Source organism: Peromyscus eremicus, chromosome 1 (genome assembly GCF_949786415.1).
Source record: "Peromyscus eremicus chromosome 1, PerEre_H2_v1, whole genome shotgun sequence".
Lineage (NCBI taxonomy): Eukaryota > Metazoa > Chordata > Mammalia > Rodentia > Cricetidae > Peromyscus > Peromyscus eremicus.
In genome coordinates this window covers 196,502,248-196,574,336 of record NC_081416.1, presented here as the reverse complement: position 1 = coordinate 196,574,336, position 72,089 = coordinate 196,502,248, and the positions used below count along the sequence as shown (strand labels likewise).

At 39.7% G+C, this 72,089-nt stretch overlaps 3 protein-coding genes across 3 annotated transcripts; 2 read left to right on the top strand and 1 right to left on the bottom strand.

Annotated features, from left to right (window-relative positions):
* Nucleotides 1-34,989: 34,989 nt before the first annotated feature.
* Nucleotides 34,990-38,630, top strand: LOC131904460 (zinc finger and SCAN domain-containing protein 4-like). Its single transcript, XM_059255603.1, has 3 exons — nt 34,990-35,385; nt 37,692-37,851; nt 37,939-38,630. Exons 1-3 carry the CDS (start codon nt 34,990-34,992, stop codon nt 38,628-38,630), a joined length of 1,248 nt encoding a protein of 415 aa, XP_059111586.1.
* Nucleotides 38,631-50,086: 11,456 nt separating this feature from the next.
* On the bottom strand, nt 50,087-51,040 carry LOC131902748 (vomeronasal type-1 receptor 4-like). Its single transcript, XM_059253733.1, has one exon. The coding sequence runs from the start codon at nt 51,005-51,007 to the stop codon at nt 50,087-50,089; it is 921 nt and encodes a 306-aa protein (XP_059109716.1). The 5' UTR covers nt 51,008-51,040.
* A 4,838-nt stretch (nt 51,041-55,878) lies between these two features.
* Nucleotides 55,879-56,720, top strand: LOC131902747 (small ribosomal subunit protein eS4, X isoform-like). Its single transcript, XM_059253732.1, has one exon. The coding sequence runs from the start codon at nt 55,879-55,881 to the stop codon at nt 56,668-56,670; it is 792 nt and encodes a 263-aa protein (XP_059109715.1). The 3' UTR covers nt 56,671-56,720.
* Nucleotides 56,721-72,089: the final 15,369 nt, after the last annotated feature.

Genomic DNA, 72,089 nt, shown 5'->3' with positions numbered 1-72,089 from the left:
ATATCCTCATTGTCTGTTGTTATGTTTGTTTGGTTTCTTTATTTTTAGAAACATGGTTTTACTGGGTAACCTTGAATGGCCAGGAACACAGGGAAATTATACATCCTCTGCTTCCAAAATGCTCAATTAATGATGCTGACAACTACAGAGTACTATTTATTTGAGTTTCTTAATCCGTACACAAGTTCTCATTTCACAATTTCTTTTATTCCACATTCACACCATTTTGAGCTTTGTTTTAAATTGAGAATTTCATGACTGAAACCAATTACAAGTACACTGCTGCCATAATGGCCAGTCATGTTCCTAAGAGCAGAGGCAGTGTGCATCTGTGGAGAAAATGTATGTGAGGGAGGATCAGATGAAGTTAGGCCCATGTGGTAAACAAAGGCTGGTCCCTTAAAGAAAGGCTGATTCTCCTTTAATGGCTTGAAGACTGGAAGACAACATTGTGGCCAGAGCTCATAAGAAACTAACTTTTTTTTCTCTAGCAACAGGGACTCAACATTGGAAACACTGTAAATAGTGACTTTAGAGAAAATAACCTGGGAATGCCAGGATGGCATCATTAGAGATGAGGGATAGAGAAATGAACCAACCTCCAGTCTGGGTACCCTGTACAAGCAGGTTGAGGGCAGGTTATCTGTCTTCTGAAGATTCATTGATAATGGTCATCTGATCTTATCTAGAGGTCCATTTCTCCAACAGGGACAGGAAGCCTGTAATTGGTTTTTTCTTTACATTTTGTGGGACCAGCACCCACCTCCCATATAAATACACGGAGAATCATTGTTACTTATGATTGCTCAGCCTTAGTGTGGCTTATTTCAAGACAGCTTTTCTAACTGAAATTATCCCATTTCTTTTTAACTACATTTTGCTTCTGGGCTTTTTACTTTTCTTTATTCTATATATCTTTCTTTTCTTCTTACACACTGGCTGTCTGTGTAGCTGGCCCCTGGATTCCACCTCTCCATCTCCTTTTCTTGCTCCTCCTTCTTCTATAGAGCCTAGAAATCTCCTCCTATCTATTCTCTCTGCCTGGCAGCCATGCCTATCCCTCTTTACTGCTTAGCTGCCTTCCTTTCAGCTCTTTATTAAACCAATCAGGTATTTTAGACAGGTCAAGCAACACAGCTTCACAGAGTTAAACAAATGCAGCATAAAAGAATGCAACACATCTTTGCATCAATAAACAGATATTTCACAGCATAAACAAATGGAACATATCTTAAACTAATATTCCACAACAAAAGCCCTCTTTTCTCAGAACATGTCCTCAAACAAGTCAAGAGGCCTTTGAAACAAAGGAAATCAGCAACAACTCTAGCACAAGAGAATGCAAGGATACTTTTGCAAATCCCACAAGATACATTCTTGGCAACATTCAGTAGGGAAGCTGGAAGGCAGAGGGGTGTCTTGTGGGGTTCCCTTCCCAAACACAGTTTCATAGGCTCTCTTATTTCCACAGGGCATGAAAACAGAGACTATGGCTACAACTCCTCTGCAATGCTGAAAGAAATGGCTGTGTTAGTAGTCTTATAAATGAGATGGATTCCCTTCTTGTTATCCAGAGATGGCATTATCCTAAGCCTGAAAATGTGGGTGTTTCTTTTGGAATCCCTCAGGATGTCAGAAGAGCAAGTCAAAATACCTCTAGCTGTTAGAAGAATTACTCTGGGACCCTGTGTACCAAAATCATGCGATAATCTCCACATATGCAGATCAAAGCTCAAGACTCCAGCAAAACCTCAAAACTACAAATTTGAATAATGTCCCAAAATCTTCAAATATCCCTGTAAACTTTCAGCCCACCACAGAAGACACGGCAATGAGAGGCCATTTTGCTGTCCCATTTGTCAGAAAGACTTCTATCCAGTCTCAGACTTCCTAGCTCATGAGGTCTGACATAACCCACAGAAGCCACAAGACCACCCTGAAAGCTCATGAGATGATTCATGCAGGAGAGAAGCCCTACACCTGCTCCCTGTGTAACCATAGCTTCCACCAGTCAGCCACATACACCATCACCTGAGGAAGTGCCACAAATCAGCCTGAATTGTGTACCCCCTCCCCCGAGGTTAGCAGGGCTCCAGCTCAGGTTCTCATCTGCACATGAAGAAGCATGTAGCTTCTAACTAGTACTTAGTCAATGAAGATGTGCCTTTAACTTCTGGATTGTTCCTTCCATCTGTTGTCACTTCCAAGTGCCATGTGAGGGTAAAGAAGACGAGAGATTTGACAGTTTGGTCACTAAAGATTACCAAATGCCCAAATATTGGCTGTTATCTTAATTCTCATTAGTAAATAAATTGTGAGGTTTCTGTGTAACTCCTGTGTATTATGTTTCATGTGAGTATGTGTGCGTCCTATGTGTTAGTGGGCCTCTGTACTATAGGGTTTTGGGGCCTTATGTTCTACCTTACTTAAGAGAGACTGTTTTGTTCTACAATTTGAATCCCAGGAGAGATCAGATTCTTAGAGATCCTCTTGTCTTCATTTTTCACACCTCTTAGGAGCTCATAGGACAGATGTCTCTGCCACTGGATCTGCCCTTCAAATTTTTTGTTTCACTTTATTTTATTTCATTTTATTTTGTGTGTGTGTGTGTGCCTAAGTGTATATATGTTTACATTTGTGAAGAATCCCTTGCATATCAGAAGGGTCATCAGATCCTCAGGATCTGGAATCACAAGCTCTTCTGAGCTGTCATATCTGAGCTTGAAACTGAACCTTGGTCATCTACAAAAGTAAGAAAGGTTCTTACCCACTGAGCCTTCACTCCAATCCTTGGTACTGTGTTCTAATGTTGTTCATTGACACAAACTTTGGTCATCAGATTTCTACATCAAACATATTTATCTACTGAAATATTGTCCTATGTCTTGAGTGATTCTGCTTTGATGTGTTAATAGCCAATTCAGGTAGGCATTTTTCCTGACTGTCTTTGGGACCTCATAGTTTGGAGATGTTGATAGTATCTAGGATACAAGGTGATAGGGAAAGTCCCTCTTGGGGCAAGGCCATGCAGCTTGCCTCTATTTTAATAACAATGGGGATCTGTTCCTTCTGCATGCCTCTCTGCCATATGCTTTGTGCCCAAAGGACTGGCAGAAAAGTTCCCATTCTAATTTCTAATTGCTTCCTTGGAGTTGCTCATTTTATTTTCTTTTGTGACATGACGAAGGTATTTAAAAGTTACTTCAGACCCTTGTGGAAAGGCTGTCATCATGGGTCTAGAAGTGATTTGAAAATCACCAATCTTCTGGGAAAGAGTACCAAGAGATCATGAACCTTCAATTCAGGGCAAGTGTCCCATCCCAGTTATAGCAGAGTCTCACTTCTCAGGGCAACACCTACCATCATGGTGTCACCGAGCACTAAGGTGAGTGACCAGAGAATAGGCACACCAAGAACTAAAGACATTAGAAAGCACGCCTTGGAGAAGCCATGCTTATGCTATTGGATAAGTTTTATTTTCCAGCTAAGTGCCTCTCTTAATCATACTTGTACTTAAAAATATTAAAATCTTTCAACAGCTCTGCTGAAAGGAAAGAGAGAAGGAGGTGAGGAAGGAAAGAAGACAGGAAGGAAGGAAGGAAGGAAGGAAGGAAGGAAGGAAGGAAGGAAAAAGATGGAAGGGAGGAATGAATATAAGGAAATAGGTGGGGTAGGGGAAACTCTGGTATTGGGTCAGGAACTGGGAATTTGAATGGGTTTTTGCATGAAATTGGGGCTACCTATAACTCAGGGCAGAGTCAATTATCTCCAATCCTCCCCAAGGTGTGAACCCTGCTCCTCCCATGAGCCTGTACTGAGTCTCTCATAGTAGAAATATCTTAGTAAAGTATCTCCTAGTGATATCACCTCATTTTCATCTGTCAAGCTTTGCTTGGTCGCCTCAGTCTCTATCTCTCCTCTATGGCTCTGGCTCCATCTCCATCTTTCTCACCTTCTCTCTATCGCTTTCTGCATGTCTCTTCCTAAGTTTTAGATTTTAAAGGCAAGGCTAAGTTTTAGATTTTAAAGGCAAGGCTGTCTGCTCTCCCCATACTTATTCAATATAGTACTTGAAGTTCTAGCCAGAGCAATAAGACAACATAAGGAGATTAAGGGGATACAAATTGGAAAGGAAGAAGTCAAGCTTTCCCTATTTGCAGATGACATGATAGTATACTTGAGCAACCCCAAAGATTCCACCAAGGAACTGATACAACTTATAAACACCTTCAGCAACATAGCAGGATACAAGATCAACTCAAAAAAAATCAGTAGCCCTCCTATATACAATGGACAAAAAAGCGGAGAAGGAAATCAGAGATACATCACCCTTTACTACAGCCACAAATGACATAAAATACCTTGGAGTAACACTAACCAAGCAAGTGAAGGACCTATATGACAAGAACTTTAAGTCCCTGAAAAAAGAAATTGAAGAAGATGTCAGAAAATGGAAACATGTCCCATGCTCATGGATAGGCAGAACTAACATAGTAAAAATGGCAATCTTACCAAAAGCAATCTACAGATTCAATGCAATCCCCATCAAAATACCAACACAATTCTTCACAGACCTGGAAAGAATAATACTCAACTTCATATGGAAAAACAAAAAACCCAGGATAGCCAAAAGAATCCTGTACAATAAAACAACCTCTGGAGGCATCACGATCCCTGACTTCAAGCTCTACTATAGAGCTACATTAATAAAAACAGCTTGGTACTGGCATAAAAACCGACATGTGGACCATTGGAATCGAATTGAAGACCCTGACATTAATCCGCACACCTATGAACAAATAATTTTTGACAAAGAAGCCAAAAGTGCACAATGGAGAAAAGAAAGCATCTTCAACAAATGGTGCTGGCAAAACTGGATATCAACATGTAGAAGGCTGCAAATAGATCCATATCTATCACCGTGCACAAAACTTAAGTCCAAGTGAATCAAGGATCTCAACATAAATCCAGCTACTCTGAACCTGCTAGTAGAGAAAGTAGGAAGTAGTCTTGAACGCATTGGCATAGGAGACCACTTTCTAAATAGAACGCCAGTAGCACAGACACTGAGAGAAACAATCAATCAATGGGACCTCTTGAAACTGAGAAGCTTTTGTAGGGCAAAGGATACGGTCAACAAAGCAAAGCGACAGCCTACAGAATGGGAAAAGATCTTCACCAATCCCATATCTGACAGAGGACTGATATCCAGAATATATAAGGAACTCAAGAAATTAGACATCAAAATGCCCAACAGTCCAATTAAGAAATGGGCTATAGAACTAAACAGAGAATTCTCAACAGAGGAAACTCAAATGGCTGAAAGACATTTAAGGAATTGCTCAACATCCCTAATCATCAGGGAAATGCAAATCAAAACAACTCTGAGATACCACCTTACGCCTGTCAGAATGGCTAAGATCAAAAACACTGAAGACACCTTATGCTGGAAAGGATGTGGAGCTAGGGGAACCCTCCTCCACTGCTGGTGGGAATGCAAGCTTGTACAACCACTTTGGAAATCAATATGGCGCTTTCTTAGAAAATTGGGAATCCATCTCCCCCAAGATCCAGCTATACCACTCTTGGGCATGTACCCAAGGAATGCTCAACCACACCACAAGAGCACTTGTTCAGCTATGTTCATATCAGCATTGTTTGTAATAGCCAGAACCTGGAAACAACCTAGATGCCCTTCAACTGAAGAATGGATAAACAAAATGTGGTACATATACACAATGGAATACTACTCAGCAGAGAAAAACAATGACATCATGAGGTTTGCAGACAAATGGATGGATCTTTATATTACTTTTAATAAATAAGATAATTTGATCATTTTTAATGTTTTTATTGCTTCTACTCTGGAGCAAGTAAAGGATTTTCCTTTTTATAACTTTTTAATTATATCTGACTATTTTTTCCTGGGGAGAGAAGATCCCTCATTTCTAAACTCATTTGCCAACCAGATTAGGAAAACACTGACAATGTCATGAGATTTAGAGTATCTACTTGTAATGAGATTTCCCAATGAACTGAGTTATTTACCATGACATATAAACATATGTTATATTGCCAATGGTTTTTCAATGTGAAAACAACATGAAGCTTTCAAAAGTCAAAAGATATGTTCCATGTTCTTTAATATGCATCTTTTGACTTAGTTATGTGAAACTTTTTATTCATAGTGGGTGGCTGTTAACAAAGAGACCCACAATTGGTCAAAGTGCAGAGAATAAAGGACTGCAGAGTACTCGGCCCTTAAGTACTCACACCACTGTCTCTTGATGCTCAGGGATTCTTGCAGAAGATGAGACAGAAGGAATCTAACAGCCAGAAGTGATGGGTGACTACAATAATATAGAGTCTTCTCTACATCAGTTGCTCAGGTGAACTCACTGTAATTGAGATAGCATACTTAAGACCTGTGTAAAGCTAAGTCAGAAACCTTCCCACATGGAAGCAGGGATGGCCATGAAGTCCCACCCCTAACTAAGGAGCTATTGGCTATTAATATGGGGTAAAAGAGGGAGGGACTTTTTCTCTAAGGGTGTGAATCCTGGAATACTGTCCTGCTTCTGTAGAAGGCCATGCATCAAAAGCATATGCACAGCACCCACTGGACTTGCTGGAAAAGCAAAACACTAGGCTGCATGGGTAGGAAAGAAGAGATAGATCTTTTAAGAGTTAGGGAAGGGGGTAAATATGTATCAATATACATTGTATAAAATTTTCTTCTCTTTCTCATTTTTATTAAGAATTTTTTTGTTCATTTTACATACCAACAACAGATCCCCCTCCTCCCACTGCCCCCAAGCCTTCCTCCCTACCCACTCCCCATTCCGTCCTCCAACAAGGTAAGATGTCCCATTGAGAGTCAGCAGAGCCTGGTACATTCAGGTGAGGCAGGTCCAAGCTCCTCCCCCTGCATCAAGGCTATGCAAAGTGTCCCACCCCAGGTAGTGGGCTCAAAAATGCCAGCTCATGCACCAGCGATGGATCCTGGTCCTACTGCTAGGGGGCCCCTTAAGCACCTCAAGCTACATAACTGTCTCTCTTATGTAAAGGGCCTAGTCCAGTCCTGTGGAGGCTCCACAGCTATTGGTCCACAGTTCAGGAGTTCCCACTCCTGTTGGTTTGGTTGTGTCTGTAGGTTTCCCCATCATGATCTTGATGCCTCTTGCTCATGGAATCTCTCTTCTCTCTCTTGGACTGCCTCATGGAGCTTGGCCTGGTGCCTTGACATAGATCTCTGCATCTGCCTCCATCAGTCACTGGATGAAGGCTCTGTGATAACATGGTATTCACCAAAGATTGTATAAAATTTTCAAAGGACTGACAAAAATAGGGGAAAAAGAATGAAAAGCTTCTGGTAGAAGCCAGACAAATCTTAAGACAAAAACATCACATTGAATTAATATAGTAGCTAAATATCACTTCTCAGCCTTTTGGCTAAGATCAAGTGAAGAAGTTATTATGTAATATTCATTTACATACCTTTTAATTTTAAGATTAACAACTTTCACCCAAGAGAATCAATGGAAGGGAATAAGAAACGGTAAGAAAAAGAGAATTCACATGAGTGATAAGAAGGACCTCCAGGGCCTGTAGAAGGAATAGGATTGCACAGAGTAGGAGGAAGGGATGGAGACAGTCCACCCTGTGCCTAGCAGTACACAGCCCCCATTTCATATGAAAGCCTTTCCAGGCCTTCACTTCCAAGACCAGCAAGAGACTCACCTTAACCTTACTCCATCTGTTTCTCAATTCTCTGGTAATCTAGGTCCTGGCATAAAAGGAAATTTTACTCACCTGTGTGTTCTGTGAAACTACAAAGGAAGAATGCTGTAGTGAGGGATTGAATCTGTCCTGTGATTGAGATGAATTCTGCTGACCTTTATAAAGGTTTGTTATTCCCTGATCCCTTTCCCCACCTGACTACTTATTGTCGACTCAATTGTTGATCCATGGCAGCATCTATGTGGGAAAAAGTAAGTTTTAAGCACTTTTCTTTAATTACCTGCCCCCCCCTAAAAAAAATACCAGTTAAAACGTCCAAAGAAGCAGGTAGTGGGAATCGAGAAAAGTTTCTGTGGTCCTTCAGAGTACATAGGATATCACAGAGATGGGAGCAGGTGGCACAGGAGTCCAGGGCTAAGGAAACAAAAATCAATTACAGAATATTGTCTATATTCAGGTCAAATCAAGAGCCTTTCCCTAAAGACTTCAAGTGGAGGGAGTGGGAAGTCTATCTAACCACATAGCCTTTGATCTGTAGTCTGTCCTACATGTGGGATATGCTAGGGAAAGGGTGGCCTAAAGATAAAGGGAGTGGCCAACAAATGACTGGTCTAGGCTAAAACCCATGCCAGAAGAGTAAGTCCACCCTTGACACTGCCTGGAGCACCAGGACCCTCAGGCTGGTTGATCAAGAGACCTAGGACAGAACCAAACCTGACTGGAGGAAAAAAAATGTCAATGTAATGATGCCTAATGATGTTCTGCTATACACTTAGATTGGTGCCTAGATCAGTTGTCATCAGAAAGACTTCATCCAGCAACTGAAGAAAACAGATGCACACCCACAGACAAACATTAGGCAGATTTTGGGGGATCCTGAAGAAAATGGGGAGAAAAGATTGTAGGAGCCAGAAGGGTCAAGGACACCACAAGAAAACTCACAAAATCAACTAACCTGGGCTCATAGGGGCTCACAGAGACTGAACTGACTATTAGGGAGCCTGCATGAGACTGACCTAGGCACTCTGCATATATGTTACCATTGTAGCTTGGTCCTAACAGTGGGAACAGGGGCTGTTTCTGACTCTTTTACTGGCTTTTGGGACCCTACTCCTCATACCTGGTTGCCTTACCAAGCTTTAATATATGGAGGGGTGTTTAGTCTTACAGCAACTTGACATGCCATGCTTTTTTATTATTATTATTTTTTATTTTGCAATACAATTCAGTTCTACATATCAGCCACTGATTCCCTTGTTCTCCCCGCTCCTGCCCCCCTCACCTTCCCCCCAGCCCACCCCCCATTCCCACCTCCTCCAGGACAAAGCGTCCCCCAAGGACTGAGATCAACCTAGTAGACTCCGTCCAGGGGGGTTCAGTCCCCTCCTCCCAGGCCGAGCCAAGCTATCCTGCATAGGCCCCAGGTTTCAAACAGCCAACTCATGCAATGAGCACAGGACCCGGTCCCACTGCCTGGATGCCTCCCTAACAGATCAAGCCAATCAACTGTCTCACCCATTCAGAGGGCCTGATCCAGTTGGGGACCCCTCAGCCATTGGTTCATAGTTCATGTGTTTCCATTCGTTTGGCTATTTGTCCCTGTGCTTTATCCAACCTTGGTCTCAACAATTCTCGATCATATAAACCCTCCACTTTCTCGCTAATTGGACTCCCAGAGCTCCACCTGGGGCCTAGCCATGGATCTCTGCATCCAGATCCCTCAGTCTTTGGATGGGGTTTCTAGCACAACAATTAGGGTGTTTGGGCATCCCATCACCAGAGTAGGTCAGTTTGAGCTGTCTCTCGACCATTGCCAGCATTCTGTTGTGGGGGTATCATTGTGGATTTCTGTGGGCCTCTCTAGCACTTTGCTTCTTCCTATTCTCATGTGGGGTCTTCATTTACCATGGTCTCCTATTCCTTGTTCTCCCTCTCTGTTCTTGATCCAGCTGGAATCTCCCGCTCCCTCAAGCTCTCTTTCCCTTGACCCTCGCCCTTCACTACCCCCACTCATGTCCAGGCTGTTCATGTAGATCTCTTCCATTTCTCCTTCATTGGGCAATCCCCGTGTCTTTCTTGGGGTCCTGTTTTCCAGGTAGCCTCCCTGGTGATGTGAATAGCAGTCCAATCATCCTTGTTCCACATCTAGTATCCTCCTATGTGTGAGTACATACCATATTTGTCTTTCTGAGTCTGGGTTACCTCACTCAGGATGATTTTTTCTAGATCCATCCATTTGTCTGCAAACCTCATGATGTCATTGTTTTTCTCTGCTGAGTAGTATTCCATTGTGTATATGTACCACATTTTGTTTATCCATTCTTCAGTTGAAGGGCATCTAGGTTGTTTCCAGGTTCTGGCTATTACAAACAATGCTGATATGAACATAGCTGAACAAGTGCTCTTGTGGTGTGGTTGAGCATTCCTTGGGTATATGCCCAAGAGTGGTATAGCTGGATCTTGTGGGAGATGGATTCCTAATTTTCTAAGAAAGCGCCATATTGATTTCCAAAGTGGTTGTACAAGCTTGCATTCCCACCAGCAGTGGAGGAGAGTTCCCCTAGCTCCACATCCTTTCCAGCATAAGGTGTCTTCAGTGTTTTTGATCTTAGCCATTCTGACAGGCGTAAGGTGGTATCTCAGAGTTGTTTTGATTTGCATTTCCCTGATGATTAGGGATGTTGAGCAATTCCTTAAATGTCTTTCAGCCATTTGAGTTTCCTCAGTTGAGAATTCTCTGTTTAGTTCTATAGCCCATTTCTTAATTGGACTGTTGGGCATTTTGATGTCTAATTTCTTGAGTTCCTTATATATTCTGGATATCAGTCCTCTGTCAGATGTGGGGTTGGTGAAGATCTTTTCCCATTCTGTAGGCTGTCGCTTTGCCTTGTTGACCGTATCCTTTGCCCTACAAAAGCTTCTCAGTTTCAAGAGGTCCCATTGATTGATTGTTTCTCTCAGTGTCTGTGCTACTGGTGTTCTATTTAGGAAGTGGTCCCCTATGCCAATGCGTTCAAGACTACTTCCTACTTTCTCTTCTAGCAGGTTCAGAGTAGCTGGATTTATGTTGAGGTCCTTGATTCACTTGGACTTAAGTTTTGTGCACGGTGATAGATATGGATCTATTTGCAGCCTTCTACATGTTGATATCCAGTTTTGCCAGCACCATTTGTTGAAGATGCTTTCTTTTTTCCATTGTGCACTTTTGGCTTCTTTGTCAAAAATTATTTGTTCATAGGTGTACAGATTAATGTCAGGGTCTTCAATTCGATTCCATTGGTCCACATGTTGGTTTTTTATGCCAGTACCAAGCTGTTTTTATTACTGTAGCTCTATAGTAGAGCTTGAAGTCAGGGATCGTGATGCCTCCAGAGGTTGTGTTATTGTACAGGATTCTATGAAAATATCTAACCTTCAGATTAAAGGCATAAAGAAAGGAGAGAACCATAGTGAATAGATTAAGAATATTTTCAAAGACATTTCCCAAACCTAGAAAAGAGATGTTCATCCTAGTACAAGAAGTTCACAGAACTCCAAATATGCAGAATCAGAAAAGAAACCCTTTGTGATGTATTATAGTTAAAATATTGAAATCAAACAATAAAGAATGGATATTAAAAGCATCAAGAGAAAAAAGTCAAGTCACTTATAAAGCAGGCCCAGCAGAATAACAGCTGATTATTTTATAGAAACTTTTTAAAATGAGAAGGATTTGGAAAGGTGTATACCAAGTGATGAAGGACAGCAATTGTCAAAACAGAAAAATATATCCAGAAAAAGCTGTCTGCTAAGATTGAAGCGGAAATAAAAACTTTTTCTGATTGAAAACATATTAAATGAATTTATGACTATTAAGGCAGCTCTATAGATGATCATAGAAGGAAGACATGGTCTGAAGATCCAGGAAGCAATAAATTAACAATTCCAGAACAGTTAATCAAAAGAGATAAAAGTCACCACTAAAAAAATGATGGGAAGTAATACACATCACTCAATAAGAACTCTTATGGTCTCAACTCCCCAGTAAAGACACACATATTAGAAGATTAGAAAGCAAGTTCCATCTTTTTGCTGTGTCCAAGAAACACAACACCATCAAAGATAGACAATGTCTTAGCATTTTAAAAAAAAAGGAGAAAGGTATTCCAAGAAAATGGTACCAAGAAACAAGAAAGAATAGCTCTTTCAATATCTCACAAAATACACATCAAGCCAAAAACTAATCAAGAGAAAAAGTGCCCTTCATACTCATTAGAGCAATAATGTATTAAAAGTGTATTTCAATGATAAATATATACATGCACCAAACACAATTTCATAAAAGAAATACTAGATGCTACATATTGACCTTAACACAGTAATTGTGAGTGGGTAACTTCAATACCCAACTATCATCAATAGAAAAATCATCTATACAAAAACTAACTGGTGTTAAACAGCATCATAAGTCCAAAGGACCTAGCAGACATCTAAAAACATTCCACCAAAACACTGAAAAATACACATTCTTTTCCACTGTCAAAAGAATTTATACACAATTTGTCACATCCTAGAGCATGAACCAAGTCTTAATAAGTATGGAAAACTAAAATCACATTTTTGCATACTATATGGCAAACATGGAATAAAGCTGTATTTAACAGCATACAAACTACATAACAACAACAACACACTACTGAATAATAACTGGGTCAAGGAAAATTTTTAAATAAATATAATTGAATAAAATGGAAACACAATATAGTAAAGCAATGGGACATAATGAAGGTAGTCCCAACAGCAAAGCTTACAGCACTAAGTGACTACATCAAAAGATTTGAAAGATCTCAGGTTAATAGCTTAATGGTGCACCTGAAGGCCTTGAGAAAATAAGAAGAAATGAACCCAAAAACTGTACATATAAAGAGACAGTCCAAATTAGGGCTGAAATTAATTAAACAGAAACAAAAAAAACAACAAAGTATCACTGAAAGGAAGAGTTGGTTCTTTGAAAAAGCTGATATTGACAAAGCTTTTAGCTAAATTAACTAAAAGAAAGCAAATGCATAGATCACTAAAATTAGAACTGAAAAGGGAAATTGTACATAAATTCAGAGAATCATAAGGATATACATTAAAATTTTGTATTCTACTAAACTGGAAAGTCAAAAAGAAAATTTTAGATGTATATAGCCTGCCAAAGTTAAATAAAGATGAAGTGAATAATTAAAACAGATCACAGGAACCAATGAGATAGAAGCAGCAACTAAAAATCTGCCAACTGGTCAACTGTGAAACTATGCATCTACAATCAACATTAAATGAATTCTGCAGGTTGTATTTACATAATTATGTAGTATGCGTGTGTAACAATAATTATAGGAAAAAAACATACAATTCAGAAAGTCTAAAGGTAGAACATGGAAGGGACTAGAGGGGAAGACTTGGGAAGGATTGAAAGGAGAAAATGGAAGGGGGAATTAATTAAATAATTGTAATTAAGAAATTATATTTAAACTAAAATTTTTAAAATTCTTCCAAATGAAAAAAAAAGGCAAGTTCCAGATGGATTCCAGCACATGGGTCTACCAGAACTAAAGGGAATAATTAGCACCAATATTCCTCAGATTGTTCCAATAAGTAGAAATGGAAGGACATCTTCCAAATTCTCTTTACAAAACCAGTATTTTCTTGATGCCAAAACAAGATGAAGACCCAACATCCAAATAGACATACGGGTCAATCTTCTTGATGAATATAGATACAAAAATTCTCAATAAAATACCTGTGAACTGAATTCAAGATGCAATTTGAAAATCATCACCATTATTCAATCAGCATTTTCTCAAAGATGCAGAGGTGGTTCAAAACACAAAACCTAAGAAATATAATACATTACATAAAGAGACTCAAAGAGAAAACCACATGATCATCAGACTCAGAAAAGGCTTTTGACAAAATCTGCCTCTTCATAAATAAAAATCCTAGAAAATCTGGGAATATAGAAGGCACATCAACATAATAAAGTCACTATACAGCAAGCCATTTTCATGCTAAGAAAAACTTGAAGTATGCCCAAGAAAATAAAGAATAAGATAAGGATATCCACTGTCCCCACTCTTGTTCAACATGATGCTTGAAGTCTTAACTAGATCTAAGTGAACACAAGTGAAGAAGATGAAGGGGATAAAATAGGAAAGTATCTTATTTGCAGGTGATATTATTCTATACATAAAAGACCTAAAGACATTCTACTAGCAAACTCCTATAGCTGATAAACACATTGAGCAAGGAGCAAGATACAAATTTAACACTGAAAACCAATGGCCTACCAACAAACAATAGACACACCAAGAAAGAAAACAATATCATTCATAATAGCTCCAAAAATAACTGGGAATAAGTATCACTAAGGAAGTGAAAGACTTAAAGATCTCCTGTGCTCATGGATTGGTAGGATTAATATTGTAAAAATGACTATCCCACCAAAAACAATATATAGATTCCACACAATCCCCATCAAAAGTCCAACATAATTCTTCACACAAGTTGAAAAAACAATTTAAAACTTTATATGTTAACACAAAAGACTCAAAATAGCCAAAAGAACAAACCTGAATAATAAAAACTCTGCCTGAAGAATCACCACATCAGATTTCAAGTTATACTACAGACAGATAATGACAAAACAGTATGGTGCTGGCACAAAAACAGACACGTTATTCAGTGAAATATACTGAGACTCCTTATATAAGATGACACACAACCACCTGATTTTTTTTCAAAGTTCCCAAAAACATATGTTGGAGAAAAGAGAGCATCTTTAACAGATGGCTTCGGGGAAACTGGATGTCTACTTATGGAAGAATGAAATTGATCCTTACATCTGAACCGGTACACAGATAAATTCCAAACAGATCAAACATTGTTGGGCCTAAACTCTGGAGCTACTAGAAGAAAGAATAGGGAGTAGTACACTTGAGGATATAGGCTAAGGTAAGCATTTTCTGAATAAGACTATTGTGCCAGAAAAACTATGCAACAGAATTGAAGAAAAAATAAAACTTTCCCTGGTAAAACTACATTTTTAAAAATTGTGATTACTAAGTCATTTATTCAGAGGATCCTAGAAGGAATGCTCCCCATTGAAGAAAAAATGACATGAAGTGGCCACAGGGGTACAAGAAACAATACCAGGACAGTTATTAAAACAAGGTCTAAGAAACCACAAAATGGTAGGAGCTAGTGCACATCATTCATTTACCATTTTGATACGGTGTCTCATTGTTTTGTCTTTTCCGGCCTGATACTCACTCTGCAGACCAGACTGCCGTGGAACTTGCAGAAATCTACCTGCCTCCAACTCTAAATTGCATGGATTAAAGGAGTGCACCAACATGTTCAGCTAAATTATTTTTTCAGTAGAGACATAATGTGAAGTTTATGGGAATAATCAGATGAACTCACTAGAGAAACATTGACTATAATCCACACCATGCAATCCAACTTCAAGTGTCCATCTGAATGCAGAGCTCCCACATACAGTGTTGTTTCCTGTGCAATCTAGTTTGCATTATAATGTGTGTCTCTACAATGTGAAGAAACTACATGAGATGTTAACAAGACAAATCATCCAGTTTGAGAGACTCAATAGTTATTATGTGAAGGTTAGGTTTCAAAATTTTATCAAGTTTCGCACAACTCTATTCTTGAGAAATCAGCTATATAACATGACATAGAAACATAGAAAAGGGGAGAGAGAAGTATGATGAGAGAAAGAATGTGAGGATCCACCTGTGCAATGTGAATGTCTTTGCAGATAGAGGGTCTATCCAGGAGCTTCTGAATTAACTGAGGAACATTATCTCATCATCTTGGCATGTATACATCCACATAAACAAGATTTTTGTAGAGGAAGAGATCTCTGATGCTTCAAGTATAGGAAGGCACCCCTGATAACTCCTTTTTCTACTCTCCTCCCATTCCTGAAAATTGACTACAAAGTCACACACTCATTTACTAGGCAGTCTATGGTTAAACATTATTGTGAGTTAGGAAGATAATGAACAAGTAGATATTGTAAGTCAGGACAGACTAACAGAGCATACCAACATGAAGTGAGACAGGAAGAAAGACCGAATGTGAACAATGGTTCCGAGGTAAAAAATTATCAGTCCTTGGCACAGTGTTGGCAAATGAGATGGCAAGGTTATAGGTGTGGTGTTCAAACATGGAAAAGCATAAGTAGTACAATCTCATTACAGAAACAAAACTTAAGTCAGTTTTTCCTCAATAAATAGTCTGGGAAACAGTTCACCTAAAAGAATGGGGGACAGAAGCTTTAAAGAGAAACTAAAAATCTGAAATCAAAGGACAACATTTTTAGACAATCGATTCACTATGAAAAGTCTATGACAATATGGAAGAAAAGTGACGAAATTCAAGAATAGAAATTGAACATGAGGAATGTATTTGACATAATTGGAATGAGGTGACATTCAAAGTAGAGCCACTGTAAAATGATTTTCATAAAAGTTCACTTCATGAAGCTAGAAAAGGCTAGGGTGTTGCTTGGCCACAGTGCAGAGAGTCTCAAAAATGGGAGGGAATTCACAGAGAGGGAAACACACTCTGAAGCTGCAGTTCCAGGGCACCTTTTGAGTGCTCCCCACTCAGTGCTAGGCTGTGTCATGCTCCATGCTCCAAGCCTGGTCCTTCCTCTCTCATAGCTCCCACCCTTAGGAATCTAGGAGAGTATGCTGCTGGACATAATGTATGCCAGGGCTTTCTCTGTGCATCTAAACAAGACAAGACCCTTACTCCTTTTCCATGTACAACCACTTCCCCAAAAAAAATCTCTTTCGTTCGTTCTAGCCTTCACTAGAAGTCAACATTAGTCAACACATCTTTTTCTCAGCTTAAATTTCATTCTGTATTTCAGTTTACCGAGGTTTTAGGGTTAAGAGAAACTTCTGGTCAAAGGAGATATTTATTCTCTGTAGAAGCTTATTGCAAAACTAACTGAGAAATCTCTCCATTGCAACATTATTTTACAACGGAACTCTAGTGCAGACTTCAAAAAGACAGCACTCCCAATCACAATCATTAGGTGGTAGCAAAATATACATATTTTCCATTTAGTTATATAAAAGCTTTCATTGCAGATGTATCCCTTTCTTTGAATTTTAGCTTGTACAATTAATTAAAACCATTTTGAGTAGTTATGTAATATTCATAAATATATATTCATAAATCAGTTCCATGATTTCCAAGATAGTAGACATCTATATAAGGTGAATATCATTTAAAGATAATTTGTTGAAAACATGAGTACTGTCTGTTATAGAGTTTTAGTACAATAATTCTACCACACTGTAGGCTGAGACAGAAGGATGGTTATGACTCTGAGGTGAGTTCAAACAAGATAGAAAGTTTGAAGCTAGCCCACCCTACCTTATGAGACCCAAGCAATTCAAATCAAAACTTTAAAAAAACACTATCACCAATACCAGCACCACCACCAAAAACATTTGAAGACTGAGAACTAAAAGCTGTCTTAGTTTTTTTTTTTTAAATAGGACTTAGTATGGCCATTGCTCTTATTTACCACCCAGAAAGTGACAGAGAAAGCAGTCTGGTATAGACCTGGAAACTTCATCCCTACTAGGTAATCTTCACAGTGCTGGGGATATCGATTACATTGCTGGAGTTGAAAAGTTATTATCAATTATATCCAGCTTTGCCACTGTGCACCATGACAATGAATAACTTTGAAAGACATGCTCACTGGTGTAATAGTGACACAAACATAAGTCCTGCTCCACAAGCTGAAAACCATGCCTGGCACCATTATTGGACCAAGAATCCATGGCTAGACAGGTCATAGGCTCTAGGAGAGAACCTATTCCTTCTAATCTTCTAAATGAACATAGTATTAGAGTGACTCCTAATGACTTCTCATACCCATAGATTACTACATCTCTGAGTCCTCATCAGGTAAGTTCCTATTTGCAGTAAATAATGATTAACTTAGAAATGCATAACTGTCTAGGTGCAGAGAATAAGAGACTGTATGACAGTGCTTATCCCTAAACAGGATGTCTCTATCACATCCCCTCCTCAAAAGACTCAAGAATCATTGCAGAAAAGAACATGGAAAGACTGTAAGAGCTGGAGGTGTTTGTTGACTATACAGAAACAATGTCTTTTGTGCACAGCAGGGCACTGCACATGTGAATTCACAGTGGTTGGGACAGCATGCACAAGACCTGTACAAGTGCAAGAAATAACAAATCCCATCATACAAAATGGAATTGGCACTAAATTCTTCCCTAGCTTGGGGCTAATGGCAATTGTCAGCTGTTGAGATAAGAAAAGACACTGTTTTCTCTAACAGCGTAGTTCCTGGTAATCAGAATATACTCCAGTGGAAGATCATGCATGCAAGAATATTTGGGCAGCACCCATTGGTTTTGCTTGATAGGTCTGTTTTTAAAACCCAGAAAGATAGTGGGTAGATGAGGGAGAGTCGCATTGGGAAGAGTTGGGGGAGGAGTGAATATGTTAAAACAGCTTATACCAAACTCTCAGAGAACTATTACAAACTAAAAAAATATAGAGATCAATATGATTAAACCATGACTTTTTTTGAGATGGTCTGAAAAAAGACAAACATTTGATTTTATTGTGTTTCTCATTTCCACTGAAATCTTTATCTTAGACTTGTGGAATGATTTCTTTTTTTCCTCCTTTTTTTAAATTAAGAGATTTTCTACTCATTTTACATATCAACCACAGATTCCCCTGTACTCCCTCCTCCCACCCCCCTAAATTTTTCCCCAATCCACCCTCCTATTCCCACTTCCTTCGAGGCAAGGTCTCCCCTGGAGAGTCAGCAGAGCCTGGTAATTCAGTTGAGTCAGGCCCAAGCCCCTCATCCTTGACCCAAGGCTGCACCAAGTGTCTCACCATAGGCACTATGTTCCAAAAACCTGGCTCATGCACTAGGGACAAGTCCTGGTCCCACTGCCTGGGGCCTCCCTAAACAGTTGAATCTAAACAATTGTCTCACTTATCCAGAGGACCTAGTCCAGTTGCACGGGGGCTACTCAGCAATTGGTCCACAGTTCATGTGTTCCCACTAGTTTGGCTACTTGTCACTGTACTTTTTCCAATCATGGTCTCCATATCTCTTGCTCACAGAATCCCTCCTCTCCCCCATCGACTGTACTCCTGGAGCTACACCTGGGACCTGGCCATGGATCTCTGCATCTGCTTCCATCAGTCACTGGATGAGGGTTCTTTGATTACAGTTAGGGTGTTCTGCCATCCGATCACCAGAGTAGGTCAGCTCAAGCACCCTTTCAACCATTACAGGTAGTTTATATTGGAGTCATTTTTGTGGATTCCTGGGGACCACTCTAGCACTCGGCTTCTTCCTATTCCCATGGTGTCTTCATTTATCATGGTATCTCTTTCATTGTTCTCCCACTCTGTTCCTGATCCAGCTATGACCTCCTGCTCCCCTAAGATCTATTTTCCCAACTCTTGCCCTCCATTACCCCTCCTCACCCGCAGTTTGCTCATGTAGATCTCATCCATTTGTCCATTTCTGGGTGATCAAGTGGCAGAAACACTGGGAGTTTCACGGAAGGTCTCTTTGATGAGTGTTAGAGCCTCCTGTCAAGTCAAGGGGAGTTCCTGGGGTGAGAGATGGCTAACTCAGGAAGACAGTCATTTTGAGAAGAAGTACTGAGAAGGTGTTGTAGTTCTTTTATATTCATGAGAAAGTACTGCCCCCAACAAAACCGTTACTGGGGAGGATATCCAGTGCCCTAAATTAGCATGAATAAAGCAAAATAAACCCATTGCTGGTTTGAGGGACACACTTGAATGTAATTTATTTACATGGTGACAGAGAGACTGGGGAATTAATATTTGGGAACTAAAGGCTTTAGAGGAGATACCCTGGTCTTAGAGATGGCTCAGTCAGGGAGTCAGGGAGGTGCTTACAATGTAATTATGAGGTCTGAGGTGGAACCTCAGCACACACTTAAAATATGGCTTGAGACAGTAGCATGTGACCCAAAACATTTTGCTTCTGGGATTTTTATTTTTCTTTATTCTATATATCTTGCTTTTCTTCTTACTCCCTGGCTGGCTTTGTGGTTGTGTGGCTGACCCCTGGAACCTCCTCTCCATTTCCTCTCTTGCTCCTCATTCTTCTCTTCTATGCAGCCTAGATTTCCCCTCCTATTTATTCTCTCTGCCTGGCAGCTATGCTTACCCCTCTCCTACTTAGCTACCTTCTGTTCAGCTCCTTATTAGACTAAGTGAGTGTTTTAGACAGGCAAAGCAAAACAGCTTTACAGAGTTAAACAAATGCAACATAAAAGAGTGCTGTAGCAAAAATCTTAATTGGTCTTATTTAATAAAACAAACCTGGAGTCAAGTATTGGGGTAAACACTGGAATATCAAATAGACAGAACAAGCCACAGCCACCTCACCTGGCCAGTTCCTCAGCTGGTCCTGTTTCCTCAGACTGGAAGCCTCTTTGTCCTCATATCCAAATGGCTCTCAGCTGAACTGTGCTGCTCAAAACCTAAAAGATTAACCAGCCAAATGCTTATAGTTCCTGGTCTTCACACCTTATATACCTTTCTGCTATCTGCCATCACTCCCTGGGATTAAAGCCTCACTTCTTGGGATTAAAGGCGTGTGTCATCATGACTGCATATAACCTTGAACAGATGGATTTCTGTCCCTGGAAAGCTAGGAATAAAGGCGTGTGCTACCACTACCTATCCTAAGTATCTAGTCCTCATATCTGAATGGCTCTAAGCTGAACTGCTGCTCCAAAGCCTGAAAGCTTAACCAACCAAATGCTTCTAATTTGTGGTCCTCACGCTGTATATACCTTTCCACTTTCTGCCATCACTCCCTGGGATTAAAAGCTTGCTTTCTGGGATTAAAGGCGTGAGTCACCATGCTTGTTTGTATCCTTGAACACATGGATTCCTGCTTCTGGAATGCTAGGATTAAAGGCGTGTGCTACCTACCACTGCCTATTTTAAGCATCTAGTGGCTTTTCTGTTCTCTGATCCCAGATAAGTTTATCAGGGTACACAATATTGTGGGGAACACAATACCACCACATTTCTTCTCTTTTTGTCTAAAATTTTAAAAGCTTATAAATAATAGAAGAATAACCATCTAATAAGTATATACAATATATACAGTAAAAAACTCCATTATATATATTAACAATGTCCAGTCCAGTAACATTTGAAAAACTCAGACAAAAAAATTTTCATTACTTATCCTATGTGAAACAAGAAGTTCCTTTTTAAAAGTATTTTTCTTTTCATAATAGATTCAGTAATCCACCTTTTGTCATTTTTATATCTTGCCCTTTTTCTTTTTAGAGTGCATCCAATTATCTACCCATTCATCTTATTACTTCTTTATCTGTTTTTCTCAGGGTAGATTCAGTGATCTACCTCATATCTATATTCTCTTCTTTATTTTTCCTTGTTTTTTTTAAACAAAACCTCTGAATCTAAACTCCACGATCAGCTTTTTTCCTGACCATTAACAATAAACAACTTTTAACCAACCATCATAAACAATGACAATATTCATAACTCATGAAATAACCAAAAACCTCCCATTCCACCGCTTGGGAATGTGGGCATTGTTTTCTTAAAATTACTTCCTGCTTTCTAGGTGTGAAGGTATCTGTAGGGAATCCTGAAAAGTGTGGGAGCCCGTTCTCGGGTTCCTCGTGGCTTTACTCAGCAGGTCCCCATTGAGGATGATTAGGACCACGGGCCTAAGTGCAGGTGTCTGAGATGGTCTGCACTTGGCTGTGCTGGGGGAGGAGGTCTTTTGCTCCACCCCTTGGTGTCTCTATAAAAACCGTGGGGGCAGAGGCAGTCGGGGCCCGTTGGAATAGGTTCCAGGCCCTCTCGAGGCTATCCTGTATTTTCTGTCTGTTTATCTCCGCGATATTCTCTGCAATAAATCCTTCTACCTAATATTTCCTGCTGCTCGCACTCAAGAAAACTCTGGGAAACTGTGGGCGTGGTTGGGTAAATGCCCCACAGAATGGCGCCTGAACAGGGACTAAAGAAAAAAGAAAAAAAAAGGTGACTAAAGAGAAAAAGGGGGACTAAAGAAAAAAAGGGGGACTAAAAAAAGGGGACTAAAGACAAATGAACAGGGACTAAAGACAAAGTAATAGGGACTAAAGATAAAGGAAAATAATAGTTTTATTACAGAGTTTTTGGCGAAAGTGCTGAGTTCAGCCCTGCCAGTGGATGAGGCAAGCCGGTGTTATGGAAAATATATATTTTTATATATATATTCAGAGGCAGGGGTTTTATCCTTGAGAGAAAAGGAAAGCGGACTGGAAGGATGTCCGATGCTGCAGCGAAATTCTCTGTCAAAGTTTTCTATCTTCTATCCCTTTCTCAATTTCTATCTGTGAAAAATAAGTATAAGGCATAGGGTAGTAATATAGTGTAGGAAAAACTTAGAAATATAAGATTGTGTAGGAAAAAATAAGTAAGGCAAGTAGACAGAAAAACTTCAATTTTCTAACTTTGGGGGCTATCAATGCAAACTGGGGGAAAAATCTTTCTTTGGGCTCCTTGGGTAGTAAAAAAGCTCTTCTTTGAGCTTATGGGGAAGAAAAAGTTTCCTATGGAAGCTTTTGACCTGGGGACAGCTGAAATGCTAAGTCTAAGTGGCAGGAGAAAGTAATTTCTCCCTGAGGCAAAAATGGGGGTGTAAGAAGTTAAAGTTTAAAGTTGGGATGTTTTGGGAAAAATTGGTCTTTCTCTTTTGGGGAAAAACTTTCTCTTAAACTAAAAGCTTTTCTTGGAAAACTTGGGAACTCTAAAAAGCCTTAATCTTTCTCAAAAGCTCTCTTAAACTTAAAAACTAAAGCCTTTAACTTTCTCAAAAGGACAAAAATTAGAATCACCTGAAGATATTAACATGGGGACCACCTGTGATTAGCTCAAAGGGAAAACAACAAACTTAAGACAGCAAAACCTCTAAGTTCTCTTTCAAGCTTTAAAAATCCTCCCTGCAATGCAGGAGGCAGGGACAAGTTCCTAAAAAAACCTCTTCTAAGCTCTGTCTCTTTAAACTAGTAAAAGACAGTGGGTCAGAGTACCCTGAGGGAAACGCTGGGAGAGTGTGGGTAAAGAGCTACAGAGAGCCCAAAAGGGCAGGAAACTTTACCTGAGAAAAAGCAAAAAAGTCAAGCTTCTCAGTTACAGCCGAGCTGAGGCATCAAGGGTTTTGTTTCTGAGTGAGCGTTTCAGAATGAAAAGGTGCTCCTAATCGTCCTAACGCAAAGATCCCCTGAAGCATTGTATCCTCAATTCTGACCAAAAACCCAGAGGTGACTGGCCAGCGTCTCTGAGTTGGGGTGCATTTCGGGGATACTAGGGTTCCTGCAGTGGTAAACTTCCTGGAGCACAGAGCTGAGGCAGGAAGGTGCTGGACCCAGGGGAAGGTTGCTAATGAACAAACAAAGCTAAAGCCAGTGGGAACAGCACAGTTGTCTGCTTTCCTACAAGGTCCACAGCTGCAAAAAGAAATCTGAGAAAAGCTTTCCTATCAGAGAAAGGACCTTTCTGGGAAAACAGTAAAGCTGAACTGTGTCTGAAGCAGTTATGCTGCTGAGTCAGAACGCTGTCTGGGGAAAGAGCCCAGCCAGGGCAGAACAGAACTATCCAGGAGTAAAGCTTTCTTTTCTGTCAGAGAAAGCACCTCTTTGAGAAAAGCTTTGTTTCAACTGACTCCCTGAGATGAGGGGGTGTAGCCCTAAGGGGTGATTGCCTCTGGCATAAGCTCTGTCCTTGAGCACCCAGACAAACACAACCCACTGGGGGACTGGGCCAGGTGAAGGCCTGATGAAGCAAAATGCCTGTCCTAATGGGAGTTTAGAAATGGCAAAAACCTCCCTTGTTAGACTTTCAGTCTGTACGCAAACCACACAGACCCTTAAAACAGAAACAGACAAAAAACTCCTACCTTCAGTAGCAGGGAAAGCCGCCACTGTAGTGTCGGAAACTGTTTCTGGGGTAGAGGGGATAAACTGAGACCAAACTGGGAACTCTCTGGGAGAAAGACTCTGAAGAAACAGAGAAGGGACATAATCCTCCCCAGAAAATATGTGACCTGAAAAAGCTGCTAGAATTTGAGGCAGATTCGGGGGGGGGGGGGGAGGGGGGGAAAGAAAAAGCCCCTACTTCCAAGGGCAGCTAGCAGAGGTACAGAGCTGCAGATAGATACCTGAAACTCTGCATCTGGGGGGAAAGGAACAAGCAAAATGAGATAGATCAGTGGGAGAAAATCTCTCTGAAGGAGCTATGGAAAAGCTGTTGTACGTGATCTTGTTTTTCACTGACTGGCTAAAACACAAGCCCCTAGGAAAGTCGCTATCAGAAATTGCCCACCTCAATGCGTACTAACGAGGCAGGTGCAGTTCTGATTTGGGGGCCAGTGTCAAATAAAGGAGAGACACCTGCTAAAGCCAGTTGAGGAGAAAATAGGAATCTCCCAATGTCCCATAATTGAAAATGTAAATGTAAATCTCCCGTTGCAAAAGCAAAAACTTTGTTCAAACCTCCCGGGCAAGAATTTGTAAGCAAGTCTGGTAAAAGAGAACCAGTTGACTCTCAGACCCGAAAAGAACTATGGGAAATGACTGATGGGAAAATGATATAAGGGACTGATATGGGACTGATATTATTATGGACTGATATAAGGGAAATGCATTCTGGGAAAGGTAGTTTTTCCACTAAAGATGGCGACATTGCCCTGAAACACGTTTGTCAGCTCAAAAATACGTTCATGGTAAACTGAAAATACAGCTTTTAAAAGAATAAGGAGGAAAATCATCTAAGAGTTTAAGTGTCAGTTCCAATGAAAAATTGAAAGGATACAGAACTAGGTGCTTCGTGGTTTGGGGCTCCTTGGTAAAATGCCTTATTTACCCTAATAGCTGTGCAAAGTTTTTACAGTAGTTGGATGACAAAAGGCTACCTTTAAGAGCAAACAAGCCACTTTAAAATCCTTAAGACAGCAAGAGAGAGCAGTTTATACACTGAACGTTGTCTTAGATACGAAAAAACTTATGTGAAATTAAAAGTTATTTACCTCTTGAAAAAAGAGCCTGAAATGAGTGATTCCTTTGCAAATCTAATTAAGGGGATAAGAAACAGGCATTCAAAAAAATGACTGCTTTATAGATGGGAAACAAACTTCAGAAAAGCTGTCTTACAAGAGTTGCTTCACCTGAAAGTTCCTTATAAGAAATCAATGCTAAATATCACAGCTGCTAATAACATCAGGAGTTAAAGCTAATGAAATGAAAATACTAAATCCTGGAAATGCTTTTTCTCATAGTAAGCTAATGAAGGATATGTTTCATGAAAGAACATTTATGTTTTTGACTCCTTTGAATAGTAACAGTTTTGGTTAAAATACTGGAACTAACAACAATCCAGTCAAAATGTTTCAACAATTCCAAGATGCTATTCCACAAAAGCAAGCTGCCATGCTTTGTGGGCCATATTAGAGCTCACGCCAATCTTCCTGGTCCTTTAGCTGAGGGTAATGAGAAATAGAAAGAACCCTGCTTGGGATTATGGAAGGGTACCAATCCTGTGTTAATATGGGGTCTAGGACATGTTTGTGTTTTTTCACAAGAGGAGAATGAAGCTCGGTGTTTACCGGAGCATCTGGTAAGGAGCGTGGAACTAAGGAAGGTCAGCTCCAATGACGTTCCTATAGAGGAACTAGAATGAAAGTGGCTCGATTAGTGTTTCTGAGGTTTTGTCACTGGTTGATGCAAACAGTGAGGAAATAGAGTTCGGAGCTGTGCCACTTTTGGCTTTACTAGCTCCTTTGGAAAAATACTTTATATCACCTAATAGCTGTGTGGTATTTGGCAAAGACCTTACAACAGCTAAATATGGTAATTTTACCCTCAGTATGAAATGAAGTTTTTTCGGTAGAGCAAACCAAGAGTACTGCTATAATAGAAATGTTTGTCTGAATTGAAGCACTTAGGGGAACTACTATGAATTTGGGTGAAGGGACAGCCCCTAGTTAAAAACCGTTTACCGCTGACAGTGCATCTCTGCCGGTCCGGAACGGCTGAGAGAACTGGCAACTTTGGAATGTGGCATCATCCTGGGAAGGTTACAGTCCCCTAGCAACAACTATCACAATTCTATAACAACAACACTCACTAAATCCCAGTGTTTTATAGCAAAGCTGACTATAAACTCTAAACTTTAGAAGTGATGTACGTACTTCTTGTCTAGTTAAGAGAATCTTTCTAATAGAGATAGTGATGATAATTGAGAGTAAGAAGTAGAAAAAGATGAAAATAAGATATGTGAGTTTGTAGAAATTACTCTCTTGTTAGATTGGTTAAATCTTTAGGTGTTTGATAGGTTAAATATATGCTAATGGTAGCCCTATATAAGTTTGTAAAATAGATCTATAGAGTTCCTTTAAGAATATAAACTTGTAAGAATTATCTAAGGTAGTCTTAAGACATGTAGTAATAAGCTTGTAAGAAGTAAAGATGTTAGTTGTAAATGTAAGTTTAAATAAGAAATAAGATGGAATGAATATAAGTATATAAGAAGTAATAAGAAATATATTTGCTAAAGTAGTTCTATAGTTTCCTTAAGGAGTATAAATAAGTAGAGGCAAAATACGTTATATGTGAGTTTAAAAAGTGTAAATGTTAAATATGAATTTATTCCTAATGTATATGGTGAAAGAACCCAAGACACAGAAGGTTAGTGTCCCAGTAGACTGCAAAGTAGGCAGTCTGAATGGTTTCAAAAGCTCCAGAAGCCGCTAAGAAGCTAAGAATGGCGGACGCCAGAACCAACACAAGGCATCCACAACTGAGATCCGTGGAAAATCGTCGCAACACAGAAAAACCTGAGCTAACAGCAAAAAATGGTGCAGTTTAAAATATTACTATAACTAAAAAGGTCTCTGGCTTGAGAATAAAAGTTGCAGAGACACTTGTTTGAACTAAAATTGTTAACTGCAAAAAGTTTTGGTTGTAAAAAGTCTCTTCATATTTGGAAGTGAAAGCCTGATACCAGAATTTATTTCTTGTTTGAACTTTTTGAACTTAAAATGAGATAAAATTACAAAAAGACTTTGGTTATGGATTTCTTCATATTTGGAAGGCTCGTACCAGAATTTATCATTTGAATTTTGGGACTTAAGAAATGAAATGAACAATAGAGATTTCATGCAATGGGACAATTTTGAGTTTACTTATAGTAATGACCTAGGAACTGTTTTCTGGAATTGGGTTAAAAATGGAACTGTTTAAATGAAGAAATTTATTATTTCTACCTAGAGTCAAGATGTGTATGCATATATGCTTTATTAATTGGTGATTCATGAATTGTTTTGTGGAACTGTTTATGTAAAAATGGAATTACTTACAGAACTGGTTTTGTTACAAATGGAACTGTTTAAATGGAAAAGTTTGGGTTTTCTAACTAGGCTTGAGATTTTGTTTAAATTATAAAGAAAAGGGGAGAGTTAATATTCCTTAGTCTAATTTCAAAAGTTGTTTGAGTGGATTAATGTCATGTTTTTGTTAGTAAGAAATGCAAATGAGGTATACTAAGAGACTACTTTTAAAGTGTGTAAAGAGTTTTATTAAGAAACTACTTTTGGATGTTTTGCTAAAAGTTTTCAAAGTGTTCATGGTTAGATTGAAAATATTGCTTTTCAATATGGGTTTGTAGGAATTGTATGAGTTTGGGTTCCTTTAACTAGGTTTGAGATTTTGTTTAAAAAATTATAAAGAAAAGGAGGAGTTATGAGGTTGAATTATGTTTGCAGAAATTATGTTTAACCTATTGATATTAATGCACCCTGGTTTTGTGCAGTTAAGGAAATATTAAGTTTGATGTGAATACATTGAAGTTTTTCCTATGTTCTGTTAGCAAGAAAATTCAAATGATTGAGTTAAAGTTGTAAGACAGAGAAAATTGTTAACTATATATAGCACCATATATGCTAATTCAAATGGTTCTGTTAAGAGTTTGCTTTGAGTTGTAAGATTGAGAGAACTGTGACTATAACAATATTTATGTTAACCTGTTAATGGTAATGATGAAGCTAAGGGATTCTTTAAGTTTGTAGTAGCCTTAAGAGTTTTTGGTTTAGAAAGGGCTTGAGGCAGCTAAGACTGCTGTAGTCACCTTGGACCTAATTCAAAAAGGAAATGCCATCTTTATCATCCTCTACTCCCATACTGGAAGGTGTAACAGCTTGGAGATTGCTGTAAGCCATTAATAGTTATTTTTTTATATATTAAGAAAGGGGGACCTGTGGGAGCCCGTTCTCGGGTTCCTCGAGGCTTTAATCAGCAGGTCCCAATAGAGGATGATTAGGACCACGTGCCTAAGTGCAGGTGTCTGAGATGCTCTGCACTTGGCTGTGCTGGGGGAGGAGGTCTTTTGCTCCACCCCTTGGCATGTCTATAAAAACCCTGGGGCAGAGGCAGTCGGGGCCCGTTGGAATAGGTTCCAGGCCCTCTCGAGGCTATCCTGTATTTTCTATCTGTTTATCTCCATGATATTCTCTGCAATAAATCCTTCTATCTAATATTTCCTGCTGCTCACACTCAAGAAAACTCTGGGAAACTGTGGGGATGGTTGGGTAAACGCCCCACAGAAAAGAAAATTTTTGGGTTAATTGTCAAGTCCTGTATCATTTGTCCAGTCCCTGCATAGTGGGAAAGTTCAGGGCTTGTCTCAAGTCCTTGCTCCAGTAATCTGTCAGACTGAATCATCTCAGCTAGCCATCTTAAAATTGTCCTGAGCAGTTTGTAGTCCAAAGCCGATCTTTCCTTGGTGTTAATCAGCTTAATGGCTTCACCATAGTCCATGTGGAATCATCATTGTGGGATCCTATCATCCTTTGAAGATTCCAAAGTCGCTGTTAGGTGTGGTCATGGTTCCCTTTAGAATTTTTTTTTGTCCCTCCTCTGTGGTTTGGAGCAAACACAGTCTCATAAATGTCTGTTTCCGGGAACCATGAACGTTCTTCCCAAGAAGAGAAAATCTTCACAGCAACTGTCTTGCCAATCTTTTCCAAACTGAGCTTTGTCGATGTTTTCTTGTAACACGATGTTCCAGGCAATTCTCTGAACAAGCATCAGTAAACCCTTCGTCCCAGGTAGAGGCATCACTGTCATCACCAATAAGATGAGAAGGAGCCAGCAACTCAGAGAAGCAGCCACTTCCTCCATGGTCCCACCACTGTGTGTGGCTCGGCCCCAGCCAAAGCTTCTCCTAGGTTGGCCTCAAACTCAGGATCCTCCTCCCTTTGCCTTCTCCAGTAAATCTTACTGGCTTGTGCCACCACAACTGGCAGAGTGTAGTTTGGGTCAGAGCTGGGGCCCACAAGGCCACAGACAAGCAGCTTTTTCCTGAATTTGTAGCACAAACGTTGGCCGCCAGATGTAGCAGGAATCTTAAAAGTTCTTGCCAGTTCCTTTGCTGATCCTGTTTCCTAAGACTGGAAGCCTCGGAGTCCTCATTTCTGAATGGTTCTCAGTTGAACTGTGCTGCTCCGAAACCTGAAAGCTTAACCAGCCAAATGCTTCTAGTTTCTGGTCCTCACACCTTAAATACCTTTCTGCTTTCTGCCATTAGTCCCTGGGATTAAAGACTCGCATTCTGGGAATAAAGGCATGTGTCACCATGCTTGGCTGTATCCTTGAACACATGGATTTCTGTCTCTGGAATGCTAGAATTAAAGGTGTGTGCTACCACTGCCTATCCTAAGTATCTAGTGGCTTTTCTGTTCTCTGACCCCAGATATGTTTATTAGGGTACACAATATTTTGGGGAACACAATACCACCATAGTCTTCTCTCAGAGATCAGGCCTCAATGTCAGTTTCATGAACTGAGCTATTAGTTTCTGGGAGGGCCATGAAAAAAGACAGTTAATCACTGATGCCCCTGACAGCAGGACCAGGAGATAGGACACACCAAGTCTGTGCCACTGAGCCAGCCCCTACAGTTAGCACTTGCTAGGCCAGCCAGTCTCCACAGCAGCTCAGGGACAAAACATGGGACTGGTCCATGTCTGCCCAGAAATGGGTAACTGTAACCCCAAACTAACCCTAGCCAATTAAAGTTACTAGCATAACTGTCCCTCACATAAACCAATCCCAAGTCTGTTCCTATGTAGTCTGAAGACCAAAAGAACCCCTTGCTTTACCCCTATGAAAACCCTGCCCAATTGCTACTCTGGGTCTCTCCTGCTCTGCTGCATCAGACAGACAGTGACGCCAGGGTATACCCAACAACAGTAAAAAGACTTTGCTTTCTTTTTTATTTTTTATCAGATTTGGTCTCTTGGTGGTCTTTGGGGATTCTGGGTACAACACTACATTCAACAACTTCATATTCTTCACATAGGCTCTTTGCATGTTCTGTATCCCTTGAGAAACTGCTGCCTCACAGAGATGTTTTCTCCTGAAGTCCTCCTAATTGCTTCACTGGATTTGCTCTTTTGATTTGTACACATTTGAACTGACACCTAATTGGTGGAGAGTCATTTAAAATTTCCTCATTTCTTTATGTACATGATATTATAGATTGAGAGTTGAGTTGAAATCAACTTCTGTAGTAGGAAAGGGGACCAGGGAATAAGAAAGCAATAAATCAGGGCCAGAGTGTCATCTCAACACAGGACAGACTCAGCGGTTCAGCTCAGCAATTGCTACTGTGGCATCCCACAGTATGCAGGTGAGAATGACTTTCATATGTACATATAGATAAAGATAAACTTGAGATTTTCCAGGGTAGGGTGAATTGACTATATTGCTGTGACTAGAATTGAGTTTAAAAATATTTTAACAGGAACTGTCAGGTATTTACTACTAAATGTAGAATGAACTGCATCCATCCTTTCTGATGAAAATCTAATTATGTCCACCAGATACCAAAAGTAATCCTTAATACCTTTGCACCTTAAAGTACAATCTTCTAATCTTCTCTTCATTTCTTCCTTCTTTCCTTTTTTATCTATTTAATCCTTCATTCTTCCTTCCATTTTCAATGTACTTTTGATAAGAGTTGTTAAATTTCCATCAGTAACCAAGGAGCTTTTTGTGATTGATTGCTGCCAGGAGAGGTCAAATCAATTGTATTCAATCTAGTGGACCATTGGCACTGGAATGGGACAGAAGGCAGGAGGCAACCAGGAGAGTCTGAGACACAACATAGAAAAACCACAGGCTGAAGCAGGTTCATTTCTGTTGGCAGAGAGAGTGGCATGTATTTTCTTTGGAAAACATGAGGTATGATAGACATGAGATGAAGACTGTGATCTGCGGAGGAATTAAAATTGGGTGGCCCAAAAGAGCAAGATGATTTTTGGTCTCTCCTCATTTTTCCTTTGATTACTTTTTTCTTTCCTTTGTTTACTTTTCTATCTTTGATTTTGTTGTTGCAATATGTTTACTTTGATCCATTCTTCTCATAAATTCACAAAGTCATTGTGGGTGGCCGCGCACTACAATTCTGTGGCTTCTACTCCTCCAATGTGGGTTGAAGATTGCCTCACTCCCTCAGGCATCCTTTTTGTTAGTTTTTCTCTTTAATTCTGGTTTGCAAGACTTTCTATCTCTGAAACCCCAGCTGGAATTCACTCTGCAGTCTGAGATGGCCTCAACTCAGATATGCACCTGCTTGTGTTTATTTAGTGCTGGGATTAAAGGTGTGTGTAGGGATTAAAGGCACCTGACTTTCTCCAAGCATTGGAATTGTAAGGCTGAATTGTGTCCCCTGCAATTCTCATGAGGGAAGTGAATAGTGAAACACAGGGGTATGTTTATGATTCTCTGGGAACAAATGTTTTCATAGGAGTGTTTCTTCTGGTCAACATTGCTTTCATTACTTAAAACCCAGACTATCATCAACAAACTGAAGATTCAATCATTTTCACACCTTTTGGTTAATCCATTTGCAAACCTTGTTCATTTTTTCCTATTATGTGGATTTTTTTATTCTCCCAGAAGAACTGAGGCTTGAGGTTTAAACATTCACACTTTTAGTATTATGGTTTTCAGACTTCAGAAATATTAGTCACTGAGCTTTAAGGCTTCTTTGGGATGATTGCATTTGGGGTTCTTTCAATTTGTTGGGATTCAGCACATTTTGATATAAGACCACAGTCTTTGGGCATAAGGTCCCAACATGTGGATATCAGAGGAAACAATTCAACCTAACAATCAGCATGCTTGGAGAAATTCATTCATAATGACACAAGCCTTTAATCCCTGCACTTTACTCCCAGAGCAAGCATTTGCGAGTTTGAAATTAAACTGAGCCGGGCGGTGGTGCCGCACGCCTTTAATCCCAGCACTTGGGAGGCAGAGCCAGGCGGATCTCTGTGAGTTCGAGGCCAGCCTGGGCTACCAAGTGAGTTCCAGGAAAAGGCGCAAAGCTACACAGAGAAACCCTGTCTTGAAAAACCAAAAAAAAAAAAAAAAAAAAAGAAAGAAATTAAACTGGACTACATAATAGTTACAGTACAGCCAGGGATACATAGTGAGACAATGTTTTAAAAAACAGAACATCAGCAAAAACAAGACAGTAAAGAACAGACAGAAAACCAAAATGGATTCTTGAAGTAGTGAGACAGCTCTGGGCCCCCAGCACAGAGTACTTTGAAACCATAGAATTGTAGTGCAAGATCATTGTCTACAACCTAATGAGTTTGTGAGTAGACCTGGCTAACAAGGCAGCCATTTGAAAAAACAAGCAAACACCAAAAATTAGAAAAGCAGAAAAAAAAAGACAGGAAAATGTAGACAAATTTCTAAATAGTCTTAATAAAAAAGAAACACAGAGCCAAATATAGGGGTAATAGCCGAAGAGATCAGAGAATTAGTGAAGAGCCACTGACTACCCTTTAGCTTACCATCAAGTTGTAGTTTCCTACACCAGAGAGCTTCATCCTGCCTAACCTGCGCTTTTATTACTTTCCTGTTCTGCCTTCTCATTGACTCTAAGACCAGCCACATGTCTTCCTAGTCACTGCCTGTCTATACAGACATCCAGGTCTCTATGGTTGGTACTGGGATTAAAGGCTTGTGTCACCAGGCTTGACTGTGTCCTTGACCACACAAAGACTCTGCCTGCCATGTCATTGGATTAAAGGCTTGGAACTCTACTGCCTGATTTCTGTTCAAGTTTCCCTATGACCTCTGATCTCCATGCAAACTTTATCTATTAACATACAAATAAAATCACTTTTCAGCACAATTAAAATATCACCACAGGAAAATCCTCATTTTTTATATACATTTTAATTCCACCCTAAACTACAATCGTCCTCACATATCTATGGTACATCATGTAAAACAAGTCAAACACCTTCACTTTGTCCCTAGAGATGAGCCCAGGAAAGGCTGTCTTTTCTATGTTGTGCTTCAGACACCTTCTAGGCTCTTCTCCCTGTGTGTCTCATTCTACTGCTAAGGCTTTACCTTGTTCACAGCAGCATTTGAATTCCAAATCGTGTGGATATCAGAAATTTTTAACCAGTTTGGAATGAGCAGTATGTCAGAAGTCATAGTAGGTGAATGACAATCTTTACATTCCTTTCAGCATGTTACTGTCCCCTTTCACTGCAGTGACTGACTATGCTTGCTTTGGATGTGTTCTCCTTCCATGGCATAATCCAGGATTGCATAGAAATGCAGAGCTGGGGGTTGAGGGAGGATTTCATGTGTAATTCAATCAGGGGCAAGTGTCTTTCCAGTTTGGTTAGCTTGTTTTTTCTACTCTAGTGAGGCTTTTCACTGGTCTTCCTACACTACCAGGCTGTTCTGGGACTGGAGACCCTCCAGTCCACTTAGTGAATGCTAGGATGAAAGTGTTGACTGCCACACCCACACACAGGAGGTGTGGTCCAATCTTATTATCAAAGGATTGGCACCTCAGATTGAATCACGGAAGCCAGGCACTATAAAAGGAAGTCAACTTGAACAGAACCTCAGATGAAGAAGAGCAGTGACCTGGAGACACATCGGCTCCTAGTGCCAGCTGGAATCACTGGAGAAATTCGCTGTTGAGACAAGTAACTGTAGAATAGGAACATTTGACTTCTTTGTTGCTTGAGTATGTGTGTTTTGTGAATATTTGTGGGGTTTGGGAGATGCTGCTTCACAATTTTGGGAGATCCCAAAGATATAGTGTGGTCCTTTGGAGCTTTCTGATTAAGGGTTTAACCATTAAAATTCTGAAGGATAGCAATATGCTTTTTTTTATAGACTTGTCTTGGCTGTTCTGTGAGTTAAAGGTTGTTGGTCATTCAGTTTCAAAGTTTTTCTTATGAAAGTTTAGCTTTGTGGCTCTTTAGAATGGGAGACAAGGGTGAATCTTAATATTTGAGGTTCAGCAACTACAACTTCACCTTTTATAGGAAAGGAACAGATAGCCCTGTGCTACTGAACACCTTGCTGTTCTTTTCCTTCAGGTCATCCCATCCTCAACCCAGGTTGTTTCTCTCTGATGAGTCATGGACTGTTACACTCCCATCTCTTTGTTCTGGTCTCTAGAATAAATTGTGTAGGACTCTGTTGAAGTATTTACTGTCAAGATATAATGGAACTATGGTTATTGGAATGTATCTGGGACCCATAAACTCATAGGGAGTGGTACTCTTAGGAGGTGTGGCCTTGTTGTAGAAGACTGAATGAAACATGCCTTTAATCCAGACCTTGATGTGGAGGGCACACCTTTAGTGTGGACCACACCATCTGGAGTAATTGAGTCACTATTCAGGTTGGATTTGAGGTCTTTTTCTCAAGCTTCAATCAATGTGTAAGAATATATCTGTTGATGTACCATGTATCAGTCTCAGCTCTAGCATGGTCTCTGCCTTTCTGAGGCCATGCTCCCCAAAATGAAGGACTGAACCTCTGAACTGTAAGTGAGCCACCAAAATGAAATGATTCCTTTATTAGAGTTGCTGTGGTTATGGTGTCTTTCACAGCAATAGTAAATCCTCAATAAGATAGAAACCATCTGTGATAAGACTCTTAGTTGTTATTATTTAATTATGTCCAGTTTAATTTATAGCTTTAACATATTCACAAATTTCTTAAACAGATCTTCAAGTCACAAGAGAGATACTTGACTGAGAAAGTTGAATTTTTTGAGGAGTCTCAACAGAATGGCTTCCCAGCACAACAACTCCTTTAAACCCCAGTCACCAGAAAGTGGCCTTGTATTAGACAACAGGAACTTCCTTCCAAGCCAGGATACTTCTCTACAGTGGGAAGAATATGTCTGTAACTTCTCAACTGCTCAGCTCAACTTTCCCACAAATGACAATGGTTACTGTGCAAAGCAGGAACTGCAAGCAATGTGGAAGTGGTTTACCTCCTGGTTGAAGCCAGAAAAGAGTAGCAAGGAGCAGATGATTTCTCAGCTGGTCTTGGCTGAGTTTCTCAAAACTGGGCACTACAAGGACAAGTCTGTCTTGAAAGAGAAGTGGCAATCAAATGGCAGAAACCTGGGGAGATTCATGGAGGATCTGACTGATGAGTGCTTGAAGCCTCCCATCATGGTGAGTACCTTGGTTGAGAGATGGTTAAGTTATCAATCAAGACAGTTATTTATATTTGGCGAAAAGTAAGAAGATGTAGTTATTTTATATGTGAGTCTGTCCCACTCCAACAATTATTTACAATGGAGATTATTTACTACTGTAAATGTGATATAAATTTAATGGGATTATAAGTTTAAGAAGCTAATGGCTCTTTTGACTGATACAATTATATTTAGATTCTTTACATGGTGATAGGGAGACTGGGAGATGATATTTGAGCAAAGCTTGTAAGGGTTTAGAATAGAGACCCTGGCTGGGATTGGAAGATGGCTCATTTAGGTAGGTGATTTTATATTGGAATTATGAGTGTTTAGTTGGAATTGCAGCACACACTTAAAATTCTGGCTCTCAGACCTAGTCTGTTATTCCAGGACCTGGGCTGTGGAAACTGGGGATCTAATTGACTTAATGGTTTTCTAAATTGTCTACTACATGTCATTAAGTTCCTATGTAAAAAACTAAATGTGCAGGAATGTAGAATATGATTTCTGATAGTGCAATGTGGCTATTAAATGCACATTCAACACCAACACACCCTTAAGAAAAGTCCTGATGAATAATAAAGGGCTGCAATTCGAAGTTTTAGAACTGAAATTCTTAATTTGGATGAAACTACATTGAAACTTCTTTAAATGTCTAGGTTTGCATAATTCTCAGTTACTCTCAGAAATAGTCAAGGTGGTGATATTTTTCAAACATTCCATACATCCATTTCTAAATGTCATGGTTGAAATAAGTTCTTATTGCCTTAAACTTTTAAATTTGGATATTAGTTGGCTTGTTTCGTTGCTTCTTTAGGGTTTTTTTCCCATTTGGGACTGACTTTTATTCAACTGGCTTGAGTAGGATTCAGAGGAATTATACTTTCCCAGCACTTCAAGTACTGGATTAAAGCTGTCCACCCCCACACCCTGATGTTTATTTCAGGTTTTTACTCTATGCACACATTGTCATTTCAGTTTGTTTTATCCCACATTTCACTCCTTTGATTTTGTTTTAAACTGATCATTTCATGATTGAAACTGAATTCCAAATAAAATGCTGTCACCTTCCTAACAGCAGAGACAGCATGTTTAGGTGGAGACAATATATGTGTTAGAAGGGTTTCAGTCAGATGTGAGTTGTATTAAGGACTTAATAATAAAAAACAACACACCTTAGAAATAGAGCTATGATACTAGGGGCATCATCAACCAAGGGTTTTTATCTAGAGTTAGTAGTTAAATTTAGCAACCAAAAATATAGGTATTGGAAATACAACCCACTCCCACAGCAAAGTGAAGTGACAGTGGAAGAGATAGGGACCACTGACAGACTAATGGCCATAAGTGGGGGATGGGAAATCCTCAGCTATCTGGGAATGAAAATGTCAGAGTCATGCGCATGAAAGCAGAAAGTTACAATTGCCAATATGACACCAGTGCTCAAAAGTACATCAATTACACAGTTACTGCAGACATCCTAAGAATTTCAGAAAAAAACTAACTATTACTAATCAAAGGCTGAATAAGGAGCTTCTAGCATAGCAGCCATCTTTCAGACAAAGAATACAGAAATATTAAGGGTTCTGGGCACTGATTAATAACTATAGATCCTGGGTGCAAGAGAAGGAGGAAAAATAAGGAGCTACAAATTAAGGAGACACAGAGAAACACTAGCCATACAACTCTTTGTTAAACAAAAAAAAATTATTAGAACAGATAACACCCATCAATTAACAGAAGAGGCCCTAGAGGTGCAAGACCCACAGGCAAGTCTATGTCAGAATTTTTACAGGCTCCTTTGGGTCTTCTCGATCTCCAGACTACCTCCGTCCTTGATATGTCCTACCTAGCCTTGGTGTCTTCTCAGTAAACCAGCTATTTCATTATAGTTGCCCTAGATTGGGTGGAATGGGGACAGTCCTTGGAAAAAATGAGAAGCCTTTTTTGATGGAGTAAGTCTCTATTTTCTGGATTGGAACAGTAATAACTTTCCTTGTTCAATGCATTGACCAGGTGAAGAAAATGTTGTGGCTAGACATTGCAGAAACCTAACCTTACCTTTTCCCTTGGTACAGTGACTCAACACTTGCAAATACACTGTGAATAAGGACTTTAGAAAACATAACTTGTGAATGAGAGAATAACACCATTAGAGATGAGAGATAGACAAATGACCTAACTCATAGTTCAGTGATCCCGTGCAATCAGTTAGAGGACAGGTTTTCACTCATCCACAAATCCACAGATTCATTGGCAATGGTCCTCTGGCTTTGTTTATAGGTTCACACCTCCATGCTGGGGCAGGAAGCCAGCTTTTCTAAGAACAGGTCTTTAGAAGAAACCATCAACCTTCTGAAAGAGCAGCAATCAGCAAGAAGTTCAATACAAGAGAGTGCAAGGACACCCTTGCCAATCCCCCAAGACATGTTATTGACAACAGGTAAGTGTCAGGAAGCTGCACAGAGGAAGGGTGTTGTGTCGGGATCTTTTTCTGGGTTCAGTTTCATAGACACTCTTATTTCCACAGGACATGAAGTCTGGGAATATAGCCAAAACAATGTCTGGAACAATAGTGATGTAAATGATGGGGATAGTAGTACTGGAAATGAGATGGACTCCCTTTCCCTTATCCAACAAGGTCAGTTTAATGAACCTAAAGACAGAAGTGTTTCTGATGGAAATCCTCTGGATTTAAGCAGAACAAGTCAAGTCACCTCTAGGTACCAGGAAGAATTTCATAGAGGAACTTCTTCTGAAGATGTCCTTATGGAGGTACAACCAGAGATTATCTCCAGTCCAGAGCAGACAGAAGACTGCCAGAATCCTGATGTAAGCTCCACACGTGGGGGTTGCCAAAAGAGACCCCTCAGAGACCCAAAGACATACAAATGTGAGGAATGTCCCAGAACCTTTAAATATCCCAGTAGACTTGCCGCCCACCAGAGAATACACAAGAAGCAAAAGTCATTTGCCTGTAAAACATGTCATAAGGGCTTCTATACTCGCTCAGACCTGAGAGTACAAAAGGTCATACACCAGGAAAATAAACCTCTTGAATGTAGTACTTGTGGAAAGTCTTTCAGCAATCAAACCAATTTGAAAGCTCATGAGAGGATTCACACAGGAGAGAAGCCCTACATCTGCTCCCTGAGTAACCGTAGCTTCCGCCAGTCATCCACATACCACCGTTACCAGAGGAATTGCCACAAAGCAGACTGAACTGTGTACCTTCCTCACCAGCTAATAGCAGGGCTCCAACTTACTGTTTCATCTGTAGATGAAGAAGCATGTAGCTTCTAAACAGCAAGTAACCATTGAAGACATGACTTGTAACTTCTGGATTGTTCCATCTGTCTGTGTGGATAAAGAAGATGAGTCTCTTTTATGTTAAGTAATATTTTTCCAAAGCCTTAAATTGCTTATAATTTCTGCCTGATATATATTAAATAAATGAATGGAATTGTAATACAATTGCCTCTCATGAATATTTTGTGTGGCCTGTGCTTGTGATTTTGTGAGTTTTTGTCTGCTTTTTTTGGTCTCAGCTCCACAGCACGAGTGGACAATAGAGGACTGTGTTGTCAGTTCTTTATTTTTGCCTTGTTTGAGACAGTGTCTTTCTTGTTAGGAGCTTTGTACATAAGTATGTCTGGTACTACAGATTCCAAACATTCTCTGCTCTGCAGCCCTTATCTCTACAGGTTCATGTCAGTGCCCTGCCATTCCCTCTGACTTTGGTACCCCATTAAAGTTTCAATCCCAAGTCTCAGGCTTGCAATGTAAATGCATTGCCCTCTCAGCCATCTCCCATGCTATGAGTGATTACTGCTTAATGTTCAAGAATGTGCCCCCACAGGTTGGACATGGTCCTGATGTAGAGTAAAACGCTTCAGTTGCTCACAGTGGCTCAAACGAGCTATCTTTATCAGTTCCCTTATAGTCCCACTGTAATCTTCATAGCTCTATCCACAGGTCCCTAGAAACTTATGGAATAGAGGGAGCTGTGTGGATGCTGACCTCACATAATGACAAATAGAAGGCAATTAGCAAATGTTTTCAATGAATGAACTCTAAAAAGTATCTTACAGAAAGGAAAAAGGACTAATATGTATATTGTAAAACAGGATTCTGTGCAGCGTTGAAGACAAGTATAGGCTGATTGAGACGTTGCCATCTGTGTATGTGTTGGTGATTTCCAGGTTGAAGCCGAGCTGAGTTCAAGTAACCTGTAGACATGTTGTGGCAAACCATGATATTCCCCTGATGTATGTAGTACAGCCTTACAGCTAGCCACCAGGAGCCCTCAATTTATTAAAATACAGAATGAGCTGACATGAATACCAATGCAATTTATACATTTTGACCTTGAAGTTCTCTTTTTGTTTTTGTTTTTGTTTTTTCAAGACAGGGTTTCTCCATGTAGTTTTAGTGCCTGTCCTGGATCTTGCTCTGTAGACCAGGCTGGACTCAAACTCAAAGGGATTTGCCTGGCTCTGCCTCCCGCTGTGCTGGGATTAAAGGGGTATGCCATCTCCACCTGGCCACTTTGAAGTTCTTATTGTTGGCATACCTTGTAGCTGATCCTTTCCCCAGCATTTGGCTTTCTGATCCCTTTCCTCATGATATGTTCTCCAGTTTTTTTTTTTCCTCATGAGACTTGTAGATTTAGTCTCTCGAGATTTCAGTTTAAAGATTCCTGGATTGAGGTTGTGGGGATTTCTTAGCCTTTTCATGTTTAGAGATTGTAGCCTTTGTAGGATTAGAGAATTTTGGAATAGAACCACAATTTTCCATATGTAATCATAAGAACGTTTACAGGGATACATATGTAAAAATTTTTAAGGACAAATTACACAAGAACTTCTTTGTAACATAAAGTATATCAGAAAAGCCATGCTGATTCCACAAACTGGGATTCAGAAGGAACACTTAGTTCTTCATTTTGTAAGAAAATCTTAACTCTCAGAGACATGAAGTATCAAATATTGATGAAATTCCATTGGATCTTAGAGAGCAAGGTGTTCATTGTTCCATCCTGTAGTTTATTCCCTCTCATATGCCACTCAAGTGACATGTCTGGTGTGACAATGTTGTGGAAATATGGATGGAAAAGGATCACCTTAAGGAAAGCCCCACACAGGAAAGTTCTTTCACTTGAAATCAAGTATTACAAAGCAACACCTTGGTATGCACTATTATTATAAATTTTAAATAAAAATTAAAAGTTGTAATCATAGCTCTGTGGCCCATTTGTTTCATTTACTACCATGACTGTCTCTTGACTCCAGATCCTACATGCCATGTTCTGTGTCATCCACTTTCTAGATGGTTCATCAGAATACCTGTATTATGTAATATTATGTTCCTTTTTGTCAATTTTTCTTTATTAAGAAATTTTCTACTCACTCTACATACCACCCACAGATCCTACCTCTTCCCATTTCCCAGCTCTCCCTCCCAAGCCACCCCACATCCCCATATCCCTCAAATCAAGTTCTCCAATGGTGAGTCAGCAGACCCAGCATACTGAGCCTAGTCAGGTCCAAGCTCCTTCCCACTGTAACAAGGCTGCACAAGGCACCACACTACAGGCACCAAATTCCAAGAAGCCTGTCCATGCACCAGGGATGGACACCAATCCCCCTACCTGGGTGTTCCCCAAACAATTCGAGCCAAACCACCATCTTTTATATCCAGAGGGCCTAGTCCAGTCCCATGGGAGCTTCCCAGCCACTAGTCTACAGTTCATGGACTTCCACCAGTGTGGCTGGTCATCTCTGCACTTCTCCTGTTGTGATCTCGATGTTTCCCGCCTGCAGAATCCCTCCTCTCTCTCATCAGTTGGATTCCCAGAGCTCAGCCTGGTGCCTGGCCATGGATCTCTGCATCTGCCTCCATCAGTCACTGCACAAAGGCTCTATGATGATTGTTAGGGTATTCCCTAGGTGGGTCACCAGAGTAGACCAGTCCAGGCACCCTATGGACCACTGCCAGCAGTCCAAGGTGGTGTCATCCTTATGGGTTCCTGAGAGCCTCCCAAGCACACTGCCTCTTCCTTTTGCCATGATGTCCTCATCTATCATGGTATCTCCATTCCTACCCTCCAACTCTGTCCCTGTTCCAGCTCAACCCTCCCATTTCTCTATGTTCTCATTCCCCACACCTCACCCTCTGACACCCCCTCCCACACATCCAGTCTGCTCCTGTAGATCTCATCCACTTCTCCTTCACTTGGTCATCCATGTGTCCCTCCTAGGGTATTTCCCTGTTAGCTAGCCTCTCTGCAACTGTGGGTTGCAGTCTGGCCATCCCTTTCCTCACATCTGGTATCTACTTATGAGTCAGTACATACTATGTTTTTCCTTCTGAATCTGGGTTACCTCACTCAGGATAATATTTTCTAGTTCCATCCACTTGACTGCAAATTTCTTGATATCATTTTTTTAATGGCTGAGTAGTATTCCATTATGTATATGTGCCACATTTTCTTTATCCATTCTTCAATTGAGGGGCATCTAGGGTGTTTCCAGGTTCTTGCTATTATGAGTAGTGGTGATATGAACGTAGTTGAGCATGTGTACTTGTGGTAAGATTGAGCATTCCTTGGGTATATGCCAAGAGTGGTATGACTGACTTCGATCTCCCAGGAATGCAGATCCTGTGCTCTCATATAGTGTTCATTCCAAACCTGTTAGAAGTTCCTGATTTCCATAGTTTTGATCCCAAGTGCTGCAATGAACAGGGGAAAACCTCTGGCAGTGGAATTAGACAGAAGGCAGTTCCCAGGAGGTGTCTGCAGCCCTACATAGAAAAGACAGGCTGGACCAGGCTCAGCAGTGTAGGCAGAGAGAGGTGACTGTTTCATTTTGGGAAAACATAATGTTTGATAGACATGATTTGAACACTCTAGTCTGGGGAGAAAATAAAACTGTGTGGTCAAAATGAATAAATTTTTTTATTCCTTCATCTTTTTCTTTCCTTTTCAATTTTTTTTTTTTTTGGTGTTTGCTTGTTTTTGCATAAAGGTGTCTTGTAAGCCAGTCTGCATACAAACTCACTAAATAATTGAGAATGACCTTGGACTCTAATTCTATGGCTTCTACCTCCCCAGTTCTGGGGTTTCAGAGCTGTTTCACTACTTCACACAACCTGTTTTGTGTTGGTCTATTTTGTTTTATTTTATCTTATTAATGCAGTGTCTCTCTGTACAGTCCTGGCTGTCCTGGAACTTGCTATGTAAGCACACTGGCTTCATACTCACAGAGATTCACCTGCCTCTGTTCCCTGAGTGCTCAGATTAAAGCTGTGTGCCACTGTCCTAGTTAGAATTTTTAATGCTGTGAAGAGACACTATGACCTCAGCAACTCTTACAGAGAAAACATTTAATTAGGGTGGCTCATTTACAGTTTCAGAAGTTCAGTCTATTATCATCATGACAGGGAGCATGGAGGCAAGCAGGCAGATGTGGTTCTGGATCTGAGAGTGCAAGCATCTTGCAGGCAACAGGAAGTTGACTGATCCACTGGGCAGTAAGTATCCTGAGCATAGGAAAACTCAAAACCTTCACCTACAATGTCACACTTCCTCCAACAATGCCACACCTACTCCAACCTTGCAACACCTCCTAGTAGTACCACTCCCAATGAGATGATGGGGGACAATTATATTCAAACTACCACATTACACACTCTGGTCCCCATTGCATCATAATAATATCAAAATGCAAAATGCATTTATTTTGACTTTAAAAGTCCTCATAGTCTGTCACAGTCTCAGCAATGATTAAAAGTCCAAAGTTCAAAGTCTCTTCTGAGATTCATACAATCACTTAAATGGAATCCTCTATAAAATCAAAAGAAAAAACAAATCACATACTTTCAAAATATAAGGGCACAGAATATACATTACCATTCCAAACATAGGAAAAGCAGCATAGTGAGGAAATACGGACCAAAGCAAGACCAAAATCCAGCTGGGCAAACTCCAAAATGCACCTTCATGTCTCATGTTGAAATGATCTTCAGATGTCCAACTTTGTTCAGCTTTGTTGACTGAAACACACTTCCTACCTTTGGGCTGGTTCCACTCCCTTTTACAAGCTCTTTCTGTGGGTATCCCACAACTCTGGCATCTCTAATATCTTGGGTTCTCCTAGGCAATTTGGGCTTTCACTTCAAACCTTCACTAAATGGCCTTTCTAGGCCTCCGTTCAGGTACACCCCTGACACATGCTTGGTCTCAGCAGCTTTCCTTTGGCTCAGAGGCTAATTCCATATTCTAGTTCTTCTATCATTAACTCTAAAGCCAGAACCCCATGGTTGAAGGTGCCAAGTTCTGCTCCTTACTGGGTTGGAAAATTCCCCTGCCCACCCACATTAAACAAAATCTAAATCAGCTTTATATCTTTCAATGCCTGGGCTTAGCTGTCCTGAAACTTGTTCTTCAAACCAGGTTGACCACATATTCAATCATCTGCCAGCCTCTGCCTTCCCAGTGCTGGAAATAAAGGTATGCCCCACCACATTCGACTCTAAGCTTTTCTTCAGTTCCTTTTCCCAAGTTAGAAACTTATCTGGGGTGAGATCTTGCCTAGAGGTCACCATTACCTTTATTCCATTCTCAAGGCATTTATCTCCTTGGACACAGGATTTAGCTCCATTGCACTTCCTGCTGTTCTTTTTTTTCTTGAAATTTACATTTGTATTTTACCCTGCTCAGTTTGTTCCTTTTCATTATAAATCTTAATTACAGTTACCAGAGTCTACTGTGCTGTTTTGAGATTTCTTCTGCCAACTGAATTAATTCCAAACTCTTCAACTGAGCCTCAGGAACTTTCTTTGAATAAAGTGAAAAGGCAGCCACTTTCTCCACCAAAATATCATAAGAATGAACATTGGGTAACATAATAAAATACTTCTCCTCTGAAACCTCTTGATATATCCCTCCCCACACCCCATAGTCCATCAAGTCACAGACAGTACCACTTTTTTCCACACTCCTACAAGTATGGCCCATCAAGCAGCACTAAAAATGTTCAACTGCTTTTCTAGTCCATAGTCCCCAAGTCCATATTACTCCAAATAAACACATGGTCAGGCTTATCACAATACCCCAGTTGCTGGTACTAAATTGTGTCTTAGAGTTTTCATTGCTGTGAAGGGACAACATGACTATGGCATCTCTTATAAAGAAAACATTTCATTGGGATGGTTCACTTACAATTTCAGAGGTTCTGTCCATCATCATCACTGTAGAGAGCATGGTGGCATGCATGCAGACAGGGTACTGGAACTGAGAGTGCTACATCTTGCAGGAAATAGAAAGTCAACTGACACACTGGGCAGGATCCTGAGCATAGGAAATCTCAAAGCCTGCACCCACAGTTACACACTTCTTTCAACAGACCATACCCACTCCAGCAAAGCCATACCTCCTAATACTGCCACTCCTTATGATATTATGTGGGCCAGTTACATTCAAACTACCACAGCTACCATGACTGGTTTTCTAAAAGCACTCTATTTGTTTGGTTGAATTATATGCTGTGAAATTAATATGTTGAGGTTTTCATCAGAAAGACTGTTGTCTCAATTCAAAAAACTTCTTGATCTCAGCACAAAGACAGAACCCTAAATGTCATAATCCCAAAAAAGGTATGAAATTCAGTGATTAAAAATTCTGAAATCTAATGTCCTCTAAAACCATAATGCTGAAATTTTTGAGTGTTAAAATCTCTATGAGAATAGCAGAATATCATTAGGAGTCATTTGTATTGATACATTTTTTTCTTAAACAGTTTTACCCTAGTTCTCTGGCCACTTAGTCTCTGGTTCTTGCTTACTCAAGCATTGTTGGGTATGGTCTTCTTTCTCATGGAGTGTGACTTATGTCATATTAAGTGTTGGTTGGCTACTCTCACCAATTTGTGCCACAATTGCCCTAGAGTATTTCGCAGGCAGGAAAGATTACAGGTCAAAGATTTTGTGACTGGGTTCGTATTTACATTTCTCTGTTGGTTTTCTGCAGAGTACCTTCCTGCTCCAATGAGACTAGAATGTAGAAGTGAAGGCTCCATGTAGACACCAGTTCTCCTTCTCCATATTCAATTCAATTTGTGTGGGTGTTTTCCTCAGCACTGGGACCCCATAGCCACTTTGAGGAAAACAATCTTTGTGTCAGTAACAGCCTAGGTTGTTTGGGGATTTCCATGGAACCCCATTCTTATCACTACTGCCTGAAGGCAAACTCAACAGTGACATACACCTTAAGCTCTCTCACCACAACTTCAACTTCCCTCACTGCTACTCTCTTACCATAATGGACTCTGCCTTTGGACTGCTGTGAATAAAACTTTCCTTATTTGATTTGCCTTTGTCTGGCATTTTGTCACAGTAACAAGAAGGAGAAATAACACATCCATCAAATACTTTCCCTTGTTTCCTAGGTTGCTATGTCTTTGCTGCTTTGTAGGATATGGTGTGTGTGTATTTGTGTGTGTGTCTGTGTGTGTGTGTGTGTGTGTGTGCTTTTTGAAAGCAACATGTTTTTCCAATTCCGTATTTTGAAAATCTTTCCTCTAAATTTCTAATGGTAATTCAACACTTCCAAAGAAGCAAAAGTGAGAAGTGAGAAGTTTTATTATTTTAGCTAATTGTCTTTTTTAAAAAAATGTTATGATGTGAGATAATTTCAAGCTCATAGAAAAACTGCAAACCTAGAAAAAAGTTTTCTCATCCAATTTTACTCATATTCTAATGCAAGATAATACTGTTTCCTGGGAAAGTGGATATTCTGGAGGCAAAATGGTTGCCTGGCAAATGCAGTGCCCTAGGATCCAGACCTAGCATAGTTTACAACATATGCCAAACAAAGAGCTTATGACAAATTTCCTACCAGAAACAGTATTGCGCCATGTAACCACAGTTGAATTATGGAAACCCATATATTTCTATCTGTGTAGCAACATGGTCCCATCTCTTAACACCTTTCATATTTTCCCAATAATCAAAAAGTTTCCTCCTTGTGGTAGCAGAATAAAAGCACTCTCCTGAAATATCTAAGCCAAGACTAACTGTAGCATTTAGTAACCTTCCTTCTTTAGAGCATGTTCACATCCAAATTGTGTTTTACGGAAATAAGATGCAGTAATAAGACAAGCTACTGACTAGAAGAAACAACAAAATGAGAATAAAATTTTCAGATGCTTTGGGGTTGGAAGATCAAATGGTAATTTCTGTAAGATGCAGAGAAAACTCACAGATAATGCATTAGAAAAGAGATTAAGAATTAAATCAGAGAAGATTTAAAAATGCTCAGTTTCATACAAACACAACTAAGGAAAATTGTCCTGTTTCTTGAAATGGGCAAATGGAAGAAAAACTAAAGATGAGCTATCTGAATGAAAGAAACTTAAACGTGTAGAAACAGACTGTCTAAACAGACTCAAGGAGGGCACTCATGGTTTGGTGGTGTCACTGTTATTTAGAAATAATATGTCAATACCTGTTAACAATGGTGTTAAACTCAGGATTGAAAGTCTCTGTCCCATGTCCACGTATTTGTTGTTGTTGTTGTTGTTGTTGTTGTTGTTGTTTTGTTTTGTTTTTGGTATTTGGTATTTGGTTTTTGGTTTTTGGTTTTTTCGAGACAGGGTTTCTCTATGTAGCTTTGTGCCTTTCCTGGATCTCTCTCTGTAGACCAGGCTGGCCTTGAACTCACAAAGAACTGCCTGCTTCTGCCTCCCGAGTGCTGAAATTAAAGGCATGCACCACCACCGCCTGGCTTGTTTTGTTTTGTTTTTTTATTTTTATTTATTTTTTATTTTTTCCATGTGTTCACATGTAGTGCCCCCACGCCATGAGAAGATGAAGCTTTTATCCCCCAGTGAGAAGGACTTGGGTGATTGTACATTCTCTAGGGACCAGAAGACCCGGGCTATACCCATCTTTTCTTTGCAGAAAAAGAGAAATTTTCTCCAAGGAAAATTAGTATAAATAAAGTATATTATTAATTTTACTCCACAGGGAAAAGCTGGAGGTTAGAGGAATATTTTCATGAAGAAATGAGTTTGAGTAACAAATAGAATTATACACAAATAAAACATTTTCATAAACCTTCTAGAAAATGGATGTACAGGACATGGCATGGAGCAGCTAGGGTCATGGAGATAGTCATGTGAATAAAATGAACCAAATGTGACACAGGGTGGTGGAGACAGGCTTTAATTATTTTTTTATTTTAAAGCATGTCTTAATTGTACAGAGCAATAGATTGCATCATGATATTTTCACACATGTGCATTAGTTGTTTGTGTCCTGTAGTGGGTAACCATTCCAGCTTTGATCTGGAAGTTCCAACCTCCATTGAGACTTCAGCAACTGTCACGCCTACAAGGCGGGGCCAAGGGAGGCGCCTGGGGACCCGAGAGCTGGATTGGCAGAGAAGCTCTCCGTTCCAGGACCCTGGATGGTGGAGGTGGACAAAGCAGAGCTCCAGAGAACACCGCTGGACTGTGATACACCTTCCCTAGACCCCGCGACCTACTTATCCCTTAATTTGTAAGTTACGCCATTAAATAAATCTCCTTTTAACTACGTGGCGTGGCCTTAATAATTTCACCAATATCTGGTGCCCAACGTGGGGCAAATTCCAAAGGCCTGGGTGGCTCCTGCCCTCAGCCTCCTCCCCGGCTTGCGGGTACCTAAACCCGCCTGCAAAGTTCCATATAACCAGGGAACACCTACACGGATCCATTCCCGAAAAAGGGAGCAGCTAGTCCTGTCTCAGCTCCCTAGCTTAGCCTCGAAACCAGCGAAAGAGGCACTCCCCCGCTTCCTGAGTGCCGGCTCCAGCTCCCGCCATCTTGACTCCAGCGAGCTGCAGTCAGCCAAGATCACCAGCAGGCCCTGCTTTGGAGCTGTACCATCGCCACCTGCTGGCTGAAAAGTGCTACTACACCCCCCAAAACCAGGAAAGGTAAGTAAAAGTACCTGATAATTTTACACCTTAAAATTGACTAACAAATTTTGAGTAATTCTTGTAATATGGCTGACAACATTACCTCACAAGAATTTGAAAACCTTTTTGCCTGTATGATGAATGACATCTTCCTGGAAATATACGATCTTCCTAAGGCATATCTGGCCTGTACCATTTTGGCATTCATTGTAATAATCCACACAGTGTTCAAACACTGGTTTAAAAACAAGAACAAAGATGAGTCATTATTGGGACTGATACAGGCTTTAAGCGAGAGCAATGAAGGCTTACAGAAAAAGATTCTATCTCTGGAATCTGCTTTAATGGATAGCAATGGGACCTTAGAGAAAAAGATTCTCTCTCTGGAATCTGCTAACCAGGATTTACAGGCTTTCAAAACTAACAATGAAGGCTTGCAGAAAAAGATTCTATCTCTGGAATCTGCGTTAAAGGATAACCATGAGACCTTAGAGAGAAAGATTCTTTCTCTGGAGCTCTGCTTGATCCTGGAACGGAGAGCGTCTCTGCTGATCCAGCTCTCGGGTCCCCAGGCGCCTCCCTTGGCCCCGCCTCGTTGGCGTGACAGTTGCTGAAGTCTCAATGGAGGTTGGAACTTCCAGATCAAAGCTGGAATGGTTACCCACTACAGTGTCCAATTCATTCTTTACTGTCTCGACTGTGTCCCTGTTTCCTGCTCTCTGGTTCTTTTCCTCTTCTCAGTAGTTCATATTTCACTCTGACTCCTTTTTGTTCCTTGACTTCACATGAAAGAAAATGTAATATTTGCATTTCTGAGGCTAATTTTCTTAAGGTGAATTCTGTTCGCTCCATTTTTCTACAACATTTTCAGGCTAGTGATGATGATACTTGAAGGATTATAGTTTCGGCATATGAGAAGAAAAAAAAACAGTATGGAGCTGGAGAGCTGGTTCAGTGGTTAAAGAGCATTTAGTGAATTTCTAGAGGAACTGAGTTTAGTTTCCACCAATCACATTGAATGACTCCTACTACCTGTAATTCAACTTCCAGATTATCCAGCATGCTCTCTTGCCTCTGTGGGCAGCAGGATTCACATGGTAACATACATGTGCTGAGGCACACACAGCTACACAAAATAAAAAAAATGTAATGAAGCTTCTCAGGGCTGGAGAGATGGCTTGGTGCTTAAGAGCACTGGTTGCTCTTCCAGAGGACACAGGCTCTATGTCCAGCACTCAATGGTGGCTCAAAATCACCTGTAACTCCAGTCCTTAATGGTTGAACACCCTCTTCTGAACCTCTGCAGGTTTGCAGTGGTACATAGACAAACATGTTGGAAAAAATACACATGCATGCAAAATAAAAACACCTCATCCACACCCATAAGAACTGAAAATCTGTTCCTGATACTTCAGATAAGATCAGGACTCCCATACATATTTTTTCATGTTGACCTATACTTTGCCAATTGTCACCTAGTAATTTGTATAATATGATGATTCCATGTGTATGAACAATTCTCATTATTGAATAGAAAATTCTGTAAGAAAATGCTATAATAAAATGACATTGATCAGACCATCTGACATAGGAAACAGGTACATGATGCTCAATATCTTCAAATTGCAGTCTTAGCATTACACAAAAGATAAGAAAAAAATATGCCAATATATATGAAAAAACAAACAAACAGGGCTCATGTCAGACTTGGAGGGAGCTAACTCTTACCACAGCAGGGTAAAAACAGGATAGAAATAGACTTGATATTGCTGATGAGAACCAAGGGGCAAACTATGGGAAAGCAAATTTCTAGATATAGAAATACACTTACTCCCCATGGCATTGGACCTTTGGAGGAGTTCCTAAAGACAAGCCGAATGGATGACACCGAGTAAGAGATGGCAAATGTGCACACCAGGATGAGGATAGTTTGGATGGCTCTGTCCTCAGGTGAGACTTTCAGAAAGTGGTGAGCACTGTGGATATGCTTGACTTGTCTCTTATGTCGGTAGAGGAGACTCACCATGGAGACACTCGAGCAGGCCATGAGACCCAGACACAGGCCATCAGAGAAGCACAGTAAGAACATATACAGTGCAACTGCCACACTGCCGGAAACAAACCATGAGCAGTATCCATTTCTCACCAAGTTAGTCATATTTTTCCTGTAAACGGGGCCTAATACTCTTGCTGGAGTCAAGATGTTTAACAGCATTTGCACAAGCCAGCTGAGAGAGCAGGAGGGACCAATGTACTTGGTGGCTCTGTGTTTAAACTTGTGCCACCTGGAGTTGCTGGGGCTGATTGTGATTGCTTGGAAGCTACTCAATAGGCACATGACATACAGGGACATCCCTCTCATTACTCGATAAACATACATTATCAATTTACATCCAATGTCATCCAGGAAATCCTTGAATCCAAAGTGTGCCATTGTCTGTGGAATGCCTTTTGTGATGAGAGACAAGCAGTTGGCAAAAGTCAAGTGCTCTAGGATCAGGTCTTTGGGCATTAAATGCTTTCCAGTGAATATCAAAATGACATAGTAAAATAGTATTGAGGAATTGCCAAGCATGCCCACTGTAATCTGAGAGAAGAGGAAAATTCCCATTGCCAAGTTTGCAGGAGCCATTTTCATTCCTATGAAAAAGGTAAATAAAGGTATCCCAGGCAATAGACTCTAGAAATACATTATGAGTGTACATTATTTCATGAAGTTAGCTTAAATACAACATTCACCACTTTATTGGATTTACATAGCTATCTCATTGAAAAAGAATGTTAAAAAGTGTTTTCTTTATAAAAGGAGATTTTCTCTGTTATTGTAAGGGGAAATATTAATATGTTTACTAAAGATGTATGTTTTCCCTGGACATGATGGTAGCACCTTTAATTTTAGGACTCAAGAGACAGAGGCAGACAGATCTATAAATTTGCAGCTAATCCAGTCTATAGAGGCAGTTCCAAGAGAGTGAACTCCACACATAGAGAAACCCATTCTTAAAAATCTAAAGTAAATGAATTAATTAGAATATTAATGTATTCATTGTTTTTTACTAAACAAAATGATTTTGGGTTAATTTCAAAGAACAAATTTTTAAAACGTGCTATTATTCCTGAAACTCACATGAAACAGATTTCAAATTTCACCCAGAGAAACAACAGAAAACACTGAAAATCGTATTTACAATGATTGACTAAATATTCATAATATTTAAAGAATATTTCATTTTAAGATTTGTCTTGTTTTAATTATATGTGTGTTGGGAGCCCCCAAATGAGTGTGAGCGACAACAGAGACCAGAGACTTGGCATCTTCTACAGCTGGATTTGTAGACAGTTGTGAGCCACTGGTAGGAGCTAGGAACTGAACTCACATTCAAGTTAACAGTAGTATGTACTCTTAATCAATGACTGCTCACTCTACCATAAAATGAATATTTGAAACTAAGCTTGAAAAAAACTAAAATATAAAAGAAACAAAAATGGGTTCCAGACTTTGTTAAAATTCCTAAAATCATTTCAGATATATCCAGCTTGCTTCAAAATGAGGCTCATCATCACCAGTAATTAAGGAAATACAATGAGGGGATACACGTTGATGTTTCAAATGACAGATCATCACATACTGTATAAACAAGTATAATTGAAAGAGGTAAACATAAATAAATGTAAGAGATAAAGCTGCTGAGCATATGGAGGAAAAGAACCTTAGTGTAGAATGCATAGATAAGTAAAATGTAGAAGCTATAAATTTAGTGTTGTTATTCTTCTACAAAATTAGAAAATAACTATCAAGATCCATTGGATCTCCAATGTGTTGTGTCATCAACTTTTGTTGTTCTTAATGGCAAATGCTGTTCAAGGATCTGGGGACATGAGCGGATACAAAGCCACACAGGGAATGACTAGTGTTGAGCAAGAGTGATAAATGAGAGATCTGGTATTCCCTACCATTACCCTGCTAAGTCTCAGCTGTTCTCATGAAGAATCTCAGAAAGACACAGTCACTTCTTTCTTGAATGTTTGGTGTGACTCAGTTAGTTGTCAGACATGCTGACCCAGCATGAGTATGTGTAAACTGATATCCACCTGTAAAACAATGGGCCTATGTCTATATCCCCTCACCCTGCAGAAAAAAAAAATAGTGATAAATTACTCAAAAGCTGAAATACTAAAACTCTCAGAGAAAAAAATGTTAGTAATATAAGATATAGGTAGAGGCAACAAGGCTAATGAGTGCAGGAAATGCACCAAGAATAAATGCAAGGAATTGCAGAAATTTAAATGCTTTCTGCACATTAAAGGTTACTACCAGCTAGCTAAGTGGAGATATAACCTACAGAATGGAAGGAAATCATTGACTTTTGTATTTCACTCAGTGGCTTAAAACATAGAATGTATAAAGGAAAATAAAGATTAAACAGTCACTCCACAAACTTTCTAGTCAACAAACAGGTTAATGAAATGGACAAGAATTTCTTTAAAGAAAAACCACACATTTACCAAGTAAATGCTTTTTGAAAATATTCAGCAAAGCCTGGTACATTCAGTTGAAACAGAATAGGAGGTCTTATCCTTTTGGAGAAGGGGATGGGGTAGGTAGATGAGGAGGGGAGGATGAGGGCAGCAGAAGGAGGGATGAGAGCAGGATCTGTGGTTGGTATGTAAAATGAATAATTTTTGAAAGAGAAAAAAGTATTCAACACACTTGGCTACCAGAGAAATGCAAACTACAAATACTTAGAGACTCCATTGTACCCCTCAAAAGATTAACAAGAGAAGAGACAACAACTAATGCTGATGATGTGGAAAAGGAATCCTCACTCTATATTTGTAGGAGGGTAAAGTACTGTGTTCAGTATAGAGATAAATACAAAGATTTTTCAATTAAATTAAAATAGGACTACAATATAACACAGCTATGTAATTTCTGGGCATACACCCAAAGGTCTCTATGTCCTACCAAAGAGATGCTTGCACATCCACATAAGCTGCTACAGTACTCACAATAGTAAGGAAATGATGTCCATCCTAGATGTTCATCTGCAGATACTAGAACTGTGGTATCTATACTCTCTAGAATTTTGTTCATCTGTAAAGGAAAATGAAATCATGAAATTTTCTGGAACTACATAGAAAAGTGGTTATGTGCTATGCAACCAGAAAGGAGATCAAAAGATGAGGAAAAGGGAACTATTGGAGAATGAAGAGGAGGGGAAACAGGGATTTGTGTCATTAAAGTGAAAAGGATTCTAAGGAATATGTAGAGGGTTCAGAGGACATTGGAGGAGCAGAAGAGAAGAGGAGAATCAAAAATAAACTTGTTTGAAAATGTCATAATGAAAGCTAATACTATATATGATAATAAAAATCTAAGCTAAATTAAAAAGATTATGCTTTCAGTGTAAATTATGCCATATAATAATGACAGTTTTGAGGACAACCTGGTCTACAAAGACAGTTCTAGGACAGCCAGGGCTACACAAAGAAACCCTATCTTTAGTTGTGACAGATCCAACACTCCCTCCCCACCTCCAACCCCCCACCACAACATCAAGGCTGTCCAAAGTGTCCCAACATAGGTAATGTGCTCCAAAAAGGCAGCTCATGCACCAGGGATGGATCCTTTCCTACTGCCAGGGGGCCCCTTAAGCAGATCAAACTACATAACTGTCTTGCTTTTGACCTTGTACAAGGAAGGACTTGGGTATTGGTTGGGGGTGAGGACTGAGGGGGCAGGAGGAGGGAAGAGAGGGAGGTCTGCGGTCAGTATGTCAAATGAATAAAATATTTCTTAATAAAAAATTAAAATAAGCTCACAGCTACAAACATAAAAAAGAAAGAAAGAAAACCTTAACATGAAAAATCAAAACCCAAATCAAACCAAAACAAAACATAAAACTGAAAATTTGGAGGAGACATTCAGAAAGAGATAGAGAAAGGGTGAGGGAGATGGAGATGGAGGCAGAGACAGAGACAGAGGCTGACTAAGTATAGATAGATGTAGCTTGAGTTTTCCTGCCTGGCCCACGGTCAGGACAAATCTCTCTCACCCACCAGTCCCACAGCCACTCAGACCCAACCAAATAAACACAGAGACTTATATTGCTTACAAACTGTATGGCCGTGGCAGGCTTCTTGCTAACTGTTCTTATATCTTAAATTAATCCATTTCTATAAATCTATACCTTGCCACATGCCTTGTGGCTTACCGGGATCTTCACATGCGGCTTGTCATGGTGGGGGCTGGCAGTGTCTCTCTCACTCAGCCTTCCACTTCCCAGAATTCTTCTCCTTGTCCCGCCTATACTTCCTGCCTAGCCAATGGCCAATCAGTGATTTATTTACTGACCAATCAGCAACACACTTGACATACAGACCATCCCACAGCGATAGAAGCATGGAAGGAGGTGATATCAGTGATAAGAGAAACTTGGTAACAGCTTTTGGAAAAAAAGGGTTTACACATCCTAGGGAGAATTAGAGACCATCTACTTTTCCTTGACTTGAAAATAGCTCCAATTTTATCCAAAAGCCTTTTCAAGTTCCCACTTTCAAAACCAATACCAGAGTCCCTTTCCCCTACCATGTCTCGTTTTTTTAATCAACTTTGTTTCTATCTATTACTGTATGTGTTTGTCATCCCTCCTTCCCTCTTTCTTTTTTTCCCTCCTTCCTTCTTTTCTTTCCTACTTCCTTCCTCCCCTCTCATCTTCCTTCCTTTCAGCAGAGCGGTTGAAATAATTCTTAATGTAGATATTAAGTACAACTAAGAAAAAGAGGGGCACTAGTGAAGAAAGTAAGGTGATTTCAAGAAGATGTGCATGGCGTCTCCGAGGAGTGCTTTCTAATGTCTTTAGTTCTGGTCACCCACCTCAGTGCTGGATGGTAGCACGATGGTGTGCATCACCGTGAGAGTGAGACTCTGCTATAACTGTGATGAGATATTCTCCCTTATTTAAATGTTCATGATCTCCTGGTGCTCTATCCCAGAGGAGAGGTGATTCCCAGCTCAACACTAGACACATGACAGCATCTCCACAAGGGTCTTAAGGAACTTTTAAACACCTTGGTCCTGAATTCCTGTCAGAAAACAAAATGTGTATGTGTGTGTGTGTGTGTGTGTGTGTGTGAGAGAGAGAGAGAGAGAGAGAGAGAGAGAGAGAGAGAGAGAGAGAGAGAGCAATTAGGAATCAGGACTGAAACTTTTCTGTCTTTCCTTGGAGCACAAAGGGTATGGCAGAGAATCATGCAGAATGAAAAGGGCTTTGTTGCTGTTAAAGTACAAGCAAGTGGCATGATCTTGCCCCTGGAGAGCCTTTCCCTGTCACCCAGCATTCTAGATACTTCAACATCTCAATATTATTTTGCCCTAAAGACACTCAAAAAATTGTTGAGGTGCCTATTAACATGTGAAAGGAATAGATGCCAGGCAATAATCAAATTGGGGGCTAAAATCAATATAATAGATATAAAGATAACGCTCTTTCCGTTCCCAGCACAGCCATGGCTCTTGGTCCCAAGAAACATCTGAAGCATGTAGCAGCTCCAAAACATTGGATGCTGGATAAATTGACCGGCGTATTTGCTTCTCGTCCATCCACTGGCTCTCACAAGTTGAGGGAATGTCTGCCTCTGATCATTTTTCTAAGCAACAGACTTAAGATTGCCCTGACTAGAGATGAAGTGAAAAAGATTTGCATGCAGCGCTTCATTAAGATTGATGGCAAAGTCAGGACTGATATAACCTACCCTGCTGGGTTTGTGAATGTCATCACCATTGACAAGACTGGAGAGAACTTCCGTCTGACCTATGACACCAAGGGTCGATTTGCTGTTCATCATATAACACCTGAGGAGGCCAAGTACAAGTTATGCAAAGTGAGAAAGATCTTTGTGGGCACAAAAAGAATCCCACATCTGGTGACCCATGATGCTCTCACTATTCACTACCCTGATCCCCTCATCAAGGTGAATGACACCATTCAGATTGATTTGGATACAGGCAAAATAACCGACTTCATCAAGTTCGACACCGGTAACCTGTGTATGGTGACTGGAGGTGCTAACTTGGGAAGAATTGGTGTGATCACAAACAGAGAAAGACATACCGGCTCTTTTGATGTGGGTCATGTGAAAGATGCCAATGGCAACAGCTTTGCCACCCGGCTTTCCAACATTTTTGTTATTGACAAGGGCAACAAACCATGGATTTCTCTTCCCCGAGGAAAAGGAATCCGCCTCACCATTGCTGAAGAGAGGGACGAGAGGCTAGCGGCCAAACAGAGCAGTGGGTGAAATGGTCTCTAGGAGACATGCTGGAGGAGTACTTGTACAAGCCTTTCTAGGCAATGTGCTAGATTAAACAGCATGATGAACTAAAAAAAAAGAAATAAAAATAACAATACAATGAATCAATGAAACAAAGAGTTGGTTCTTTGAGAAAATCAACAAGCTAAATAAGCCCTTATACAAATTAACCAAAAAACAGAGAGAGAACATCCAAATTAACAAAATCAGAAATGAAAAGGCAGACATAACAAAAGACAATGAAGAACGCCAAAGAATCATCATGTCATACTTCAAAAACCTGTACTCCATAAAATTGAAAAATCTAAAAGAAATGTACAATTTTCTGGATAGTTAACAACATACTAAAATTAAATCAAGACTAGATAAACAATTTAAATAGACCTATAACCCCTAAGTAAATAGAAACAGTCATTAAAAGTCTCCCCCCCCCAAAAAAAACCCCAGGACCAGATGGTTTCAGTTCAGAATTCTACCACAATTTCAAAGAAGAGCTAATACCAATACTCTTCAAATTGTCCCACACAATAGAAACAGAAGTGCTGTGGGATGGTCTGTATGTCAAGTGTGTTGCTGATTGGTCAGTAAATAAATCACTGATTGGCCATTGGCTAGGCAGGAAGTATAGGCGGGACAAGGAAAAGAATTCTGGGAAGTGGAAGGCTGGGAGAGAGACACTGCCAGCCGACATCAGGACAAGGAAGATGTAAGGTACCAGTAAGCCATGAGCCATGTGGCAAAGTAAAGATTAATAGAAATGGGCTAAATATAAGAGTAAGAGCTAGACAATAACAGGCCTGAGCTAATGGCCAAGCAGTTTAAATAATGTAAGAGTCTGTGTGTTTATTTTATAAGTGGGCTCTGGAACTGGCGGGACTTGGTGGCGGGAGCTGGAGAGAAATTCTCCAGCAACAAATGGCGTCCAACATGGTGGCAAGAGTTTCCACCTAAAAACTTAGAAAAAAGATCCTAAAATGGACCTAAAAACAGCTTCCTAATTGTCTCTCTCAAATAAGCGGCAGCTGCCGGTTTGAGCTACTGGCGGGTTCCTAGCGTGCGCTCTCGACCTGCAGTATGGTGGGAATGAGGCCTCTGCAAGTAGCACATTAAACTGTGTGGTGGATTTAGCCTTTGCAGGTACAAAACAAAAAAAGAGGCTTTTGGGCTACACGCTGCTTGGATAAAAGCATAGACCCACGATAGCTCCCAGAGCTGGCGGTAAATGTAGCCATGTTGGGAAGCTGAGGTGGGCGGAGCCAGCAGCCACAGCTGCTGCAGTTTAAGGCAAGAGATTCACAATAAGACAGATTCAGATGTAATAGTTTACAATGTGTGTAAAAGATACGTAGGCTTGAAAGAGACAGAAAAGGTGATATATAGAGTTATAGAAACAAATACATAGTTTTAAAAAATAAAGTCATTAAAGAGACAGTAAAGGTAGTATAAAAAATAAGCCACGTAAAAATGGATATTACACAGAGAATCTGGATTGTGTTGTCTTTGGGATTTTTAACTGCAGAAAAACATTTGATTGTAAAAGCTGTTGGGTTATGCCAATATGTATATTTTAAAGGTACCTTGACTTCAAAATTTGGATATAAGGATATGTTGCTTTGGAAAAGAGCCTCTGCTTTTGTTTCCACAGAAAGCCAGAGACTATGGATTTGTTCCAGATTAAGATACATCAGGTTTGACCAGCCCAGACCCCCTGAAAGGTCTCCAATGACACCATGGCCCAGATGATCCAACATCCAGAATGGTTTCAAGGCAACTGGCTCAGACGATACAGCCTCAGGGACTACTCCATGATCCTAAAATTTTCTTTCTGTCTCCAGAAGATACAGCGCCCCCCTCCAGCAGGAAGTAGTAAGAGAAGCTACGCCCAAATTCCCAAATATACCAAGCTGGCTTTAGAGATGGAATTCGCTCACTCCCCCTCTAAACCCAGACATATTGCTCAAAAAAAAAAAAATGGTTAAGAGATTCTTATGTCCCAAATCAGAAGAGCCCTCTGGTGTGGGACAGACAAAAACCAATATTTTTATTTAAAGCAGGTTGATTATAAATACAATCTCTTTCTAAAGAAAAAAAGGGGATAGTTTAGATATGATAGGATGAAAGGGTAGATTAATGAACCTACTTTTAAAGAGTAACAACTTGTTTAAAATGTTTTACATCGGTATAGATTTTAGTTTATTGATACAAGTTTAAACTTAATTTTGTTATACTGTATATATATTTCTATTCTTGTTTGAGGTATTATGTTTATGTAACTCATTTAAAATTGTAATGGATAATTAAAAAATAGATTAATAGTTAGTCATCTATGATAATATTTGTAGCCATGTTAGTTAAGTCTTCTAGGTATACATAGATATATTTCAGATAGATAGGTAGTCTTCAAACACTTCAAAGACCTACAGAATATGGCATTTAAAATGTTTTAAAAATTTAGACTTTTTGGACAGTGAGACATGTCTGCTCCTGACGGCACCGGTTTACTTCAGAGAGGAGGATGGGCATCGAAGACACTCCATATGGAGTTTATCTTCACCTTGACAAAAATAGCCATTTGGGCAAGAAACTGTTCTTGCCTGGACTGTCTGATCAACTGGACATGCAGGACCCATAGAAAGGTGACCACTGAACTTTGCTTGACAAAATGGTCCTTCAGGTTCCTGCTTTGCAGAGAAATCTGCCAGACATTCTACAAGACACAGAGAAAAGTGAATAAGAGACTCTAGGCCTGTGGGCTAAAGACAGATGCCCCAACTTTACAAGAGAACTTTGAATGACTGTCCAGGCTGCCAGCTGTCTCTGTCTACCCTACAAGACTCCTAAAAGTTGCTTATATCCTTCTCCATTTCTCAGGTAGTAATATATCCTTCTGAGGTCTTTGATGTGGTTAAAGACTGGATACTTACAATTTTCCTTAGTTATAATAAAAGATAAGTTAGATATAAAACCTTAAACTTACAAATATAAGATAGATAGGATCTCTTCTTTAATACTGTAACTGTAATTCTTGCTTGATAATTGTTTTGTTATATGTAATTTTACTATGTTAAAGTTAAAACCTTCCTTTTTAAGAAAAGAAAAGGGGAAGTGCTGTGGGATGGTCTGTATGTCAAGTGTGTTGCTGATTGGTCAGTAAATAAATCACTGATTGGCCATTGGCTAGGCAGGAAGTATAGGCGGGACAAGGAAAAGAATTCTGGGAAGTGGAAGGCTGGGAGAGAGACACTGCCAGCCGACATCAGGACAAGGAAGATGTAAGGTACCAGTAAGCCATGAGCCATGTGGCAAAGTAAAGATTAATAGAAATGGGCTAAATATAAAAGTAAGAGCTAGACAATAACAGGCCTGAGCTAATGGCCAAGCAGTTTAAATAATGTAAGAGTCTGTGTGTTTATTTTATAAGTCGGCTCTGGAACTGGCAGGACTTGGTGGTGGGAGCTGGAGAGAAATTCTCCAGCTACACAGAAGGAACATTACTAAACTTTTTTTGTTACAGTTAGCCTGACACACAAACCACACAAAGATGCAACAAAGAAAGACAATTACAGAGCAATCTCATTCATAAACATTGATGCAAAAATATTCAATAAAATATTGGTAAACAGACTCCAAGAACACATCAAAACAATTATCCACCATGACCAAGTAGGCTTCATCCCAGAGATGCAAGGATGGTTCAACATATGAAAATCTGTCAATGCGATAAATACATCACACAAACTGAAAACAAAAAAAAAAACACATGATCATCTCATTAGACACTGAAATAGCCTTTGACAAAATCCAACAACTCTTCATGATAAGGTCATAGAGAGATCAGGAATACAAGGAATGCACCTAAACATAATAAAGGCAATTTATTGCAAGCTGATAGCCAACATCAAATGAAATCAGGAAAAACACAAGGCTGTCCACTCTTCCTGTATTTATTCAATATAGTAGTTGAAGTTCTAGCTGGAGCAATAAGACAACAAAAGGAGATCAAGGAGATACAGATTGGAAAGGAAGAAACCAAACTTTCACTATTTTCAGATGATATGACAGTATACATAAGTGATCCCAAAAATTCTACCAGGAAAATCCTACAGCTGATAAACACTTTCAGTAATGTGACAGGATATAAGATTAACTTAAAAAAATAAGTGTCTCTCCTATATACAAATGATAAACAGACTGAGAAAGAAATCAAAGAAACATCACTCTTTATAATAGCCACAAATAATAAATATACCTTGAGGTAACACTAACTAAGCAAGTTAAAGACCTGTATGACAAGAACTTTAAGGGTCTGAAGAAAGGAGTTGAAGAAGATATCAGAAAATGGAAAGATCTCTCACACTCATGAATATCTAGGATTAACATAGTATAAATGACAATCTTACCAAAAGCAATCTACAGATTCAATGCAATCCCCATCAAAATCTCAACACAATTTTTCACAGACTTGGAAAGAACAATACTCAACTTCATATGGAAAACCAAAAATCCTAGGATAGCGAAAACAATCCTATACAATAAAGCAACCTCGGGAGACATCACCATCCCTGACTTCAAGCTCTACTGTATAACTGGAGTAATAAAAACAGCTTGGTACTGGCATAAAAACCGACTATTTTATTAATGAAATCAAATTGAAGACCGTGATATTAATTCACATACCTATGAACACCTGAGTTTTGACAAAGTAGCCAAAACTGTACAATGGAAAAAAAATGCATCTTTAACAAATGGTGCTAACGTAAGTGCATGTCAACATGTAGAATACTGCAAATAGATTGATGCCTGTGTCCATGCACAAAGCTCAAGTCCAAGTGAATCAAAGACCTCAACATAAATCCAGTTACACTGAACCTGATAGAAGAGAAAGTAAGAAGTAGTCTTGAACTCATTTGCACAGGAGACCACTTCTTAAATGTATGACCAGTAGCACAGACTGGGAGCAGCTATTAATAAATGGGACCTCCTGAAACTGAGAAGCTTCTATAAGGCAAAGGACAATGTAAATAACACAAAACGACAGCCTACAGAATGGGAAAAGATCTTCACCAACCCCACATCTAACAGAGGACTGATCTCCAAAATATATAAAGAATTCAAGAAACTACACATCAAAATACCAAACAACCCAATTTAAAAATTGGTAATATGGACTTCTTTTTTAAAGATTTCTTATGTATTTTTTTATTTTATAATTAACTTAATTTCACATATCAGCCACAGATTCCCCCATCCTCCCCCTCCCACCCCCAGGACTCCCCCCCAATCCACCCCACATCCTCACCTCCTCCAAGGCAAGGTCTCCCCTGGGTAATATGGACCTCTTATCATTACACTTCACTGTTGATATGACTGTAAGGGTGTTTCAGAGTGCTCCAACTGAGGGCAGAAGACTCACTCTAGATCTGGGTGATACCATCCCACAGGCTGATGTAAAGTCATAATTAAATGGGACAAAGGAAAAAACAAAACTGAGTACAAACACTCATCCCTCTTGCTGACTGTAAACTCAGCTTTAACATACACCTTATGCTCTCTCATCACAACTCCCTCTGCCCTCACTGCTACTCCCTTCCCATGATGGACTGTGCCTTCAGAATGTGTTGTGAACAAACCTTTCCTTATTTGAGTTGCCTTTGTTGGGCATTTTGCCACAGTAACAAAAAAGAGAAATAACACATCTATTGAATGCTTTCCCTTGTTTCTAGATTCATATGCCTTTGCTGCTTTCTAGGATATGGAGTAGTGTGTGTGTGTGTGTGTGTGTGTGTGTGTGTGTGTGTGTGTGTGTGTGTGTGTATGTGTGTGTGTGTGTGTGTGTCTTCCAGAAAGCTTTTATACCATTCCTCCTTTTGAAAACGCTTCCTATAAATTTGTAGCAGTATTTCAGTATTTTGTATGGAACAAAAAAGAGAGAAGATTTATTATTTTTTCTATATAGTTGAATTTTAAAAGATATTAAGGTATGAGATGATTTCAAGCCCATTGGAAAATTGGAAAAGTTAATAAGAGTTTTCCCATCCAGTTTTACTCATATTCCCATGCTAGATAAAACTGGTTTTGGCTGTGGGGACATTCTGGAGGCAGAATGCTTGCCTCAAATGCAGTTTCCTAGGATTCATACCTAGTATGGTTTACAGTATATGCCACACAAAGAACTTACTATGCATTTTCTACCAGAAATAGCATTACACCATGTAACCACAGTTGCCTTGTCAAACCCAGAATATTTATATCTATGTGATGACATTATCTCATTTCTTAGCACCTTTCACATTTCTCCAATAATCACAAATGCCAAAAGCAAACTAAGCCTTCTCGTGAAAAATCTAAGCCAAGACTACCTGTAGCATTTATCAACCTTCCTTTTTATAGCATGTATACTTCCAAATTGTATTTTAAGGAAATAAGACACAGTAATAAGATAAGACAAACTACCCACCAGAATAAACAACAAAATGAAAATAAAATTCTCGGATGTTCTGGAACTGGAGGACCAAGTCATAATTTCTGTAATATGCATAGAAAGCTCACAGATAATGCATTAGACCAGAGTCTGAAAAGTATATCAGAAGAGATTTAAAACAAGATTCAGCTCCATACAAACAACAATAAGGAAAACTATGCTTTTTGTGAAATGTACATGTGGAAGTAAAACTACAAATGAGATATTAAAATGAACAAATTTAAAAGTGTAGATACAGACCCTCTAAGCAGACTTGATGATGGTACTCATGGTTTTATGTTGTCATTTAGAAAACAATATATCAATGTTTCTTCAGAATCGCACTAAAGCTTTCTGGAAGAGAAAAAAGGAGGAGAAGTGGATTGGGAGGGAGAGGGGAGTTTGGGGGAAAGGACTGGGAGGAGAGGAGATATGGAGAAAATCTGTGATAAGGCTGGAAAAATAAATTATTAAATAAAAAAATGAATAAATTAAAAATGGCACTGAAGTAAGAACTTGAAGGTCTCCTCATGAAGTTACATCTGTGAACTTGTTTCCCCTCATCCAGGAGAGGATGGAGCTACTAGCTGATCAATGGGAATTCTGGGTTATTGGGGTGTGCATCCTCTAGGAGACCTGAGGACCCCAGACAAAACTGTGTTCTTCTTTGTACAAAAAAGAGAAATTAACTCCTAGGAAAAGTTATCACAAATTAGGTATGTTATTAATATAACCACTCAGGAAAAAGGATATGAATATACGTAAAGAACATAATATTACATAATGAAGGTATTCTGATGAACCTTCTAGAAAATGGATGATACAGACATGGAATGTAGGAGCTGGAGTCATGGAGACAGTCATGGTAGTAAAATGAAACAAATGGGCTAAAGGGCTGTGCTGACAACTTTTAATCACTTTTACTTAAAACTTATATTTATAATGCAAACTAAGGTGTTGCATTGTGATACTTTCATACCGGTGTATTATGTGCTTGTGTCATATTTACCCTTCATAATCTAATCTATGTACCCCTCTCCTTCTCTTTTTTTCTTTTCCTACACTTAGTAGTTCATATTTTATTCTGATTCCTCATTGTTCCTTGATTTCACGTGAAAGAAAATGTAATATTTTCCTGTGTGGGGCTGACTGTTTTCTTCAGGTGACCCTTTTCCACCCATGATTTCACAACATTGTCAAACCAGTCATGTCACTTGAATTGCAGTGTTTACCTATGAGAGGCAATAAACTACAGGTTGGAACAATAAACACCTTGCTCTCTGAGATCCAATGGGATTTCATCAATATTTGATACTTCATGTCTATGAGAATTAACATTTTCTTACAGAATGTAGAACAAGTCTTCCTTCTGAATCCCAGTTTGTGGAATCAGCATGGTTTTTCTGATATACTTTATGTTACAAAGAAGTTCTTGTGTGATTTGTCCTTAAAAATTTTTACATATGTATCCCTGTAAATGTTCTTATGATTACAAGAACTTATGGAAGAAAAACGTGGCCAGATTAATGAGCTTGATTTTTCACCCTAAAAAGGTCTTTCTGAGATAGTCTTATTGTCCACCTGTATATTTCTTGACAAACATTATTGTTGGTTTGATTACACAGGATTAGGGCATGTGTCCCCACTAGCACTGTGATTTGGATTCTTCTGCCTAAACTGCTTGAACACTGATTCTCTATCTTACTCATAATACACTAACTTGCTATTGCAATTACTCATGTTGTGGGGACAGCCAAACATAAAATTATTTTTGTTGCATCTTCATAATTGTAATTTTGATACTTTGATGAATTGTAATATAAATAGCTTATTGCAGGATATAGGATGTCTGTGTACGGGTCGCTTGGCCTCCAAAGCAGTTGAGACCCACAGGTTGAGAAGAAGTGCATTTTAATGTTGGATTGAACACATATGCCACAATGGGCATCAAAAATTGAACCTTTGATTTTACTTGGTGTGTGTGATTTTTTTCATTTTGTTGTCTTTAGAAAAGCTCTCATGTAGGCAAGGGTGGCATGGAACACACTATCTACCAAAGAAGGACTGAACTTATGATCCTCCTGACCACATCTCCCAGGTGCTATGATGCAGGAATGCTCCATGCCATCAGGATATCTCATTGTTATTAGCGGAATTCTGTTTTCTGACACTCACGTGTACAGGTCTTAACCCCCAAACCTAGGATATGACCTTGTTTAGAAACATATGGAAAACTGTGGTTCTATTCCAAAATTCTCTAATCCCACAAAGGCTACAATCTCTAAAGATGAAAAGGCTAAGAAATCCCCACCATCACAATCCAGGAATCTTCAATACTAAAATCTTGAGAGACTAAATCCCCCCAATGTACAAGTCTCATGAGGAAAATAAAAAGACTGGGAAACATATCATAAGGAAAGGGATCAGAAAGCCAAATGCTGGGGAAAGGATCAGCCACAAGGTATTCCAACAATAAGAACTTCAAAGTGGCCAGGTGGAGATGGCATACCCCTTTAATCCCAGCACAGCGGGAGGCAGAGCCAGGCAAATCCCTTTGCGTTTGAGTCCAGCCTGGTCTACAGAGCAAGATCCAGGACAGGCACAAAAACTACATGGAGAAACCCTGTCTTGAAAAAATAAAAACAAAAAGAAGAACTTCAATAACAAAATGTATAAACTGTATTGGTATTCATGTCAGCTCATTCTGTATTTTAATAAATTGAAGGCTCCTGGTGGCTAGCTGTAAGGCTGCACTACGTACATCAGGGGGATATCATGGTTTGCCACAACATGTCTACAGGTTACTTGAACTCAGCTAGGCTTCAACCTGGAAATCACCAACACATACACAGAAGCCAACATCTCAATCAGCCTATACTTGTCTTCAATGCTGCACAGAATCCTGTTTTACAATATACATATTAGTCCTTTTTCCTTTCTGTAAGGTATTTTTTAGAGTTCATTCGTTGAAAACATTTGCCAGTTGCCTTCTATTTGTCATTATATGAGGTCAGCATCTACACAGCCTCCTTTATTCCATAAGTTTCTAGGGACCTGTGGATAGAGCTATGAAGATTACAGTGGGACTATAAGGGAACTGATAAAGATGGCTCGTTTGAGCCACTGTGAGCAACTGAAGCTTTTTACTCTACATCAGGACCCTGTCCAACCTGTGGGGCCACATTCTTGAACGTTAAGCAGTAATCACTCATAGCATGGGAGATGGCTGAGAGGGCAATGCATTTATATTGCAAGCCTGAGACTTGGGATTGAAACTTTAATGGGGTACCAAAGTCAGAGGGAATGGCAGGGCACTGACATGAACCTGTAGAGATAAGGGCTGCAGAGCAGAGAATGTTTGGAATCTGTAGTACCAAACATACTTATGTACAAAGCTCCTAACAAGAAAGACACTGTCTCAAACAAGGCAAAAATGAAGAACTGACAACACAGTCCTCTATTGTCCGCTGGTGCTGTGGAACTAAGGCCAAAAAAAAAAAAAAAAGCAAACAAAAACTCACAAAATCACAAGCACAGGCCACACAAAATATACATGAGAGGCAATTGTATTACATTTCCATTCATTTATTTAATATATATCAGGCAGAAATTATAAGCTATATAAGGCTTTAGAAAAATATTACTTAACATAAAACAGACTCATCTTCTTTATCCACATAGACAGATGGAACAATCCAGAAGTTACAAATCATGTCTTCAAAGGATACTTGCTGTTTAGAAGCTACATGCTTCTTCATCTACAGATGAAACAGTAAGCTGGAGCCCTGCTATTATCTGGTGAGGAAGGTACTCAGTTCAGTCTGCTTTTTGGCAATTCCACTGGTGACGGTGGTATGTGGATGACTGGCGGAAGCTACGGTTACACAGGGAGCAGGTGTAGGGCTTCTCTCCTGTGTGAATCCTCTCATGAGCTTTCAAATTGGTTTGATTGCTGAAAGACTTTCCACAAGTACTAAATTCAAAAGGTTTATTTTCCTGGTGTATGACCTTATGTACTCTCAGGTCTGAGCGAGTATAGAAGCCCTTATGACATGTTTTACAGACAAATAACTTTTGCTTCTTGTGTATTCTCTGGTGGGCGGCAAGTCTACTGGGATATTTAAAGGTTCTGGGACATTCCTCACATTTGTATGTCTTTGAGTCTCTGAGGGGTCTCTTTTGACAACCCCCATGTGTAGAGCTTGCATCAGGATTCTGGCAGTCTTCTGTCTGCTCTGGGCTGGAAGTAATCTCTGGTTGTACCTCCATAGGGACATCTTCAGAAGAAGTTCCTCTATGAAATTCTTCCTGGTACCTAGATGTGACTTGACTTGTTCTGCTTAAATCCAGAGGATTTCTATCAGAAACACTTCTGTCTTTAGGTTCATTAAACTGAACTTGTTGGATAAGGGAAAGGAAGTCCATCTCATTTCCAGGACGTCTATCCCCATCATTTACATCACTATTGCTCCAGCCATTGTTTTGGCTATCTTCCCAGTCTTCATGTCCTGTGGAAATAAGACAGTCTATGAAACTGTGCCCAAGAAAAGATCCCGACACAACACCCTTCCTCTGTGCAGCTTCCTGACACTTACCTGTTGTCAATAACATGTCTTGGGGGGTTGACAAGGGTGTCCTTGCACTCTCTTGTATTGAACTTCTTGCTGATTGCTGCTCTTTCAGAAGGTTGATGGTTTCTTCTAAAGACATGTTCTTAGAAAAGAGGGCTTCCTGCCCCTGCATGGAGGTGTGAACCTATAAACAAAGCCAGAGGACCATTGCCAATGAATCTGTGGATTTGTGGATGAGTGAAAACCTGTCCTCTAACTGATTGCATGGGATCACTGAACTATGAGTTAGGTCATTTGTCTATCTCTCATCTCTTATGGTGTTATTCTATCATTCACAAGTTATGTTTTCTAAAGTCCTAATTCACAATATATTTGCAAGTGTTGAGTCACTGTACCAAGGGAAAAGGTAAGGTTAGGGTTCTGCAATGTCTAGACACAACATTTTCTTCACCTGGTCAATGCATTGAATAAGAAAAGGTATTCTTGTTCCAATTCAGAAAATAGAGACTTACTCCATCAAAAAAGGCTACTCACTTTTTTTCCAAGGACTGTCCCCATTCCACCCAATCTAGGGCAACTATAATGAAATAGCTGGTTTACTGAGAAGACACCAAGGCTAGGTAGGACATATCAAGGAGGGAGGTAGTCTGGAGATCGAGAAGACCCAAAGGAGCCTGTAAAAATTCTGACATAGACTTGCCTGTGGGTCTTGCACCTCTAGGGCCTCTTCTGTTAATTGATGGGTGTTATCTGTTCTAATAATTTTTTTCTGTTTAACAAAGAGTTGTATGGCTAGTGTTTCTCTGTATCTCCTTAATTTGTAGCTCCTTATTTTTCCTCCTTCTCTTGCACCCAGGATCTATAGTTATTAATCAGTGCCCAGAACCCTTAACATTTCTGTAGTCTTTGTCTGAAAGATGGCTGCTATGCTAGAAGCTCCTTATTCAGCCTTTGATTAGTAATAGTTAGTTTTTTTTCTGAAATTCTTAGGATGTCTACAGTAACTGTGTAATTGATGTTCTTTTGGTGTCCTGGTGTCATATTGGCAATTGTAACTTTCTGCTTTCATGTGCATGACTCTGACATTTTTATTCCCAGATAGCTGAGGATTTCCCATCCCCCACTTCCGGCCATTAGTCTGTCAGTGGTCCCTATCTCTTCCACTGTCACTTCACTTTGCTGTGGGAGTGGGTTGTATTTCCAATACCTATATTTTTGGTTGCTAAATTTAACTACTAACTCTAGATAAAAACCTTTGGTTGATGATGTTCCTAGTATCATAGCTCTATTTCTAAGGGGTGTTGTTTTCTATTATTAAGTCCTTAATACAACTTACATCTGACTGAAACCCTTCTAACACATATATTGTCTCCACCTAAACATGCTGTCTCTGCTGTTAGGAACGTGACAGCATTTTATTTGGAATTCAGTTTCAATTATGAAATGATCAGTTTAAAACAAAATCAAAGGAGTGAAATGTGGGATAAAATAAACTGAAATGACAACTTGTGCTTAGAGTAAAAACCTGAAATAAAAATCGGGGTGTGATGGTGGACAGCTTTAATCCAGTACTTGAAGTGCTGGGAAAATATAATTCCTCTGAATCTTACTCAAGCCAGGTGAACAAAAGTCAGTCCCAAATGGGAAAAAAAACTAAAGAAGCAACGAAACAAGCCAACTAATATCCAAATTTAAAAGTTTAATGCAATAAGAAGTTATTTCAAACATGACATTTAGAAATGGATGTATGGAATGATTGAAAAATGTCACCACCTTGACCATTTCTGAGAGTAACTGAGAATTATGCAAACCTAGACATTTAAAGAAGTTTCAATGTAGTTTCATCCAAATTAAGAATTTCAGTTCTAAAACTTTGAATTGCAGCCCTTTATTATTCCTCAGGACTTTTCTTAGGGGTGTGTTTGTGTTGAATGCTCATTTAATAGCCACATTTCAGCATCAGAAATCATATTCTACATTCCTGCACATTGAGTTTTTTAAATAGGAACTTAATAGCCTGTAGTAGACAATTTAGAAAACCATTAAGCCAATTAGATTCCCAGTTTCCACAGCCCAGGTCCTGGAATAACAGACTAGGTCTGAGAGCCAGAAATTTAAGTGTGTGCTGCAATTCCAACTGAATACTCATAATTACAATATAAAATCACCTACCTAAATGAGCCATCTTCCAATCCCAGCCAGGGTCTCTATTCTAAACCCTTACAAGCTTTGCTCAAATATCATCTCCCAGTCTCCCTATCACCATGTAAAGAATCTAAATATAATTGTATCAGTCAAAAGAGCCATGAGCTTCTTAAACTTATAATCCCATTAAATTTATATCACATTTACAGTAGTAAATAATCTCCATTGTAAATAATTGTTGGAGTGGGACAGACTCACATATAAAATAACTACATCTTCTTACTTTTCCCCAAATATAAATAACTGTCTTGATTGATAACTTAACCATCTCTCAACCAAGGTACTCACCATGATGGGAGGCTTCAAGCACTCATCAGTCAGATCCTCCATGAATCTCCCCAGGTTTCTGCCATTTGATTGCCACTTCTCTTTCAAGACAGACTTGTCCTTGTAGTGCCCAGTTTTGAGAAACTCAGCCAAGACCAGCTGAGAAATCATCTGCTCCTTGCTACTCTTTTCTGGCTTCAACCAGGAGGTAAACCACTTCCACATTGCTTGCAGTTCCTGCTTTGCACAGGAACCATTGTCATTTGTGGGAAAGTTGAGATGAGCAGTTGAGAAGTTACAGATATCTTCTTCCCACTGTAGAGAAGTATCCTGGCTTGGAAGGAAGTTCCTGTTGTCTAATACAAGGCCACTTTCTGGTGACTGGGGTTTAAAAGAGTTGTTGTGCTGTGAAGCCATTCTGTTGAGACTCCTCAAAAAATTCAACTTTCTCAGTCAAGTATCTCTCTTGTGACTTGATGATCTAATTAAGAAAGTTGTGAATATGTTAAAGCTATAAATTAAACTTGACATAATTAAATAACAACAACTAAGAGTCTTATCACAGATGGTTTCTATCTTATTGATGATTTACTATTGCTGTGAAAGACACCATAACCACAGCAACTCTAATTAAGGAAATATTTCATTTTGGTGGCTCACTTACATTTCAGAGGTTCAGTCCCTCATTTTGGGGAGCATGGCCTCAGAAAGTCAGAGGTGGTGCTAGAGCTGAGACTGATACACAGTACATCAACAGATATACTCTTACACATTGATTGAAGCTTGAGAAAAAGACCTCAAATCCCACCCCAATAGTGACTCAATTACTCCAGTTGGTGTGGTCCACACTAAAGGTGTGCCCTCCACATCAAGGTCTGGATTAAAGGCATGTTTCATTCAATCTTCTACAACAAGGCCACACCTATTCATAGTGCCACGCCCTATGAGTTTATGGGTCCCAGATACATTCCAATAACCACAGTTCCATTATTTCTTGACACTAAATACTTCAACAGAGTCCTACACAATTTATTCTAGAGACCAGAACAAAGAGATGTGAGTGTAACAGTCCATGACTCATCAGAGAGAAACAACCTGAGTTGAGGATAGGTTGACCTCAAGGAAGAGAACAGCAAGGTGTTCAGTAGCACAGGGCTGTCTGTTCCTTCGCTATAAAAGGTGAAGTTGTAGTTGCTGAACCTCAAATATTAAGATTCACCCTTGTCTCCCATTCTAAAGAGCCACAAAGCTAAACTTTCATAAGAAAAACTTTGAAACTGAATGACCAACAACCTTTAACTCACAGGACAGACAAGTCAAGTCTATAAAAAAAGCATATTGCTATCCTTCAGAATTTTAATGGTTAAACCCTTAATCAGAAAGGTCCAAAGGACCACACTACATCTTTGAGATCTCCAAAAATTGTTAAGCAGCATCTCCCAAACCCCACAAATATTCACAAATCACACATACTCAAGCAACAAAGAAGTCAAAGGTTCCTATTCTACAGTTACTTGAGTCTACAGCGAATTTCTCCAGTGATTCCAGCTGGCACTAGGAGCTGGTGTGTCTCCAGGTCACTGCTCTTCTTCATCTGAGGTTCTGTTCAAGTTGAGTTCCTTTTATAGTGCCTGGCTTCAGTGATTCAATCTGAGATGCCAATCATTTGATAATAAGATTGGACCACACCTCCTGCTTGTTGGTGTGGCAGTCAACACTTTCATCCTAGCATTCAGTAAGTGGACTGAAGGGTCTCCAGTCCCAGAACAGCCTGGTGGTGTAGGAAGACCAGTGAAAAGCCTCACTAGAGCAGAAAAAACAAGCTAACCAAATGGGAAAGATACTTGCCCCTCTGATTGAATTATACATGGAATCCTCCCTCAACCCCCAGCTCTGCATCTCTA

What these genes read in the sequence shown, in the direction of transcription:
- LOC131904460 (XM_059255603.1), top strand. Translation starts at nt 34,990, where the DNA reads ATGGCTTCCCAGCACAACAACTCCTTTAAACCCCAGTCACCAGAAAGT. An exon ending in GCTTGAAGCCTCCCATCATG is followed by an intron (nt 35,386 to 37,691) that starts GTGAGTACCTTG and finishes CTTTGTTTATAG; the next exon opens with GTTCACACCTCCATGCTGGG. An exon ending in AGACATGTTATTGACAACAG is followed by an intron (nt 37,852 to 37,938) that starts GTAAGTGTCAGG and finishes TTATTTCCACAG; the next exon opens with GACATGAAGTCTGGGAATAT.
- LOC131902748 (XM_059253733.1), bottom strand. Translation starts at nt 51,007, where the DNA reads ATGAAAATGGCTCCTGCAAACTTGGCAATGGGAATTTTCCTCTTCTCT.
- LOC131902747 (XM_059253732.1), top strand. Translation starts at nt 55,879, where the DNA reads ATGGCTCTTGGTCCCAAGAAACATCTGAAGCATGTAGCAGCTCCAAAA.